This window comes from Solanum stenotomum, chromosome 6, assembly GCF_019186545.1.
Source record: "Solanum stenotomum isolate F172 chromosome 6, ASM1918654v1, whole genome shotgun sequence".
In the NCBI taxonomy this organism is placed as follows: Eukaryota; Viridiplantae; Streptophyta; class Magnoliopsida; order Solanales; family Solanaceae; genus Solanum; species Solanum stenotomum.
Window position 1 is genome coordinate 47,958,611 of NC_064287.1, and position 72,089 is coordinate 48,030,699.

Sequence of the window (72,089 nt, forward strand, 5' to 3'; positions counted from 1 at the left end):
CATATTTTTCGTGGGGATATAAAAAATGTTAAAAGAATCACGAAATATGAATATGTTGATACAATTGTTAATGACTCTAACCAATAATTGATTAAAAGTAACAATATTGTTTCGTCTTCTCAATCTTGATCGAAAAACGCATGCTCAACATGAAGAGATTATCCGTATAATGTGAAGAATAGAGTAGTTACACTTCAACTCATACTCAATTTTTTAATTGAATAAAGCTCGGTTGATAAATATGTATTTCTTAAAAAGACCTTCTGATAGTGTACTACAATGCTTTGTTATGATTTATGATCAGATTGTAATATTTGATTTTTTTTGTTGATAATTTTCATAAAATGTGGGATTTTTATGTTAATGGAAAAAGTAAGCTTTGAGACTCAAATTGCTTGTCCAAATAAATTTTTAATTTTAATTTTAAAGCAATAATTTAAAATCATGTCCAAACAGGCCCTTATAAGGTTACAAATTTAGTTCTACTATGTCTGTTCATCTTTACTTATCGAGTATTAAACTTGACACACCTTTTAGGAGCAATAAACGGAATGACAATTTATATAATGTCTCTCTTTGAATATAATAAATTCAATGCTTTCAAAATGTATTGCAAAATTATTATAGCTGATATAATAAGAATAAATAATAAATTATTTATTGATTTTCTAAACTGAACAAGTAAAAATAAATATCTATTTTCTTCGTATAATGGATAAAATAAAAGTGGACGGAGGATATAGTTAGTTTCCTATTGTTATTACATATTAAAGTAGTTAGGAATATTTTCCCTACAAAATAAATTAGTGAAGGACATAAATGAGAACAATTAACTTTAATAGAATAACTAGTGTACTTGTCCGCGCTTCACGCGGTTATAAGAAAAACTTAAATAAATTTTAAAATAATTAATTTCACTATTTGATAAATGTTTTAATAAATAATATAATAAAAGAGAGAAACACAAATTAAAATACGATTTCGATATTACTTATTCAAAAAAATTGCTAAAATTTTTGAACCAATGGAGGAGCAGTAATTGATAAACAATTTTACTAAATCATTTTTATCCTATACAAATACTTTTGTATTTTAATTTCTGACCAAACAAATTGTAATAATTATCTTTGAAAATCTCAAAAACTTGAGAACTTCTAATATTAATAATAATAATAAAAAAAAAACTAAAAATATGAAGACTACAAAGTTCCATATCAATAAACATTTTTTTTAATATAAATTATACCATATTATAAAAATTATGAATTAACTTTACATTCTCATGGTCTATCATAATAGTTATTAAAAGTTGATTTATATGACTACAAAATTATATATACATGCTTTATTGAGTAGCATACATGTGTGTGTTGATTTTCTTTTCAGTTTCTATTTTCAAAAATATCCTGACATGAAAACAAAATAAGTTAATCATACAACAACAACAATAACGACAAAAATATAAAAATGAAGTTAACTAATCAAATAAAAACTTTAAAGAATATTTAATTATGAGTTAAAGATAAAGGAAGGATCTTGTTATCAATATTACATAATGCTCCAAAAACTACAAAAAGAAGAAAAAAAACCTCTATAAACTACAAAGAGAAGCAACGAGAAAAAATCAAACAGTTTTTTCTAAAAAAAAATTGTGATTCATAATATCATGAATTCAAAATTAATAATATTGAATGTATAATTGCAACAGAGAAAAAGTGATAACCATATTAGGCATATCAAATAGTTTACCTTGTACAATCGAATTGCACAGAAATATCTAACAATCTTCATCTTGCAAAATTAGATAAAAAAAGACAAAAAATTAACCAATAAAAGATGAAGAATAACGAAAAAAGTAAAAAATATAATCATCACTGTAATAACCCAGAAGGTCATTTTTGGAAATTTTGAACTATTCGAAAAATTAAAATTAATTAATTGACAATTAATTATTAAATAACTAATTTTAGTTAATGCTTAAATGGGTTAACTTTATAATATGTTTAATACCATATACCAGTTAATCCATACAAAAAAATAAATTATTAGGATTGAAAACTTTTGGATCATAATTTAAGAAAAGAAAAAGAGTTGGGACTTACCTGCGCAAGAGGCGGCCGGAGTAGAAATGGCTACCTTACGTTTAGGTAATAATTAACAATGGCTCCATGTTCCTTGTCTCTTCCTACTCTAGTACAAAATGATGTTAATTTTCATAATAGATGTGTTGAATAGATCACTGTTGTATATAATATATAAATATATCTATGCTTTTATGCCTTACCTTTACATATTATATTCAAAGAAAATAGATTCCATTAATTACTCAAATCAAGATATGGAAGTATAGTGTGCAGGTATATTAATTAACCGACAAAGAAAGTAAGCATAATGTTTACTGTTTTCAAATGGTATGGCAAAATAATTGTTAAGTAAATTAATTGAGGTTATGGTCAGTGGCCCGTAAGTGAGAATAGAGGTTATGAGTTTAGTTGAGTTTCACGATTTTCTTATAGATTATCAGGTTATAATTCAAGTTTTAACCTATTGAGATTGGTAATTAAAAATTAAATATATGGTATTATATGAATATCATTAGATATATGATATTGGAGAAATTGAAACTTAATCATAGGTTTGAAACTTGGAAAATATGAGAGTTGGCATGTTAATTGACATTTGACATAAGTTTAGGAACTTGATTATAAATTCGGATGGGTTTTTGGGTCTAGGCTAAACCTATAGTAATATGGGTGTTGTTAGTTTTGTATTCTTTTTGTGATTCTTTATTTGAATAGATTGTATTGGTTTGGAAGCCCAATGAAAGGGGAAGACTCAAGTTTCGGAATAATTGTTCGACTATTTGAGGCAAGTGGATTTCTAAACCGTTGTTAAATGTATGAAATTCGTGTATTTCTTTGTGATATGTGTTTGGGGGTAACGAAACTTGGTGATGGATTGTCTTGTCCACATTGATTAATTCTAATGATGAAAAAAGGGTAATAAAAGGCAATGTGATTAATTGTTTGTGTGTGATGTGTTGAGAATGGTTTGAAAGGCTTGTTGAATCATTGTTGATGTTGTATCTTGATTGTGTTGTTGTGAATTGTGCAATGTTATGAAAATGGTCATCTCTTAATTATTTGTGTGAACATGTCATTTACATTGTTCTGAGACATGGTTGTGACAAGTGTTATGTGAATTAAAAAAAAATAAGAAATTAAAGAGGATGCGGACGTATCGCGCGCCGCGATGCATACTATATTTCAAGGGACGTATCGCGCGCCGCGATGGTTACTATTATCGAGGTCGTATCGCGCGCCGCGATGTATGCATGGACAAATATGTCCCCCATGGGTTCCGGACTGAGAGACAACGGGCGTGTATCATTAGGTCAGACATGCATCACTATACTTGACATTGCATTTCATTGCATTGCACATTTTTATCATTGATGAACTTGATCTTGTGTGTTGCTGATATTGTGAGTGCCTTTTTGTGGATTAATGAAGAATAAGCTTGTTGTTGAGGATATGTAATTGTTAGAGTGTTGTTGTTGAGTTGTGTGCTTTATAAATTGTGAATTGTAGATTGAGCTGATTTTTATGCAGGTTGTAGTTGTGGAGGTTCGGTTGGGGTGTAAGGAGTACCCGTATTCTATCCCCTTAGCTTGTGTTTAGAGGTTTACTTGTTGAGTACCATGTGGTTTGGTACTCACCCCTTGCTTCTACAATTTTTGTAGGTTACTAGCCCGGACCTTTGTGATATTTCTTTTCTTCTTGTCCGAGGCTTCTTGTGGAGGTTTGTGAGGTAGTTGCTTGTCATTTCGGCGAACTTTCTTACTCCTATTTATGATCTTGTTCTATTATAGAAACAAGGTCATTTGAGACTTGTGTTTTTCTTTTAAATCAATTGTAATACTTTAGAGGCTTGTACACGTGACAACCAGATTTTGGGGGTATTTTTGAGTTGATTATAAAGTTTCCGCATTTTATTGTAATGGTTGAGGTTTAGGCTGACTTGTCTTGGTGGGATAAGACGAGTGCCATCACATCCATTTTTGGGTCGTGACAATCACATATGTCTCAAAATAGACTTTTATAAGTGTGATTTTGGGATGTCATAAATTTGTACATTAAATTATTTGAGGGTTATGAATATGAAAAGTTAGGAGTTATGAAATTTATTAATATTTATAAGGAATAAAATTTATGTAATTGAAGAGGTAAGAAAATAAAATAATTGAAAGAAATAAGAGAAAAATGCCAATAAAATCACAAAAAAAGATAAATAAGAATGAAGCCCTTAGAGAGCGCCACATCATCGATTTCATATTCAGCTTTATTATAATATATAGATTATCATTAATGTCGCTTTGGCCAAGTGGTTAAGGCGTGTGCCTGATTAGTTATTTTTCGGTTCGACTTTACGATCCTTTATAAATTTATTTTTAATTTTATATTTTTCTAATACGAGATTTTTACTTTTACTCATACTAAATCTGAAAATAAAATTCATAAAACTGTAAATAACCAAAGACTTCAAAAGAAAACCTTTTTAAACTAAGCGAATTTAAAAGAAAAATTTACAAGTCATGACTTATATGCATATCATACAATATGTGACATTATATTAAAGTGATTTTGGGTTTGAATTTATTTGAACTAATAATTTAAGATACTATTGTAAAATCTTAATAATGAGTATAATATTGAAAATCTTAAAAACTAAACTCATTTAATTTATATAATTAATCCTACAAAAATAAATATCTTCTTCTACTTTCTCTTCCTAAATGGGAAGTCCTCCCAATCAAAACATATTAGTATTATTTTTTTAGAAGAAAATTATTTTGATGGAATAAAAAGAAAAATTAGAAGGGCAAAAAGGTAAATGGGGTAGTAAATATAGGTGACAAAGAGGAGAAGAAGAAGAAAACAAAACCTATATGTACAATGAATCACTTTCTTAAGGTTGATGACTCAGCTGCATCTAATTATTTTTTATTTACAAACTTTTTATATGAGTTTATTATTTGTAAAAATTATTTCATCTGTCCTAGCAAACATAGTAAAATTAGTTCACGATATCATTCTGTTATTTTCATACTCGTCTTATCAAGCTTAATATAAACTATGTTATCAATTTGTTGGGTTAAATCAATTAAAATTACACTCATTATAATGAGATATCTGTTTAAATCGCGTTCACGTAATATTTCCTCAAAAGCCTCACATCTTATACGTTGCTTTGTTTTCTTTGTGTTTTACAAACTTGATTATGCATATTTTTTTTTTGTTATCTTCATGTGTGCCACAATTATAATTAGTTTCTATATAACCAACGTCAACACTATAAGTACTGATTTGAATACTTAATGTTATTATCAGACAATTAGAGTGGAAGACAAAACAAAATTTGAATCATCAGAATTATAAGATACGTGAATTTTTCGATGATATATAAGAAGACTAAGAAGACATACTAGTTGAAATAACATTTTTTTCATTGCGAATCATTGAGAAGTTTATATTAAAAAATATGTTTTTTAATTTATATTTTATCGAATCAGCTCATTAAATATAAGAAACAGAGATTACATCATGGATGATAAAAATTTGATGAATATAAGAAACAAACACTTTGCCTCCCATATTTGATACCTTTTATTAATAGAAAATAGCAGATCTTGTTCTCAATATACTATATACTATACAATATATATAATAAAATTACTCAATTTTATAATCATCTGCCTTACATTTCTGCTTATTTTTCTGCCACATAATAACTTGTATAATGATCAGTAACTTCTTGGCATTGGGTTTCTAAACTTTTACTGTGAATCTGTGATCCTTTAATTTGAGGTATTATAATTAAATTGTAAAGTCATATATCTGATCAATCTCAATTTATATGACACGTTTCACTTTTAAAAATTTAAATTTAATTAATATTTAAATTTTTTTCTTAAAATCATACTGGTACAAGAAGATCTAATTTTAAATATTAAATTGTTTATTTTTTATAATAAGGAAAACCCGCAATCGCTATCCTTTGAATATGCACATGGTAAAATCACCGCTCCTGCAATAGCTCGTAAACCACATAGGAGAGGTAACCTGCACCAGACGACGAGCTCAACCCAGAAGGCAAACCTCTTGCTTTCGCTCGCAAACCACATAGGAGAGGTAACCCGCACCAGACTTGTCTGGTGCGACGAGCTCGACCCAGAAGACAAACCTCTTATTTTCGCTGGTAAGGGATTTCGAACTTGAGACCTCTAACATGCATGAAAGTCCCAAGCCCAAACCACCGGGTCACCCCAAAGTGTAAATTATTTTTTATTTAACTTGACTTTTAAAATTAGTCAAATTGACTATGATAAATAAAAAATATCACATTAATTAAGACCAAAAAAGATATAATTATATTGTTATTTTTGAGTTTACCTGATGACAGGGACCGAAGGAGATTCCTCCTAAGCTTTTTCATCGGAAATTCTGACTCCATCACTATAGAGCATATTAGATAGTAGCAAAATATGAACAAGAAATTGGTAAAACTATGTTCAATAATAATATATTCAATGAAATTTGAAAAGAATAGAGTGTGCATTGACCTTTATTGCTATTTTTTCGAGATAAAAAAGTTATTTTAAAAAGACCGAGTGTATAATTACTGTTCCTTTAATAAAGACATTTTGTCTGTGAACGAATCTTTAGCTAACTTTTTTCATAGAAAAAATTGCCCGTGTGCACCTGAATTATGAAAGAAAAAGATGCAACTTTTCTTGGGAAAATCAAATTGCCCTCCAAATTATTTTTTCAGTTTCTTTTTTTTTTTTTTGTTAATTGAAAAAAGTAGCACATGTAAAACAACGGCTATGATATAATCTAGGAATATACAAAATTATGAAACTCAGATACATTGTGGAATATAGATACATTGTGAAACACGAATACATAAAAGTGGAGGGACGAGAAAGAACAACGATGAGTGAGAGAGAAGAGAAACGAGATATATTCACCGGATACAATGTATTTAGAGGAAAATACATTGTATTTAAAGACAAATAAAATATATCTAAAGGTAACTTTGACAAGATATAGTAATTACATTAATTAAAATTATTGATGCATTGAATAATGAAAAAATTATGTGGTGAAGCAAACTTATACTACTTAATTACTCATCATAGTTATAGTTTGCTATAATTAACACTCGCGACTAACATTATACATTAATTACGTGGGCTGATTTCGAATTTGTAAAATTAGTCACTTTTGTATATGTATAATTTGCCACATTTGTATAATTTCCTTTGGTTTTTTAGTTTTGTCATCATATACATTCAATCTTTTTGTGTATAACTTTTTAAATTTTGTATAAACATGTAGTTTTTGGATTTAATTGAATAATATAATTTATATAATGTAATTTGTCTAATATATTTTGTATAATTGTTTAAAGTTCATATGTTTATGTTTGTATCAATTTGTTATTTTGAGTTTTATTATATTTGTATAATTTCAGACTTTATATTACCCAATTATACAAAAACACGTGAATTATACAAATGTACCTGCAAATTATACAAATGAGATGCGAATTATACAAATTATTGTCCTCTCTTGCTCGGCTCTCTCCTCCCTCTCCCAATATCTCGTGCCAAAATATACAAATACATATGTATACATATACAATTCACCTCTCTCCCTCTCTCACTCGCCTCTCTCCTCCCTCTCCCAGTCTCGCTCGCCACTCTCCTCCCTATAACATGTAGTTACGAATCGTAATTAGCAAACTATAACTATGAAGTGCAATTAGGTTATTTTTGAGTAGTTATATGCGAAGTTCCTCACTTACTAGCGTACTTCATGAAAGTTGCTCATACTATTCTCCTTGCTATATATAGAGGCCCAATGGCCCAGTTGTCAGTAGAAATTGGATCCATGAATCCTGGCCCATTGTCTAGAAAGTGCGATAGCCCAATAGACGATGATTGCTAAACAGTATTTTTCATTTAAGGCCCACCTACAACACTGGGCCATGCTTTATAGGCCCACTAAGATTCTGGCCCAATGATAATGTTTGTGATATTCCAAAGCTACAGTACAGTTTTAACAAGAATAAAGAACCACCATTAAACTTCAAGATAAATATTTAATTTATTTCTAGATCGATTGAGTAGTATGTCCATAATATAGGTGTAAAATATCAGTATTGGCATCTGACTAATTTGGATTCACACCACATAGGGTTTCATTCGGGGGAAAAGGCTCCATGCCTAAGATTTTTCTTTACTAAGGACTCGAATAAAAGACCTCTACGTAAGGGAGAAATACCCTGCACCACATCCGTTGATAATAATTATTTATTATATATAATTCTAAAGGTTATGACCCAAAGTTTATCTACTCTATACCAAGATGTGTTGTAAGACTTGTTTGTTTGACTATTTAGATAGATAGACTTAGGGGTGTTCACGGTTTGGATAAAAACCGATTCAAACCAAAAAATCGAACCAAATCGATAAAATAAAACTGATTTTATTTGGATTTGGTTTGGTTTGGTTTTGAATTTTTGAAAACCTATAGTATTTGGTTTGGTTATGGTTTTATTCGAAATAAATCAAAGAAATAACTGAACCGATGAATTATATACATATATTTTATTAATATGCATATTTAATATATTATTTTTATAAAGAATTTTATAGATCTTATACATACTTTTCATTAAAATTTCTTTATAATTTACTTATTAAAAGCAAAAATGTCTAAGATGAAACATTTATCTTATTGATTTCACGTATATGAGTGTCTATGACAGTTCTTTGTGGGACTGAAAATGTTATTGTCTCTTCTGTATAGGCCAATATAGTGAATTTTAAAGCTTTATTGATAGTAAATTTAGTGATCGAATGTTCAGTAATTTAAGTCATTCTAACTATTTTTCGTTTTGAATGGATTGTTGTCACTTTTTTCACATTTTGAATGAATTGTTTCTTTTATTTTTGTGTATGGTTAATAACCGAATAACCGAACCAAACCAAACCAAACCAAACCGAAACCGATAACCACCAAACCGATAAATGTATATTATATTTGGTTTGGTTTGGTTTTGATAATTTTAAAACCGATTAAGTTGGTTTGGTTTTGATTTTGATCAATAACCGATCCAAACCAACCCGTGAACACCCTAGAATTAGACTTCGGGTCTTCACCTTTGGAATTTTATATTCCTCATATTCATTTTTATTTGTCATCTTTTGAAATTCGAGAATAAAAAAGGATGAACTTTGATTAATATTTTAAGATATAAGAAGAATTAACTCATAGTACTTTTTGTATAGTGTTCGAGTATCTAAATTAAAAATTTTAAATCCTGAATTAATCTGATATGACTTAGCTTAGAAGATTAGTCAAATTGATTCTATTGAAGTGAATCGAAACGTGAAAGGTAAAAATAAATGGAACTATGGAAGGAGTATTTGGAAAATCATTTTCTGACCTTTTCCAACAAACCGCGTTTCCTATGGTTTACTTGGGAAAATTTATCTTAATTAAAGAGTTAATCACGATATTTATCATATCTAATTGACGTGCTAAAGTGATCCTAACAATTAATTGATTGATAATGACTTATCTTAGTGTGTGAAAGAGATGACAAAGAAGACCTTTAATTGTTAATTCAGATTTTATTTCATGCATTCAATTAGGTAAGATTTCTTTCAATCTTTCTTTTTCTTTTTTATGTTTTTACATGTAAATAAAAAGGCTCGAAAATAAAATCAGATATTATTTGTTGACTAGATCAGAGATAGATCCAAAATTTGAAAGTATGGGGATTCAGGAGTACCACTTTTTCTAATATATGCGTGTTAATTTTTTTTTCCGAATAACATAGATATATCAATTATTTAATTACTACAAAGATTGGCGTGAAGCTCTTTAAAAACTAAAGAAAAAATGCAACAAAACAAGGGGGAGATAATTACGACTCTAAACCCTCCGATCAACTAATTTACAAAATATATACTAGTTTTTATGCTAATTATATATACTTCAATTGTTGTTGGCATATAATGGAAAAAAGAAAAAGAATTTATAATACTAAATCTCCTTATCAATAAAAGAAAAAAAAGAACCATCTGGACATTTGTTGACCATAAGTGTATTTCTCTAAATCTTAGTTAATCCTACTTTATTATCATGGTAGATTTCCCACTAACTTATGTACCTATCACAACAGCCATATATAATACATTTGACAAATCATAAATCATAAATATAATGAAAAAAAAAACTGATTTTTTTGCAACCTTTAAAATGAATATGATATTTTACTCTTAATTAAAAATTTCGAGTTTAAGTTTTATAAACATATTATTATATTTTGGTAAGAAACAATTTTTACATAGATCAAAATACGAATACTGAACACTGAGTAATAAAAATAAGTGTTGGTGTAATATGCCACAAATATAATAAATTACAATTGGAAATAAAATGAATAAAATAATCACTCAGGCTGAGGCGCGGATATCTCACTTTCTTTAAGGAGAGTCAAGCCCACTGCGACATAATCTACACCAATTCAACAGTATATATATCTTGACTTGTTCCATCCAGGATACAACAGCCCAACAACGTTGTACAACTCAAGCAACTCCGGAGTTCGTTGAAGAGTCCAAAGCTCTACATAAGAACACCTTCCTTCAACATATAAAATAACTCTTTTGTATATAGTAAATATAGTTGAAGACTTAGAATGTTTTTTTTTGTCTCAACTCTCTCTTTCACAGCTACTATACACTACAATATTTTTTACACTTCTCATCTTTCTTGTCCCTTTCACAAACGAAGAAACACTACTATTTATAGATGAAGAAGTCTTTCATTTAATCAATAAGTAGAATATGAGATAGTAATGTGGTTAGATGAATGTGATAGATGTTACATAAGTTACAAAAAACTAATGGTCATATGAGTTACAAGAAACGAATGACCATGAGAGTTACAAGAACTAATGATTATATAAGTTACAAGAACCAATAGTCATCTTCTACCACAATTTTATACCCACTAACATATACATTTAATATTTTATTTTAATAATAAAATGCATATACACCAACAATAAATTCCATGTAGGGGCTGTAATTAGCATCAAATGCAGGAGCGGACCCACTGTTATCCTAGGAAATTATACTATATATAGAGGTCAAATTTTGATTTAATAAATATATACATACAAGTATTGACACCTCAACACAAGTTAAAGGTTTAGTCTAGCTAGTGGTTAAGGTGTTGTGAAAATTCCTTGAGGTCGTGTGTTTTCGTTCTATTAACTTCATTATTATATTTTTATTACAATCATTAACACTTCTTAACGACAATTCAGGATCCGCTATGGATTAAATAGTATATACTTTGGTTTATATTATGTATATAATGGTACATTTAATTATTTGCACTTTCAAAGTGGCCCTCACGTTCAATCCTCACCCAGTAAAATCAAACTCCACTTACAATAATTTTATAACTTTTTTCTACATTCTGTTGATTGGTGATCCTATCTCTATCAAATGATGCCTACCTTTATATATTTATCAGGCTACGCATGAATTAAGAATATCTTCATGTCATTTTCTCATATCTACTTTTAACTTGCAAGATTTATGTTTTGGTATTATTATTTCAAACATGTGTTGATAACATGACAAATGTTTTGCAATTTGTGGTGAATTGGAATATTTTTAAAAGAACAACTTTTCTTGTGGTCATAATATTTCAATTTTCCAAAAGCAGGAGCATTCAAGTATTTTTTTGAATGTGTTTAATGTTTATCTATTAACAGTGAAAAAGTTCAACATACATTAAATATCTTAATCTTAATTATTCGTTTTGTTTCAATTTATTTGACCTGCTTTCTTTTTTAATATGTTTTAAAAGGGATGTTCCTTTCCTTTGTTAGCAACTTTTTAATATTGATTTTACATGACATATTTAAGACCATCAGATTGAAAGATACTTTGATCATACATTTGACATATCTCTAATTTTATATCTCAAGATTCAAATAAGTGATTGATGATAGTGGTTGATGGTATATAGTGATAGTTAAGATGGTAGATGTGATTGACGGTATGAATGTAGTGTTGGTAGTTATTGTTGATGATGGTGGTTGAAAGTGGTGGTCTTACTTGACGTAGTGACTTGTGATAATGAATGACAATAGTGATATATTGTGATAGTGAAAATGATTAGATGTAGTAGTGATTAGTGATGACGGTTGGAAGCGAATATTGATTGGTGGAATATTGATCGGTGATGACAGTTGGAAGCGATAGTGATTGGTGGTGATTCTGATGATATATATATATATATATATATATATATATATGGTTGATAGTAATGCGGGTTGATGGTTTGTGATGGTCGGTGGTGATTTACAGATATATGGTGGTGGACGGTGGTGGTTGACAACTTTTATAGTAATTATTGTGTAGTGATAGACGATGATGGTTATGGTAAGAGTGATTGTGAAAGGTCATTTTAGCATCAAAGATGGATCTAAAAATTGAAGTTTATTTATTCCTATATCAATCTCAACTCATATTATTATTATTATTATTATTATTATTATTATTATAATAATAATAATAATAATAATAATAATAAACTTTAAATTAATATAATAATAATACTCATAATGAATATTTATTACAACAATAACTTTTTAAATATATATACGCAAAAGTTTTAATAATTTCAAGACTTTAATTATTTAATATTTATTGAAACCCATTAATTTATCAAATTTATAAAAATACAAATAAACCTTAAACCTTAATAGTTTGTAATATATTTATTCTACTTTTCCCTAAAAATTAAATTAAATTCTTGTTCACATTAGCTAGGCATTGAATGATATCCTTATCATCAGATAGGATAAAAAGGAGTTCAAAGTCAAAAGATGACTTTTTTCCTTTAAAATGCATAAAGGATCATTCAATTCTTATTTTAATTAAAAGGGACAATTTGTTGGTGAGGAAGTAAGATATATTGTGATTTTAACAACTATTTACTCTGGTTCTGGTTGAACAACGAGAAGAAAGTTTTTTTTACGTCGTAAACAACTGTTAAAATCACAATATATCTCATTTCCTCATCAGTGAATTGTTCCTTTTGATTAAAATAAAAATTAAATGCCCCTTTATATATTTTGGAGGAAAAAAATAATCCTTTAAACTTCGAACTCCTATAAAAAGGTAGGAATTATGAAATGATGATATCATCTCATAATTATCAATTGAAAAAAAATATAAATATTACTGTTAATTTAGATAAAGTGTGACTCTTTTTTTTCTTCTACATATAGGTTGGTTAATTATTCATTTCATGATCAACAATAATAATTTTTTGTAACATGATCATTATGTAAAGTGAATACTATAGAGTAAAACCGAAAAAAAGAAGATCGATACTCATTATCCTATATTTGAAAAATAAAAAAAAGTGTAAGATGCTAGCGTGCTTCTCAATAGCGTCTGAATATTAGTACTAAAGACAAATAAAAAAGATAGAATAAAGTTTTGCATGAGAAAATAATTATGACGAATAATTTGAGACGGAGGGAATAGTTCTTTTTAACATTAATTATGGTAAGCACTTGTTTAAAAGATAATTTTTTATTTTTTTAAATAAGTGTGGCTTTAACTAATTTCATATATTTATTCAAAAATATTTAGTAGTAATTAAATTAATTGTCATTGCATATTGAGTCATTAAAGTCTTTAATAGTAACATTTAAATAGAGTGTTAGCTATAAATTCTCAATATACAAACACAATATATAAATAGAGTATTATATTATTGTCTTCAAATATAATATAGCAAGAATTATATTATTGCTGCTAAACTATAGTCACAAAGTCATTTATTTGTTATTGTGAGTACGTACATCTTTAAAATAAGGATACAATTGGAAATCATTACTATTTTTTGTCTTAAAAATTTAAAGCAACACTTATTTTGATAATGACCGTTGTATGATTAGTTGACTTTTAAACTTAAAACATCCACCATTAAACAAAAACAATATACAAACGCAAATAATTAAGCAACATAATCCTTTGTTAATCATTGATTAATTAAAGCAAATTAAATAAGCTGTCTGCCAGTTTACTCAATAATTAAATAAGTCAGGTGTGTATCTTCAAGGAGAACACTCGTAATCCTGAAAACTTGTTTAGTTGACTTGAACATTATTAAACTTTATTAATTATTGTTGTTAATTAAAGATAAATTTCCTCAACTACTAAACCATCAAACAAAATCAACATAAAATTGACCAGCTTATAACATTTTCTTAAAAGATAAAATTACATTTCTTTTTTTCTAATATTTAATTATCAAAAATATTTTAAGGATCAAATAAATTAAAACAAAAGGAATATTCTTTAAGTGCAACTTAATTAGTCAAAATAAAAAATTTAATCGTTTTTGCAACAAGCTTTTAAGGCAATATTTGTTTGTTGAAAGATCACGTGGTTTTTAAAAATTAAAAATTAAAATAAAAATTTAGGGGTGGGGGAAGGAGAATGGGGAAGGAAATTACAATATGGAGAATCGACCCCTCACCAGTAAGATAAAATTTCGAATAGTCAATCAACTAAGCTATTGAGATTCTTCGATCAGATAGAAATTTGATTGATAAGAATAGAAAATATATAGTGGGATAAATTCCAACGTTATTCCAACCTTAGCCATTGTCCATTTATTTAATAAAATATATACTGTAAAATGATGATCTTATTGCATATAGAAGAATCCATTTTTTATTCTATATTTAGTCGAATAAAGAATTTTATTTTTCGGCGCCAATTATCTTGGATATAACTATACGTATTTTGTGGACCTCTAGTGATCACGTTATTTTTACCACATGGATCGTCATATATATTAATGTTTTTGATTCGGTGTCTAGTATCTATTTTTGATGCTCGATTTCTTTATATTCACGTTAAATATATCCTATTTGGTGGATAAAACAATTTAATCAAAGATAATTTCATGCTCAAAATTTAAACTCGAAAACTCTAATTAATTAAAGATGTCAAAAAATCCTTGTTTGGTGAATAAAATCCTCTCAATCCAAGACAATTTCATGCTCAAAGCTCGAACTAAAAAACTCTAATTAAAAATGAAGAAATAATTATATCACTCCACCACAACTTTTGATGGTTCAGGGATCACCATACATGATATAACGAATAGAGATCATAAAACATCACTATAATATTTCCTTCATCACAATTTATGTGCACAATTGTCAAATATAAAGTTTTATTGCTATAATTTATAAATCATCTTATTTAAGAGTTATAACATGCAAACTTTCAAAAATTATATTTTAAACTTAAGAAATAATATTTTTGAGGACAAATTTATTATAATGTGTAAAAAATATGGCACGTAAAGTATGTCTAATATTTAGGAACACATTAGCTAGAGCTGAGGCTGTAGTTGAGCATGGCATGCTTTAAGGCGTGTCTATTGGGACTCTCATGTGCCAAGATTCATAAATGGAAACCATAGTCACTCTATTTTACTATATATTTTAATCAATCTCGATTTCGAGTCTTAGAAAAGGAAATTCTTTTGATAGGAAGCGTCTTTTTGAATGAATTTGATTCTACGCAAAGTGAATTCAAATTAATAGGGCTCTGATATAAATATGATAAAACTTCATAATTAAACTTACTTCACTACTATATATATTATATATTATTACCTATACTTTAAAAACATTATGTATATTACCCCTAATTAAGAGTTTTCTACCATATATTGAGGAAGATATACACTTAGATACAAGAATTTTGCTATCAAATATGCTAAAATAGGAAGAGAGGCGAACGAGATGAGGAGAGAGGAGAGCGAGATTCGTTATGTATCTCAGATACATGTGAATCACTCTAGATATACACTAGATATATGTATCTGTATCTATTTGGTGTAATTCACATATATTCGAGAGACTAGATATATTGAGGAGTGGCGAACGAGATAAGAGACAGGTGGGCGAAAATTATGTGAGGAAAAAGATTTTGCCTCTTTATACTGTATATGATTGGGGTCTTTATATCTTACGTTATTCGAAGCTAGCTGTCTTTCCCTATTTCTATGCACGTCCAATTAATTTATTCCAACTTACATTTATTACACCTCCTCAATCCCTTACCCTTATCATCATCCCTTTCAATTCCACTTTCAACTTCTCAAAGTTCGTCGAGTCTCGGAAGAGTGATGTGCATGTAATTTTATTTTTATATTGTATTATGTTATAGAGTCTGTTTTTGATAGATTTATGGCTTAAATAAAACATATAAAATCAAATATGAAGAGGTAAATATAAGAGTAAAACAATCATGTTGAATATAATAGTGAAGAGAACAGTAACAACAACATAATAATACGATAATCGGAGAAAAAAATTACAAGTAAAAATAAAATGAGTACAAATATTATTGATTGATGGTGTTGTCACAAATCATCTTCATTTATGAAACTACTTGCTATGACCTCACAATCGTCACTAATATTATTTTAGTGCGACTCTTTTGCTTTTTTTTTTATACAGATTTTCATCTCCACAAAAATATAAATTTCTTATAATAAATTCACTAATCTACGACGCATTAAGCGTGCATGAGATTCAATAACTATGCCACTAGTATATGGTTTTCTTGGACATCAATTTGGATAGACATATACTTTATAGAGATATATGACTTAGTTATTCTTTTCAAATCAACCAATGCATTGCTATTTTCAAGCAAGTGGAAAACTTTATAGACTTTTTATACACGTTATAAGGACATGTAAATCAAAATGAGATACTAATGATTTTTTTAATTATTTTTCTCTTCAAATCGAATCACAATTTTCACTATCGTCCATTCACACACGATAATTTCTTAAGGAGAACATCATTGGTCTTAGTCTTCAATATCTTATATTTCTTGATGTGATGTAAAATATAAATACCAATTACAAAAATAAATTCTTATGCCACTTTTTTCAAAAGAATTTTAAATTTTGGTATATAGATATGTTGTATAATGACTATAAAATATTGAAAGTTGACTAAAAAGGTGAGACCTAAAATAGTGGAAAATAGAAACATACGTGGAGGTTTGTTTAGGCAGTTGGCTTAGTCAGTTAGGATAAAATTGAAACGTATAATTGTTTATTATAATCCATATTTTATTAACTTGACAATATCACAAATATTTTTCTTTTCCATGATAATTGATATGACAAGAAAAATTATAGTATATCAAAACGAAGTTCAATTATTCCAATTTCAAAGTCAAAGCATGGAAGCAAATTATTATTAAAGAAAAGACAAATTTACATAACAAAAAACAACTTGAATATATTATATAACCATTTAAGATGTCTTTGAGTTGAGCATGTTGCATATGACTTGTGTGATGCGTTTATATTCTTTGTATGATCTGTAAGCTATTACACATTGAAGGGCTTATATATTCATTGTGCATGAAGTGCTCATCCGAAGGATAGAAATTGTGACAGTAATTATAGCGACGGGCGATGGCAATTATCCCGTGTTTCATTTAAGATGAGGTAAGTTATAAATGTATTCTCTTATTTTTTGAAATAATAATAATAATAATAATAATAATAATAATAATAATAATAATAATAATAGTCATAAGTTATAAAGAAATTGTTTGTATAAAAAATAAAATAAAATTGCCCACAGGATATAAGGTTGTTACTTTGAAACAGCTAAAGAATTAAGTAATGACCTACTCGATTATTAAAATAAAGTAAAGATTATGATTCTTTCAACAAACAAATCAATCTCTTTTTCTTCTGAAAAGGGAAAAAAATAACCTTTATACAATCCTTCAATGTATATAACCAAATTATTAAAACTTTATTACTTATTAATGTGAAAACTCAATTCACTTGGGTTTTGTATTCTTGGAACTCTTACAAATATATTTTCAGAATTATGTAAAAGAACACGATATGAATACAGTAATGCTCATAGCGATCTCCTCTAGTACCTATTGGTATGTCAAGATCCAATTGGTCGGGCGCGGGCCGGCTGACTCAAGTTTTCCAAACAGTGCAAAATGGTCACCTATTACACGACTCACTAACTTCGCCGAAGGTATGGATACCTATTATTAATTTGATGCTCAAAACATTTTGTATTAGTTTTAAAAAGAATTGCACTCCGAAAATATGAATACGAGACTTGTGCATGAAGTAGAATCATTAAGTTTAGAATTTATAATAGGTTTACTTTGACAATCTCAAAGGTATAAAATTTGATAGAATATTTACCAAGTCTAATAATTTATAAAACAACAAATCGTAGCTAAACTACCAAGAAGGTTTGTGGTAAAATGGTAGTACTACTTCATTCTTAATCAAAGGTCTCAGGTTCGAGTTTCCCTCGATATAAAATCGTCTTTCTTAAGAAGCGTATTATCTTCAATGTGAGACTTTCCGACACAAATTCATATTCAGTTAGACTTTAATATAATTATCAGACATCGAATGAAAAATCATAGCTAAACTAACATCATATCAATATCTCTCCTTAACATTTCCCGTGAAAAAAGGCAGGGTGGAGGGGAAGTCAAGTGCCCAAGAGAAAATATGTCATAATTGGAATTTAAAAAAGAGCAAACATAGAAAATAAAAAAAATGGAAATTCATCTATAATTTAATTATTCTATAGGACTAGCTAGGATGACTTTTTGGCATACGTTACATACTGACTTTTTATATCAAATCAATTAATTTAATTTTTTAATATTATATTAAAAATGAAAGTGGTATACACGAGAAATTACTTAAATGGTGTAAATACCCTTCATTTTTAGCTTTAAAGTTATTAATTCAAATCATCAAGAAATTAAAAAAAAAAGTGAATGCTTTACTTAATCATTTCGAGTGCGAGTAAATAACTTTGAAATTTTTCATTAAGGGTGAAGTCAATCTTCATCATAAAGAATTCAATAATTTTAACTCAATAATTTAAATTAATTTAAAATACGTAAACTAAAAATTCTGACTCCAAGCTTTTTTAACCTTTGCTTTTTCCCAAAAGGGTCCACACTATTCTCTTCTAACTCTTTAAATACCCCTAACTTTGAGAACTCTCATTTCTATATCATTCTTCTTAAATTCCTAAAATCCTCCACAATCTTTAACCTCTCAATTTAATCCTCTAAAAAATCAAGTTGAGATTAAAATTCACACAAAAATAAATAAATAATGGTATGTTTCTATTTCTTTCTCTTTTTTTCTCCTCTTTATTTTTAATTTTTCTTTCATATTTTCATAAATAAACTCTGTTTCGTATATCAGGAAACAGAGAGCCAAAGTCAATTAAACACTTGGCATGGTTATGTTGATTGGAAAAATAGGCCTGCAATTACTAACAAGCATGGTGGCTTACTTGCTGCCTCCTTTGTCTTAGGTAAAATATAAAATACATTAAAATCTTCGATTTTTTTTGACATAACTGGTAAAGTTGTTGTTATATGATCAAGATAGAATCAATCTGTTGCAGAAATGCAGAATAAGACTGTCTACAATAGATCCTTGTGGTCTGACTTTTTTCTGGACCTTGTATATAGCAGAAACTCGGTGCATCGAACTGTCTTTTTATCTTGCATGTGAAATTTTAGAGAATTTGATTATTATTATTTTTTTGAAAAATGACAGTTGTGGAGGTGTTGGAGAATTTGGCATATTTGGCAAATGCAAGCAATTTGGTGTTGTATATGTCTGAGTACATGCATTTTTCACCATCAAAATCAGCAAATTCTGTGACTAATTTTATGGGCACAGCATTTTTATTGGCACTTCTTGGTGGATTCTTATCTGATGCCTTTTGCACTACTTATTACATCTATCTCATCAGTGCACTCATTGAATTTCTGGTATGTTTTATTTCGCTCGATGTTCGATATTAGTATTGGATTAGATTACTTGCGCCTTACGTTGGAGGGTTAAAACTCTCTCTAATAAAGTTGACTTGATATTTAGAGCCTGAATTCGATATCTTTGATTAAAAATAAAAAAAATACTTATCACTCCATCACGATCCTAATTAATTCTATGTCCCACCCCTAGGTATTGGAAAATTTGCTTTTAATAAGGTCATTTTATAAGTACATTTTAATAATGATCATGATCATTAATTCATAACATGTAAAATGGTACTTCTCCCGAGAATGTTATATTTTTTATAATTAAATATAATTAATTTATCTATATTGAGATAATTTTTCTAATTTGGTCAGAATGATATTTTATCTATGTTATTTTATCTTTTTAAATATTTTTACCCTTTTAACTTTAATACCTTTTAACTAAAAAATGAAAAAAAGATCAGTTTATTTTAAAATAAAAAAAATATTATAGTTTTTTTTAATTTTCTGGCCAAATTCTGATCAAATTTTCTGGCCATTTAGCACTTTCCTATTTTATTTTTATTTTCAATAAAATAATTTATAATTAACTGAAGAGCAGGCACGTGGATTTTAATTGGGTGAGACATAAAATGAGCAGAAATTAAGGCAAATGTAGCCAATATTGAATGAAACAAACTTGGGAAATGTGATCAAATACAGGCAGTAACATCGCCATATTTTTATGCACCTTTTTTTTAAAAATAAAATAAAATAATTATAATTTTAGAATCTTTACCTTTTCTTTTATTAAATAAGTTTATTGTTTATTTTTTCTTATGGAGTGTTTTCAAAATATAATATAGCGTAGTACTTTGACAAACAAAAGGGAGAAAAAAAAAGTCAAATATATTATGTTTGTTTACTATTTTATTCTTGTTAATTCATAATTCTACGTTTCATATTTCTTCTTTTTAAGACTTTGATTATACTCTATAGTCACATTGTTTGATTGGTAGAAAACATGAAATGCGATAGTCTTCAATTAATTAAAAATTAAATATACTTAATATATAATAACGATAACATACGCAGTATAATGCATGCATAACAATCACCAACAATTAGTTGAAACTAAATGAATGAGATTTCTTTATTTTTAATTAGAAATCTTGAGTTCAGATTTTAAAAATAAGAAATTTTTTAACGAGTCATGTACTTTGCTTTCTATTGAGCTTTATGATTGTGAGTTCAGATTAATCAGGACACTAAACATTGTTTGAAAACAAAAAATGATTATGTCCTAGTCATCACTCATTATATACTTTAGTTTTATTTATTTTTAGGGAAAGACATCCTAAAGATAGTAATGATAAATTAGTGTTAAAATTGCAACAATTGGCCATGCAACTTGCTTGCAAAGTGATGCAAGTTGACAATTACTATGACAAAAGACACTTGGGAATTGGTTGCTTTTCTTCTTTTTATCTTCTCTTGTCTCCTTCTTTTCTCCTCCACCTCTAGTGCCATAGCTATATATAGTTCAGGATGGCCACTCGGACATCCTTTGTAAAAAAATTATACTATATATATATAATTTTGTACGAAGTATATGGATCAAAAAAATTATTTTCATACATATATATTAAATCTTGAATATTCTTAACGAAATTTTTGGTTTCACCACTACTAGAGTCCCCCCACCCACGCAACCCCACATAGTCCCATCCATCAAACGTGTTAACGAAGAAAATATGGGAAATTAATATTAACCCCATAATGAACCTTTTTTCTTGGTCATTTTTATTCTTTCAAATTCCAAAAGAAATCCCATGAACCATGACTTTGAAAAGAGACCACTTTGATATGATTCGATTTGTTTTTCTATTTTTTTATAAAAAAATAAATTTAATTTTTGGCATCATGGAAAACTAAAGTTTATAGGATGAAAAAGATCTTTGTCGAATTAGAATCGATTTTTAGATATTACAATTTTATTTTTTTCTAGTGGAAGATCATATTAAGAATCTAACCTTCCCCACATATATTATTCATGCAACGTATCTAGTTTTGAGTTTGCATTTTCTAGGGTCCCATTACATACATAACTTTTTTTTTTCATTTTTGGATTTCAACTACTTTTTTTCCCGCACTTTACGTTTGTCACTATGTAACATATGGTGACAATAGACTAAGAAATGTATTGCCCCTAGGTTTTTAAATTGGCCTATTGGGAAAATAGTGATGTCTGATGTGTATGTCATGAGTTTGAATCTGATTGTATAATAGTCTTCTATTTTAAATGGAGATATAGTGAAACAAACTTATTTTCATCGAGTTTCAAACCACATGAACTGGCTTTGAGAATTTCTTGATTATGAAATTATAGACTAGAAAAAATATTAGATAGTATTTGAGGATTCAACATTGTTAAAATTAGAAGTAGTTTTTAACATTATTTTTCTTATTGAACTTTTAAAGCGATGCTTATTTTGGAGCAATTTATTTTTATAAAGTAGACTCTTATTTTAGGACGGAAAGAGAACGAGTAAATTTTTGTGGAGAGGTTATGTGAAGTTGCGAGCGCTTGGGATAAGGATTGGAAATCCAAATTTTTGAATTAAATGAGGGGGGTAATTAGCAAAAAGACAAAAAAACTATAAATACAAACATCTATAAAAAAAAATTGTTGGAAAAGAAATGTAACAATATTGTTTGTTGCATTCAAGTTGTTATTTCATATTAAGGCAAATACAACTTGATATCTCACATATTACCCTACATATGACTATATATCCTTTTTTTTTAATCAACAAATGGCAAATTCAATCAAAGGGGTTCAATTGAATCTCATTTGCGAAAAAATTCCTTGAATGCATGTTGCAATTCTTACTTCCGCAATTGTCTTTTAAAGTAAATAATAATAATGTTCAAATTATCTTGTATGTATTTTAATTATTTCATCTGATACTTGTTATTTTCCCGTCTTCAAGGGATACATCATACATACTTCATACTCTTCCTTTTTGTTTTTGTTTGTTATGTCGTGTGACTTTTGGTTTGATTTGATTTGGTCTTGTTTTTGTTAACCTATTGCATCACCTTTGATGTAAATATATTATATAGTGGTAGGACCAATGCAAGTTTTGGATCGACTCTTTCCTTTTTGGTGTCAATATTTGTTAACTCTATGACATGGATTGCAAGTACAACAAATATTCAACTAGTACTACAATTCTTTTTAAAAAAATTTGACTAGTACTACAAAATCAGAAGTGTAGTAAAGTTTTTTTCTTTTAACACCAAAGTCTGTTTTTTTTAAAAAAAAAAAAAAAACAGAAAATTTACTAAAAATAAAATATAGTAGTAGTTTGTTTAATATATAAGTTTTGATTTTTATTAAAATAGACAATTTTATCTAGAAATCATGAACAACCAAACGAGGTATTAAAAAGGTCATATACTAAAACAACATAATCAGTAAAATCTCATAAAGTAGGGTTTAGGGAGGATAAAATATACGCAGACTTTACTTTTATCTGGTAGAAAGTGTTTCCGATAGAACTTAGCGCATGAAAAAATAAAGAAGAAGAAAAGCAAAAGAAGGTCCAAAGCAGTATAGGAAAAAGTAATAACAAAAATGAAGATTTCAAGAAAAAATATTACTGTATAGACAACCTGATAAATTATTTTAAACTGAATAAATGATAGTCGAAGTATAATATTACAATATAGACAACCTCATAAATCATTGTAAATCGAATATACGATAATCGAAGTATATAAAAAGAAACATAGATAGTACTGACTAATAAAACAGCTAAAAGGGTCATATTTTTAATCTTCTCTCTGGAGCATGGAAGCCATGTTTTTTAATTATTATTTTTTTATCTATGTAGGTCATGTATGACTTTATTTTAAGAATTTTGAAATGTCTTCAGTCTTTATTACTTAGAAGTTTACAACTCACAAACATATCACTTTGCAAATTTTAAATTAGAAAATTTGCATACATGGTATGTAAAGTAACATATGGCAATAGGGTTTTGCTTTTTTATGGTTTGCTTGATGGGAATATTAACCATAAGTGGTGATAAAAAATAAATTAACTTTTAGGAGGCCTATGTAACAGGTGTGTGGTTTTTAGTAATGTCAATTTTATATTCATCTTGCAAAAGGGCAAATGACACTATTAAACTAAACTTATTAATGCTTTGATTATACACCTATCAAAAGTAAAAATGTGCATAGAATAGTTTAGATTTTGTTTTTTAATGGCCCAAACTATAAGGGGCCACCCAACCTAGGGGGTGGGGTGGGTGGGTTTTCCATCTGACGTCAGATGTTTCATATTGGATTCCGACTAAAATTAGATCCGCACAAAAAAATCTAATATATGGGGGTAAAGGCGACTTCTAACAACGGCAACTTTGTATTCAATAGGTCTTGAACTCGAAAATTTGATTAAGAATGAATATTTCATATCATGTGAACATATTTTTATCATCAATTTTAATTTTAATTTTGTTACTTTTTATATATCTTAATTTGGAATGTCAAAAAGTGGACTCAAAAGGAGGAGAGTGTCTCTTTATTCCTGTGACAGCTAGAGAAAGTTTTCCATGACTTTTTTTATGTGTGAACTGTTATCTAAATTAGTCTCATAGGTGGAGGGAGGATTTGAAGCTTATAGGTTCGGGAGTAAAGTTATTAGGTTCAAAATTAATAATTTGTACATGTTTAGCAATTTTTTAATATAGATACAGGGTTTGAATCAAAACTATTGAGTTCGGTTGAACTCATAACCGAAGCGCTAGCTCTGCCCCTGATTAATTCTACTTAGGTCTTAGCATTAACAACATTTGAGGTAACAAATAGAAGGTACCTACACTCGAGGCAGAGTTAGTGAGCCGTGTAATAGCCGATCATTTAGGGACACTTGAGTCCCGACAACGTCTTGATCCCCAAACAATTTTGGGTTAATTCCACCTTCGTACTACCTAAAAATGAGATTCTTGTTTAATCCGAGTTTTGCTTCAAACAAAACGTATATGCATAATTCATGCTGCAATTTGCAGGGGCTAGTGGTGCTCACCATACAGGCTCGTTCGGGGTCGTTGAAGCCACCAACGTGCGACCTTCAAGCTGCTCCGAACGTGCCTTGTGAACAAGTTCATGGTGCACAAGCTGCAATGTTGTTCATAGGGCTTTACCTTGTGGCATTGGGTGTAGGAGGTATAAAGGGATCACTCCCTCCCCACGGCGCTGAACAGTTTGATGAAACAACACCACAAGGAAGAAAACAAAGATCAACTTTCTTCAATTACTTTGTGTTCTGCCTCTCCTTTGGAGCTCTCATTGCTGTCACATTTGTGGTTTGGGTTGAAGACAATAAGGGTTGGCAATGGGGATTCGGAATATCAACGTTTGCTATATTTTTATCGATCCCAATCTTCCTTGCTGGTTCGTCGTTCTATAGGAACAAGATACCTTGTGGAAGCCCTTTAACAACAATCAGCAAGGTATAGATTTTCATAGTATACTCACTTTAAAACATGTTGCTCGAACTCTTCAAAATTACTGCTTGTGTGTAGGATTCTCCAATAGTTCATTTTTGGAGGATTGACAACATTCCTGGAGAGTCCAAGTAACATAGCTTTAAAATGTACTTCACAACTGTGATTTTAGTTATATCTTTTCAAAACGACTAATATAATGATTTTTTTCGTAGGTTCTCATTGCTGCCTTGGTAAATTCGGGTGTATCAAGAAACTCAACTAGTGCTATAGTAAGTATGACTTCAAGCCCTTCTCCTCCAATTCCAACGGGCAAGGAAGGTGGCGAAGATTCAAACAGAAAAGGCGTTGGATCAATTCACACTCCATCGACAAGTCTTAGCTTTCTTAATCGAGCTGTTTCAGATACACCAGCTTGTAGTGCATTAGAATGCTCAGTGCAACAAGTGGAAGAAGTTAAGATTGTGATGAAAATCCTCCCGATTTTCGCTTGCACCATCATGCTCAACTGTTGCTTGGCTCAACTCTCAACATTCTCTGTCCAGCAAGCAGCCTCTATGAACACAAAGGTTGGTTCTTTAAAAGTCCCACCGGCTTCACTCCCTGTTTTCCCTGTAGTATTCATCATGATCTTAGCACCAGTTTACGATCACTTCATCATCCCATTTGCTCGTAGAGTAACCAAAACAGAAATGGGGATCTCACACCTCCAACGTATTGGTATCGGTTTGTTCCTTTCCATTGTGGCAATGGCAATTGCAGCTCTTGTTGAAATCAAACGCAAAGGAGTAGTTACTGAGTCAGGACTCATTGACTCTGCTAAACCATTGCCTATAACATTCTTTTGGATCGCGTTTCAGTACTTGTTTCTCGGGTCAGCTGATCTTTTCGTTCTAGCAGGGCTACTAGAATTCTGTTTCTCAGAAGCACCAGTGAGTATGAGATCATTGGCAACATCTCTGTCGTGGGCTTCTTTAGCTATCGGATACTACCTCAGCTCAGTGATAGTGTCTATTGTCAATCGTGTAACAGGCATTTCAACGAACAAGCCATGGCTCGCGGGTAGTAACTTGAATCACTACCATTTAGAGAGGTTCTACTGGCTAATGTGCATACTCAGTGCATTAAACTTTATGCACTACTTATTCTGGGCTAAAAAATACAAGTATACATCAGTCAAATCTAGCAAGTAAACATTGCAAATTCAAAAAAACATGTCAATATAGTTGTGCAAGTTCATGTTGAAGAACTTGTGGAGTGTTGAAACAGAGGAGGATATGCATAGAGGGAAGAAAACATCACATTCAAGAACGTCTCGCGACTTATCGACCCTTGTGTGACTCAGAGCAGGAATTCTAACAAAGGAATTCGAAAAAAATGCAAGAATGTCACACTTATGATTGAACCAGCGATGTTAAGCAATTTTATTGAGCCATCCTTTGTCGCTATACTTATGTAAAGAGTGTATATATAATATATGACAAATTTTGTTTTACTCTATTTATACGGTATAATTTTTTGCATCGAACCAGAAGATGTTGATCTTGCATACGTCTAGTGACTCACTTTCCACTCATTGCAACCCTATAAATGAGTGGGTGTATAACGTTGTACAACGATACCAATAAGAGTTCAAAATTCTCCTCAGTAATTTATCAATTGCGTATGTAACAGCTTCAACGTGCAAATAATGATCACTATGATGCATACATAACGACTTCAACGTGCAAGTAATTTCATACCGTATACATTAAATCTTGAACATTTTTAATAAAATTTCTAATTTCGCCATAGGAGGAAAGTGCAAATTTTGAAGGATAAGTATAAGAGAACAAAAAATGCTGCCTGTACAAATTCCGACATTATTCCAACATTACCCTACGAATAATCTTTTATTGTACACAAAATTCTTCATTTTTTAATTCTACGTTTGGTGGAAAAAGATTTTTTATAATTATTTTGAATAATCTTTTTTAGTGTTACTTTTACTAAATCCTTTCTCTTTTATTTTTCCTTTTTCACTTTCCACTTGGTACTTGCTCTAAGTTTAGACAACAAAGTTTTTTTTCTTTCTTATTTTTCAGCCACAAAATTGAAGAATAATTCTATTGATTCTCTTTCAAAAATATTGTGCATCATCACCCTTTTTAAATCTCAACATTCATATTCTACATGTATTCTCACTACTAAAAATATTAGGTTTTTGCCAGCGAATCGCTGATAATTTTTTGTTATACAATACAATTTTCCTACTCATTTTCCATCAACCCAGCTTATTGTAAAAATGCATGGTTGAAAATACATTCTCAGTGAAAAAGTGAAAAACTTCCTAATTTTTTCATATGAAAACGTAATTTTTTTTTCTCACCGATTTAATCAAAATATCTATGAGAATAGCCACTGAACATTTTAATAGTGTCTATTGACTTTTTTTTGGTGTATATCCAAAAAAAAATTGTATGTTTCCTTTTTGTCAAACGTACATGTCTTCATGAAAACCTCATCCTTGGAAGAATATATGTTTTTATCCCATGAAGACAATGTTATTATTATTATTATTTTGACTTTTGAAAGAAGAAATGTTTTTTAAAAAAGACATGATTTGATTCGAGACTTCAATTTGTTAGAAAAATTATGTTCAATGTTTGTATAGATGTAGCATCAAAATATTGGAATTTGAACTTGCTTGAGGATGACTACTTTGAGAATCTTATGTCTATCAAAATATCTATTATTCTTCTCCACATAATGTGGCAAAGACATCAAACAATAGCCAGAATTTTGGCCACCAAAATATATTAACCAAAGAATCCTTAAAGTTAGCCGCACCTATACAAGGTAGGATGTATACCATACGTATACCATGTAGCTATCTTAAGCGAAGGGTGGTTTGGTACATAAGTTAAATTTCATTATTAAGATTGTATATTTAATTTTGCATATGTTTAATAATATAAAATTATATAAATCTCATAGTGTTATTGTCACGACTCAGACCGTTGTGATTGGCACCCACGCTAACCATCCGGTGGGAGAACCATTACTACAACCCAACTAAGCAATTAACAGAAAACTAAGCATTTAAAAATACGGAAGCAGGTTTAAATGACTAAAAGAAATCACGGAGTTCCCATAAACTCAGAAGGTCTAACAAAATAACTAACGTGGAAATTCAACCCCTAGAACTGAAAGTCATTGTACCAAAACTCTATTTAACCAACAAGTCTAAGGAAAGGGGGTGCAACCCCGAAAGCTAAACATAACAACCTAAACAAATAGTCTGAGTCTGAAAAGAGTGGACTAAACAAAGAAGGATTCATGGCTGTAAGAATTGGCTCACCCTTGAATGCGATCGCGATCAATAGTCTCCTAACTGAGGTCTGTTATTAGCTGTCTGAAGAGGCCTTGTACTCAACAAAGAAAGAGCAAGTGCAATATCAGTACACAACCACATTGTACTGGTAGGATCATGCGGCTACTCCATAAGCATAATATATACAAGCAATTACAACACAGTAAACACACATATACGGAATATATAGTTCAATTATCATTCTAGAAACAACATACAATTTTCCAATATCAGTGACAACAGATAACATGAACATAATAATCACAAGTGGTCCTCTCATGAAACCCACACCCAAACTGTTAGTGTGTCGGAACGTGACACCCGATCCAATATGCATGTGTCGAAACGTGACACCCAATCCAATATGTATGTATCAGAACATGACACCCGATCCAATACGTATGTGCCGGAACGTGACACCCAATCCAATATGTATATGTCGAAACGTGACACCTGATCCAATATGTGCGTCGGAACGTGACACCCGATCCAGTCAACACAACCACAATCACAATCACACCCATAATTGTAACACCCCGCTACTAGAAAGACTTGGAATTAGAAAGAAACCATTTTTGGAAATAATCAAATTTGGAAAGCTTGACAAAGTTAAGTATGAGTTTTGGACCAACTTAAAACGACCATAACTCCTAGCTCATAATGAGTTAGAAAGCATAAAACTCATCACTAATTCGTAATGATGCAAGTAAAAAAAAATTAAATGTACCCAAAAAAGTAAGCAAGCCAAACTAAAGAAATTTTCCAATTTGATATTATTCTTTTTTGGGTTATACTTCCCATTAGAAAACCAAATGATTCTTTCAACAAATCAATTTCTTTTTTCTTCTAGGGAAACAAATCTTTTAGTGGCAGCCTTTGAATTGACAAGAATCGTATCTAATAACTTCACTAAACTTAGTTATGTTTGGTCATAAATTTTCAAATATTTTTTATTTGAATAAAGACCGTTGTGAAGTTTAATAAATTAAAGTCTTAAGTGTGTTTGGTCATAATTTTTCAATATATATTTCACTTTTTTTTCCAAGAAAAAAAAAGATGAAACAAATTTAGCAAGATAAATATGATGTAACTTTATACAAATCAATCAATAAGTCGAATACAACTTATTTTTTTAAAAAATATTTTCCTTCTTACTTAACAAACAATTAATAAAGGGTGCTATGCAAGTCAATATATACTCAATAGTGATGTGATTTCTTGATGGACCACAATCGAGGTATAGTACTATATGGTTAATTTTAAGCTTGATAAAAAATCGATACATTCTTTACTTTAACAATATAATATCTAACTCTTAATGTCTCAGTTTATTCTAATCTTACTATTCTATTAGTGAAAGTCATGAATGTAAAAAAATATTATACCTAACATGCTAGGAAACTAAACTATTAATGAGGGTTGGCACATAAGCTAAACCTATATTAGTCTTGTTAATTAAATGTGTTAATTGGGAGTGCAATTCTACAACAGTAAAAATGAATAATAATAAACAATTGTTCATTTTAATATTTTCAGTTTTTATAAATCGAGATTGTAGAAAGAAAATGTCAAGATTCTAGTCTAAACATGTTAGTCTTATTAATTTAATTTAAGGGAAAAAGGTTTGAAATATATCTAAATTTTGATCGATATTGTTGTAACAATCCCAAACTTTGGGCATGACATATTACCCCTGCACTAATTAATATTGTATTTTAAAAATATATAGGTGTCCACGTGGACATCATAAATATTGCATCATTATAAATAGTGAAGGGGTAATATAGTCCTACCTAGAGTTTGAGATTGTTACCGCAATTTCGATCAAAGTTCAGATATATTTCAGATCTTTTTTCAGAATAAAGTTTTGTCTGAACAAAAAAAACAAATAATTTCTCATTTTAATATTTTCAATTTGTAAATGTCAAAATTGTAGAAAGAAAGTCTATTAAACACGCAAATAAAATTAACCTTTAGTGAGAGTTTGACGTATTAATTTAAATCCATTGATTATGTTAGTTTAATAGTTGGGAGTTGAGAATAGTGTTTTTTACTGGACAAAAAATTAATGTGTCTTGAGAAGAAACAAAATAATATGTTTATTAGGAAAAAAATATTTTTGACCCAAAGTAATATTTTTGGATCAATATATTAATAATAAGAATATTTTTTAATCAAACTTTTAACTAAGGATATAAACTTATAAAATACTTATGGAAGAGTCTTTTATGTTTGACAAGATGCTTATTTGGTCTAACAAAAACACAAAAATCAAAATTATTGAATTTTGAACATCTTTTCCTTATCTATTTTACATCTCCTTTCATTTACTTATATTAATTAAAAAAAATCCTCTTTTAGAATTATATTATTTTATTTAAATGCTCTTTTATCTTCCTCCTTTTATAGAAATAAAATTATTTGTAAGCAACCAAAATCCTAGATAACATCATATGAGTTTTGACTAACATTTTAAGATGTATTTTTTCATAATATTAATATATAAAAAAAAGTTATAATATTTTATGTATAATTTTTTAATATCTAAAGTTTTATTTTAAAATATCAAATTAATATTAACTTTAAAAATTAGTCAAAAATTCTAGAAAAAACGTAACATGACAACTAAACCAAATCCTAGATAACATCATTATCCATCTTTTCTCCTTTTCATTCCCCCTTTAAAAAAAAGGGGGACTCTAGTGCCTAACTATGTCATAATAATTATATTACAAAATACAAAATACAAAAAGAAAAATATTTAAATTCTCTCTATTTGCTTTAATTGCAAAGTCTTATTTATATCTTCCTCTCTTCTCACCTTCTCTAAACTCTTATAAAATCACTATTATTTCTTCATCTTGGATCTCCACAACGCTTTCTTTCAACTTAACTAATGGTGGGTTAAAACAAAAAAAAATCTCTTTTTTCTTCTTATTTTTTATTTTGCTTACTTAACAAATTCTTATTTTTTGGCTTGTGTTGTAGGAAATAGATAATCAAAGCAATTGGGATAGCTATGTTGATTGGAAAAATAGACCAGCCATCAACAATCGTCATGGTGGCTTGGTTGCTGCCTCCTTTGTGTTAGGTAAATAAATAAATTACTAGCACCATTCTTGAAAAAAAAAAAGATGAACGATCGGTAAAGTTGTTGTCATGTGACCAGAAAGTCACAGATTTCGAGATGTGCAAATAGTTTCTTGTAGAAATGCAGGATAAGACTGTTGTACAGTAGATTCCACATAACATGAGCTTAGTTCATTAGGCACAAGGTCACGAATTTCGAGTTGTGTAAACAATCTCTTGCAGAAATGCAAAGTAAGGCTGTTGTACAATAAATTCATGTGGTCTGACACAATAGGAGCTTAGTGCATTGGATTGCGTTTTTTATTCTTAGTCATATCTTTGTCAAGATTAGTTTTTCCAAATTTTGGAGTAATTGATTTTATTTTATTTTATTGATGAAATTTTTTATCATTAGGTGTTGAGGTGTTGGAGAATTTGGCATTTTTGGCAAATGCAAGCAATTTGGTGTTGTATATGTCTGAGTACATGCATTTCTCACCATCAACATCAGCAAATTCTGTGACTAATTTTATGGGCACAGCATTTTTATTGGCACTTCTTGGTGGATTCTTATCTGATGCCTTCTTCACAACTTATTACATTTATCTCATCAGTGCACTCATTGAATTTCTGGTAAATTTTCCATTTCAATTTCTCAATTTTGATTTCTTATAGGTTTTGTTTTTGCTAGACGAAGTCAGGATTTTAATTTTATCAGTTCTGAATCTTTCACATAGATTACTTTAAATGATAATAACTACTTTGTATATAAAATTATTAACATAAATACACTGTTTGAGCAAAATTTACTGAATTCAACCAACATGTGAAAAAAGAGACCACTTGTTTTTTGTGAGGTTTGTTTTGTTTTGTGTCCAATGATTTTTGAACCCACTAACTAAAATTTGATATGATTCGATTTGGTGAAAAAAAAAAGGTTTGTGGCATCGTGGAAAACATTGTCGTAGGATGAAAAGCAATGGTTATAAATAGGTGGCCAATTATCAAGTTAGAATCAGATTTTAGACACATTTTTAGTGGAAGGTTCACACCAATCCAACCTCGACTACATCATTGGTGCACCTAACTAGTTAGGGATATTTTGGTCTTTAAATAGTTTGTGGAAATTATAATACGGAGATTAAATAATATAATAAGTTTTTTTGTAAAAATATAATATAATTAGGTAGATCGATGTTTGGTTTTTTGGATTAACAATGAGATATGTAAGATATATATAACGGTCCAATCCACTAGTGATATTGTCTGTTTTGGATCTAGGTCTTCACGACTTTTAAAATGTGTCACTTGAGTCTAAGACTTGTTTCCTTATGTACTTAGCATCTCTCCTGTGTTTTATCAATGTAGAATTCGCCTAGTGTGTTACATCACCCCCACCCCCCACCCCTACCCCACACATACGAGGGGTTGAGCACGCTCATGGAAGTTTGTGACACCATTTTTCAAGGTTGCACGAAGAGTGGTTGTGTAACAGCTTAGTCCACTAGTGATATTATCTGCTTTGAGTATTGGTTCACACGATTTTACAATGTGTCATATAGAATCTAAGACTTGCTTCCTTATATACTCCGTATCTAAAATTTTACATGTTAGGAGTTGCAACTCCCATTTTAGATTTGGGTTCAATCTTAATCAAGGATGTTAGATTCAATGAATCCAATTGTATGAGCTAAGACTAGGAATCAATCTTAATCAAGATGAGGAGGCAATTAGCAACAAGTTAAACAAATTCAACATATAAAATTTCTGTTTGTTAGCATAATTAATGTTGTTTGACTCAAATTTCAACCACTTCATTTTCTCTTCTTACGTTATGCACACATTTCATGGTCTGTTTTTGTTTGACTTTTCTGTTTTTTTTTCTTGTTTGTTAACGCACGTTATGTGCGTTAGAGCTCGATTATTTCGAATTTTGTGTAGAGCTCTATTCGGAGGGAAGTGCTCCCTACCAATAATGTTTTCATACCCAAAGCTCAAACCTAAATACTAGTTAATGAAGGAGTAGTCTCATTCACTGCACCACATTCTTTGATGGTCCACACCTAACACCCAGTTTTGTTAACTATTAAGAATTAGCAATGAACAAATTCTACAATTAAACAACAAAACTTGTCGCAAATTCTATTTAATAGCAGATTAGCATAAAATCCTATTAGCTATAAGTAAATCAACGACTAAATTCGTTGCTAATTTCAATTATTCTTTTTTTTTTGTGTGTGTATCGTGGATAACAAGATTTTTTTTTTAAATCTTGGTTTTCCATTCGATATCCAATATCCATATTGGAATCTGACTAATTAAGATTAGCGCCATGTAGATTTCCATTCGTGGATAACGTTTCCTACCAAAAAAAATTTCATATCCAAGGCTTAAACTCGAGACCGCAGATTTAGGAAGGAGCAAGATTTAGGATATCAAATCTTTGACCTAGCAAATGATTCCAATGGAGAGGGAACAAACATTCTCACAACTCACAAGCAACATAACTTTTTGAGATATTAAAATAATAGATTTACACAAAATAGTATTTGTAGTGCCAAGGAGCTAAAGGGGTTTCTACTTTTTATGTGTAAGCCCAAGGGAATATTAACCAAAATAGTGATTATAAACTAAAAAATATATAATAATATATTTTACCAGGACCATGACACAGGTGTGTGGAGTTGGGAATGTGGTGGTAGATCTATGGATTTCTTTAAATAGCCACAAACTTTTCCATTAAGAAAGAATGTCCACAGGAAACATTCCATTTTTGTTTTTTTAAAATAGGGGCACATGTCACCAACATAGAATTAAGCACAAGTGACACAACATTATTATATATTTATACATTAATACATACACCTATCAAAAGTAGAAAATGTGCACTAGAATAGTTTATTTTGTTTGTATATATCACAAACTTATATGTTGGAATAATGTCCACTATAGATGGCCACTTATCCCTCCATCTTTGATTTTTCCAAATCCTAGTTTTGTCTTTGTTGCATGTCATGTAAAAATATGTGGCTTCAATTCTTATTACAATTTGGTAAATATAATAAAGTTTTTTCTTATTTTTAAACTTCATATATGATCAAACGATACTAAATTAGAACAGAGGAAATACAATTTTTGAGAATTTGATACGAAGAGCGCCAATAAAAAAATGATATCTAAGTTAGCTTGCGCACTTGACTAATTCCACAAGGTGCCTTGCTTGCTACCTCCCACCAACATAACTATCGAATAACTCTGTCCACAAAAGCTTGAACATATAAGGAAAATCCACCTAGTATTTTTGTCTCTACTAAAATTTAAACTTGAGATCTTATGATTCTCAACATATTACATTGACCACTAGGCACCACCGATGAGTGCGATGCAACAACTATTTTGTTGAGTCCGAACAATATATATAGATGTAAACATATCTCATGGTCATTCACAATTAATTTTGGTTAGGTAATTCTCTCTCTCTAGTAAAGAAGAGTTGTAATAGGTCACCAATCAACAACAACCACATATTCAGTATAGTTTCATAAGTAGAGTCTGGGAAAAGTGATAAGTACGCAAACCTTTCCCAGACTCTACTTATGGATAACAGAACATTCATCTACATTAGCATTCTTACATCAAATATATCATGGATATCATAACATACTTGTCCTACAACCATTCTATAGAACATGCCTTTAACTATCGTAGATTATTTACGATGAATTCTCACCATATGACGAAGTTGAGTGAATACAGGGACTTGTAATACTCACCATACAAGCTCGTTCGAGTTCATTGAAGCCACGAAAATGCGAACTAGGAGTGCCAAACATGCCGTGTGAACAAGTACATGGTGCACAAGCTGCAATGTTATTCATAGGACTCTACCTAGTGGCATTAGGTGTTGGAGGTATAAAGGGATCACTGCCACCCCACGGTGCTGAACAGTTCGATGAATCAACTCCGCGTGGAAGAAAACAGAGATCAACTTTCTTCAATTACTATGTGTTCTGTCTCTCCTTTGGAGCTCTCATTGCTGTCACATTTGTTGTTTGGATGGAAGACAATAAGGGATGGCAATGGGGATTTGGAATTGCAACTTTAGCTATATTTTTGTCAATCCCAATATTCCTTGCTGGTTCACCATTCTATCGTAACAAGATACCTCGTGGTAGCCCTCTTACAACGATCAATAAGGTATATATTTTTCAAATAACAACTTATTTATTTAACAAGCACGCGTTGAGCTTTATAAACTCAACAACTAACCTCATGGTATAATGTGTAGGTTATAATTGCAGCATTACTAAATTCTAGTGCTAGTTCATCGAAAAACTCAAGCACTGTCATTGCAACTATGACTTCAAGTCCTTCTCCTCCGATTCCAGCTAGTAAAGATGTAGAATCAATCGAGACAGCTTCATCAAGTAGTCTTAGCTTTCTTAATCGGGCTGTTTCAGACACACCAGCTTGTGGCGCGTTAAAATGCACAGTGCAACAAGTGGAAGAAGTTAAGATTGTGATGAAACTTCTCCCAATTTTCGCCTGCACCATCATGCTCAACTGTTGTCTAGCTCAACTAAATACATTCTCAGTCCATCAAGCAGCCTCTATGAACACAAAGGTTGGTTCTTTAAAAGTCCCACCGGCTTCACTCCCCGTTTTCCCTGTAGTATTCATCATGATCTTAGCACCAGTTTACGATCACTTCATCATCCCATTTGCTCGTAGAGTAACCAAAACAGAAATGGGGATCTCACACCTCCAACGTATTGGTATCGGTTTGTTCCTTTCCATCGTGGCAATGGCAATCGCAGCTCTTGTTGAAATCAAACGCAAAGGAGTAGTTACTGATTCAGGACTCATTGATTCTGCTAAACCATTGCCTATAACATTCTTTTGGATCGCGTTTCAGTACTTGTTTCTCGGGTCAGCTGATCTTTTCGTTCTAGCAGGGCTACTAGAATTCTGTTTCTCAGAAGCACCAGTGAGTATGAGATCATTGGCAACATCTCTGTCGTGGGCTTCTTTAGCTATCGGATACTACCTCAGCTCGGTGATAGTGTCTATTGTCAATCGTGTAACAGGCATTTCAACGAACAAGCCATGGCTCGCGGGTAGTAACTTGAATCACTACCATTTAGAGAGGTTCTACTGGCTAATGTGCATACTAAGTGCATTAAACTTTATGCACTACTTATTCTGGGCTACAAAATACAAGTATGCATCAGTCAAATTTAGCAAGTAGACGTTAGGCGTTGAGACGCATAGATAAAACTTTCGTAGTTTTAATATATGGTTTTTTCTAGACTTCAATGTAAATGTGTCTGATGAATTGCTGGATTGAGACCAGCAAAGAGGTCAAAATAGAACTAGCTGTTGATCAATTGCTCATATCTAAAAGCTATCAAAATGCTCTTCTTTGTCTGATGATCTGTATTCATAAGTATTTTAACTACAGACTTGTTCTGACTCTCCAAAAATGTTGATCGTCACTACTTTTGAAGGATTCTACACTCAATCATTGACATTTTTGAAGAGTCTGAACAACATAGACTAACGATATGGCTGAATTTGGAAGAGAATGTAAAGTTTATAGGTTTGTTTTTGGACCTATTTACTTAAATGCATTCATCAAACTGATGATTTTTTTTCTACAAACTCGGTAATGTGCTATTAAAAATATCAAAACATGTGATTTTTCCTAGAATATAGGCAATCAATCAATGTTTTTCAATATTTAGTTAAACATATGGATTTTGATTAGTTAATCATCACTTATACTTCCTCCATCCCAAAGGGTTACTTTTGTAAACAAATTGTGACCACCCAATCTACAGGGCGGTGCGGGCACCCACTCTAACACCTAAGTAGGAGAACCCTCATATTCCAATAGTCAAAACATGCAGAAAATTATTGACAATGGAGATAAACGAAAACATAACGTTTTTTTATAAATGAAAACCTTCTTAACAAATTCGGGTTAAGACTTGTAAAGTAATTAACACCCCGAGGATCTAGACTAAACAGGTACAAGAGCTACTAAGAGTAAAACATGACATAATAATGAAAAGACACAGCTCCCACCATGCATAAGGAAAAGTAGAAGTTGCTAGAGAATTCTTCGTCTTCATCTAATGAAACATCACCAATCTGCATCCAGATAATGCCAAAAAGGCATAGCAAGAGTAGTATCAGTACAAAACCACACGTACTGGTACGCATCATTGGTCAACCCGACGCCCACCACATAACATGAGAAAACAACTAGCAAGAATATGTTATTACCCACTCGCTTCTCCACATTTACCCCTCTGGAATACCTCAGAATTACACTAGCACCCTTAATACTAACCACCTTTTCAGTCAACTTACTTATTAGGTTCTTGATCTGAGTCTAACCATCCTAACGCATAGAAAAGTCCACGAATACACCTACAAGCATTTCGACTCGCCACCCACGACACACCCTTACCTTCTCATCTAGGTTACCCTGCCCTTGCCACCTCGCACATTGCATCAAGCTTTCTAACCATCAACCACGAATTTTCTTTCTCCAAGGTAAAATCCACCTAATCAATTACATCATGTACACTACCCCCACTTCTCGCCCTTACAACACACGGACAACACTTGCTCTCAATTATTACGACCCTTAAACCATTGGCCTTCCCGATTCATTCAACAACGAGTTACGTAACAAGTTTACTCAACATAAAAGAACAATCAAATATAAGTCCTCATAACCATATAACAACTCTAGGGAATTACAATATCATTTATCATTACGAACCACGTTCAATTTCACAATCCTCAAGATACACAATTATGTCAAGTCATTGGTCCTCTCATGGAACCCAAATCCAAACTGTTAGCATACCAGAACGTGGTACTCGATCCAATGTTTATACTCAAACGTGGCAACCGATCCAAGTTAGTGTGTCGAAACACAACACTCGATCCATTCAACAAGCCACAATCACAAGCACAAGTACATTCTCATAATTATAAAATCAAGTCATGATTCATGACATTCATCATTCGTCTATCTCATTGCAAATAGTGTGACCAATAATGCAACATTGCATACATACACATATTATAATGAAGCAAGAACAACATCTATCACACCATCATGAAATCACAACCATCACAATAAAGTATTCATCGACATAAATTACTTAACAATAATTCGACCAACTTAACCCAAGTTCAGCACCTAAGGCTTCTTCCTATGATTTTATCATCTTTTGTTCGGTGCACGAAGGCCTACGCATAAATCCTACCATTGATTTACATTATATTACGCAGTAAGCACAAATTTATAACTACTCAATTAATAAAACCTAGCCTACCTGGGTGCCAAGCAACTGCACGGGGTTTTGGCTTTGATTCTTATTTCCGGGATTCGTGACGGTGATCTTGATCGAAAATCCGCAATTCATCGACCTCCTTACGCTAGAAATCTCCTTCTCCTTCCTTTCCAAGCTTAGAGCAGCTTTTTGGGGGTTTCTAGGGTAGTTTACGTCTAAATTAGGTATTTTAGGAAGAAGGAGAAAATAAGATTTCGCGTTATTTACCATCTGTCTCGCCTATCCCGCTCTGGCGCCACCGCCCTAGCAGCATCTGTCCCGCCCTGGCGGGACAGTGGCCCAGAAATTTCCCAAATTTTGCTTTTCCTAAATAACGACGGTTCGGGTCGTTACAAAAATACTACTATATATTTTAATATAAGTACTCCTCTGTTCTTATTTATATGTCGTCCTTACTAAAAATAGATGTTTCTTAATACTTGTCATTTCACAAAATCAGTACGTAAATAACACTATTCTTCCTATTTTATCTTTGAGAGATATTAGTCTTGAAAGTATGAATTCGACCAATATAAGAAAACGAAATGATTAATTCATGTTCATTGGTTAATTTACTTAATCAAAATAAACTAATTTATGTTCATTTATGAAAACTTGACTTCAAGAGAACAATAAATAAGAGTACAATGGTAAACTTACATAATTTCTTAAGGGACGTGAAATCTAAAATAACATATATAAATAGGAACAAAGGAAGTATCACCTTAAAGACTCGAGACAAAAATAAATGTGTTTTTATAACTATACCCTTATACTCCATTTTCTTGATACGCTTTGATTCTCGAGAGACATTTATTAATTAAAGATAGTTTAGACCTCTTTTTCGTTCTTCAAACAAAGGCCTTTGTTTCAATAGATTTTCATCAGATAAACGTTAAACCAACGTGTAAGTTATGCAGACTATTTAAGACAGTCAGGGGATGTAGCTCAGATGGTAGAGCGCTCGCTTAGCATGCGAGAGGTACGGGGATCGATACCCCGCATCTCCATTCTTTTTATTTGCAGCTCGACTAATCTAGATTTAGTTGGAGCTCGACTAAGTCTTGCCTTGAGAAAGCCACCTTATAACAGGAAGTAGTCAAATGCTTCTTTGAAAAGACCAATATTTAATTTCAAGCCGCGCGTCCTCCGCTTGCTCCAAACAGTTCAAAGTGAAAAATTAAAACTTAGTAAAATAATTTTCTAGATGGTTAAGGGTACGGTCATTTCACATTGCGACGACGATTTAGTTTTTAGGCCTATAAAAGAAAACTCTGCAAAGAATAAAAGACATGAGAGAAAAATCTTAAGAAGTTTTTGTTATTATCTTGTTCTTCTCCCTTTTGTAAGTAGAGGCCATAAAACCTCTTTCGCAATTATTTATTTTTTTGTCTAGGAATTTTTTATTATTATTAAACCAGGATGTCGAGACACTTTCTCCATATCATAATTTATTTTTTTTAATCCAATGAAATATTGATCAACCCTTCACCTAAATCAAAAGGGAGGGAGTAATTTTCTTGATTTATTCTTTTCCTACTTGTGGGGTGATGAGTAATGAGTGTAGACTTTTTCTTTATTTGTTCCTCACTTGTGCCCACCACAACATCACAAAGGTTTATTTAATGGTCCAATAGAGACAGTTCTGCCCTCTGACAATTGTACTGTATAATACAAACAAAGATAGGGGGCTCCCCTTTGTGTTTTAATCTTAGGGTCCCATCCCCACCTGCTTTACAACGTCCTCATTAATTTCACCAGTCTGTTAAAGTTTCACTACCAAATCAAAAGAACATGCATATAGCATTGAACAGGGACTTATCACATGGAGAATGGATCTAGGGGTGGCGAGGGGTTCACTCGAATCTCCTTCATAAAAACTGAATATGATATATATAAGGAAAAATTATATAATGAGACATACTACACAATCATACATGTTATTGTTATCTATACTTTTAAAATATTACTTATTTTACCACTAATTAAGAGTTTCATTTCATATATTGAGGAAGCTACACTTAGATATATGTATTTTGCTATCAAATAAGTTAAAATAGAGAGAGAGGCAAGTGAAATTCGTTATGTATCTCATATACATGCAAATCACACTAGATACATATATATGTATATATCTGGCGTGATTCACATGTATCTGAGATACCAGATACTTAGGAGAATGGTGAGCGAGATGGGAGAGAAATGAGGGAGGAGAGCGATATTTGTTATGTATCCTAAATACATGTGAATCTACTTGGATACAATGTCTCTAGAACAAATTGCTCCTATTTTTTACCTCATTTATCCTGAGATCCATGTGTTTGGATTTATCTGAACACACCAAAATATGGTAAGATACGTAATATTGCAAACTATAGTGTACCTAAGTAATTAACTCCTAAACTAGAAGGATCTATGTAAGTTTCCCTATATATAAGTTATTTTTAAAAAATTATATGTATATATTTAGATTTTAGACCTCCTAAATATTATATTATAGGTAGTCTTAATGATTGAGGGATCAAAATTCACCTTATGATTGCAAGTTCAAATTTAAAATATTATTTTTCAAACTCCTTAATAAAAATTCTGAACACATCACCTAGGTCTAACATGTGAATATGGAGAGTAATTTTATTGAATGATTGCATCGACTATCTTTGTCACAAGTAAATATATCAAAATTTGTGCACATAATTAATCAAACCAATAATCATATATTAACAACTTTACATCTTACCAAAACATAATTGCTAGAAAGAAGGAATTTTCCTTCTCATTGTTGGGTATTTAGGTCAGGTACATGCCCCAACTTATTCTCAATTTGTATTCTAAAAACAATCACTCACCTAGGCCTCTATAGTGAAAGCTAGGCAACTATACCAACAAAAAAACACAAAAAAATAAAATAAAATAAAACACACCAATCTTTTGTTTTTCTTCTTTGGGAAAAAATGGTGACCTTTTCTCAATGGTACTTAAATTTCTATTCCAACTACCTATAGTGAAATAATAATGCACCTATTAAATTCTAAACTACCAATTCCAACACCAAAAAAAAAAAGGTACTATAAAAATTTACTGCATTTTTACCCAAATTGAGTGTCCAGGAACGCCTTTGTGAACCACGAACACCATATAATAACCCGGTGGTGCAATATTACGCGATGGAGGGGCATACACCGTGATCTTTTGAGTGAATGACGATAGTTGTTGAATTTCCACAATGTCCAAAATTAACAATCGTTGATTCATCGCGAATGAGTGTGTGGTAAATGAAGGTGCAATCATTGTTACCATGACCTCCTTCATATCCTGAGAAACCCCGAGTGTAAATGTGACGGAGAATTTTTGATCGTACGATACGGGTCCTTTAACGGCTGTGTTTGATGGACGGAGATGAGAGTGGTGTGGGCTCAAGTAAGGTGGCATAAATGCTTCTAAGCTTAACTCTGTAGGGTACTTTACGCCTGTGAAGTTGTACCTTATATGCGGATTACTTCCGCCCACTAATATCCTGCCATCTGGCAATAACGTTGCTGATGAGTGGTACATCCTTGGTATACTAGTGGGGTTGAGCACACTAAATCTTTTATTCACGTCGGGTTGACCTGTTTCGTATAAAACCGGGTTCAATACCGGGTCAATCGCGCTTTCCCACCCGGCTGTCCCTTTTGATGCTCCATTCAATAAAATCACATCACCCGTAGGCAATAACAACATATCCGGCATGACCCGACCCGAAGGCATATCCTCCATGACCCATTTAGGATCCGGATCCGTTATTTTAATCCGCCCACATGTCCTCGAAGCAGGCATAAATCCACCTACCGCCGCTTGTAAAAACGCACCACCATTAGCACCACCGCAAACCATCACCTCCACCACCGGAGAAAAATCTCCGGCGACTAATTTCATTGGTAACATTACCGATGATCCAGTCGCCGGATAACTCCTTTTCTCACCTGGAATTACTGGAAACTCTCTAACAACTCTATTTTTCGTGTAATCTAACACAATTGACCGTTGATTCGCGAAAATGTACACATTTCCATCGGGTAAAAGATATAAAAACGGATATAAATTGTTTTCTTCTTTAGGATCAGTTGTTTCCTTCAAAAACGGAAGGTGAAAAACATAATTAGTGTTAGAATTCTGTGGAAAAAACTCGTAACTATAAGCACTTCTTCCTCCTATGATCATAATACGTCCGTCAGGAAGTATATGATCGGTTGAATACCACCGTTTAACGGTGAGATTCTGTTGAAGTTCCGTCCAATCACAAGTTTCTTCGTCATTACACGGTGAAAATAACCGTATTTTACGTTCACCGTCGTGGTATCCACCTGTTTGTATAAGGGTGCCGTTAGAGTTAACGGCACCTGAGGAACACCAAACGTCCGTTTGAACCATGAGCGGACGGTACGTATTGGTGGCTACATTGTAAAGGATAGAATGAGCTGTGCAATCTACTTTGATGGCTTCGTCATTGTACCTGTTGAAAATATAATTAAGTAAATAAATAAATGTATGTTATATCTAAAAATATAATTAAGTAAATAAATAAATGTATGTTATATCTAATCCTTCGTGGTTAACATAATATTGGTTGAAATGCTTACAAACTTCAAATTTTGTAATATTGAACTAAATTGCAAAACAAGTGTTGAATTACAAATAATTTGTATGTACAAAAGTCGTGAGTAGTATTGAGATGAGATGAGATGAGATGATCAGACATTTCAGACGTACCTGCATTTACCCCGAGGAAGGGAGAGGTTAGAAGAACCGAAATCCGTTCGATCGAAAATGACAACCTTATTATTATGGAGAAGTTGCATGTGCATGGCTGAGATACCAATGGATTTATGAAGAAGAATCCATTTACCCTTTGTGTGATCTGAGTTTTTTTGGTCAAATGATGATGAACTATGTTGTCGGTGGTAGCTCTTTTGGCTTGTATCATGTTTGTGTGATGAATTACATGAAAGAGGGAATAGAAGGAAAAGAGCAAAAATGAAAGTAAAAGATACAATATTGAATGCCATAATAACAAGAGGGAGTGCTTGAAGTTCAAATTTATGTGTTTTCTTGAGGGGATTTTTAAAAATAATGAATTGGGAAGTTGATATAAGTAATAAAAAAAATACTAGTAGGTTGATTGGTTCTTAAAGGGGTAGAATTAATTTAATTAGTGTGAAATTTAAAAGTTTAATTGTGTGAGGAAGTGAAAGACTAAGACTTTTGGTTTATGATTTATAAATTAAAAAGTCATAAATTAGAAATTTTAACTTATTGAAATCAAATGTTTATAAAGATTTTTTAATTTACTCAAAAACTTTCAAAATACTTAAAAGCACTTAAAATAAGTAAACTCAATCACACTCTAGTAGAGGGGAATATAGGCAGGGGAGGAAGTATTTCTCCATTCTTTAACTATAGGTCACGAATTTGAGTTCCTCTCGGTACGGAGTCGCCTTTATTAGGGATCATTTTACTCCCCAAATATAAAATTTCTCTCGTGAATATAAATTTAATCGCAATCCAATACGAATACCAAGTAGAAAGAAAAAAAAAGGTAAGGGAGGATAGGGGAAATGCATGGACAAAGATTGGGTGAAAGTAATCAATTAATGCTAAATATATAGAGAACCAGAGAGGAAGTTCTTATATTGGTCTGATCATTTTGACTTCCAAAAACAATTATTACTATTTGAGTTGCTATTTATTTAAAGAGAAAAAAAAGAAAATAAATCCTTTTTTTTATATTGTCTTAAATGGACTTTGGTTAATTTACTTTTACCTACCTCTTTATTTTTCCTTCTTTTTATGTTTGCTTTGGCAGAGAAAATGAATCTTGATTCTTGAACTTTTAACACTTGTTCAAAAATTCTTGACTGGTGTATTATATACCTTTTTTTAAAAAAATTATTTATAATTTACTATTGCATAACATTAATGAACGATAATTATCGTAAAAACTTTAATATTTTATATTTATACATAATATATCTATTACAATTTCATAATATTTGAGTATTGACTGTTATAAAAGGGTAAACTTTCTACAAATAGTATGACTTTATAATGAATGTCACTAATCAAAGAAATTAAGCTATTATAATGAAATGTTATTATAACGAACTGTTACAGTGAGACTTTAATATAGTATACTTATATAAGGTGCCATTTACTAAAGTTGGTTGCCTCTAATTAAGTAAATGCCAATTTCATTAGGTATTCATAGATATGGTACAATGCCTAGCTGTTTGATTTAGATGAAACAAAGAGAATTTATTGGACAGGTTTGCTGATTTAACATTTCACCTTCTAAATTAAACTATATATGGGAGTAAGAATATTAGGTACGGATCGATTCGGTTTAATTCAATAATTTTAAAATAATTCATGATTTAACATTTCACGTTCCAAATTAACTACATATGGAAGTGGGAATATTATGTATATATGGATCGATTTGGTCTAATTCAATAAATTTTTTAAAAAAAATCACTCTCTATGGTAGTATTAATAAATTTATTTTATATATATAAATCAATAAAAAACGTGCTACTAACATTTGATATCATTATTGTAAAACTTAAAATTCATAAAGTTCAATAAATATTGATTTTTGCCTCTATCAATAGGTCAACCAAATGTCTTCGATTTGAGTTTTGGAAATGCTTTTTTTAAATAAATCCTACTCGACACAATTTAGATCGATCAATCTGGTGAGTTTCAAATAGCAAATAGTTAAATAAAAGAGAATTTTACACAAATCATAAAGTGTTAAAAGAGCTAATTACATATTATCCCTACTCTTTTTCAAATTACAAAATCCCTTAAAATTGGTGGAACTTGGATTCATCCCAAAATGTTTTGATACATCGCATCTCAGTTTAGGATACCTCATTCAACATCCTGATACATCACGTCATCCCGATACATCGCGTCCTGATTTCGGATACATCACTCAACGTCTCGATACATCGCATCTCGATTTCAAATACATCACTCAACATCTCGATATATCAGGTACGTCCCGATACATGAGAGAAGAGATTTTGTATTTTTTTTCAAATGATAGGAAAAAAATTAAAATATAATAAAATAAGTTGCGTATTACATAATTTTTCCAATAAAAAGCGTCATATTGCGTTTCATGTATTGACTTTAAGGCTTTCTCATGGTTGAATAATAAATTGAATACTATATATAATATTAATTAATGCTACAATTGCCCCATTGCTTTTGGTTTTCTATCACAGTCTCTATTAACTCCATATATTTTTGCCGATTAAGCAACATAAAATATCTTATAATAAAAGTAACCATGATGACATCTCTTATCCATGCTCACACGAGCACGAAAGCTATTTTTAGATGATATTTCCACAAGAGTCATAAGTTAAAGTCCTAAAGTTTAGCACTTGTGAACTTTCACAATCAAACAAGTTTTGGATTATCGATGGATACAAGATTTAAAGTTATTAATATTTATAAAAATATTTATTTTTAGAATAAAAGACCTCATATAGCTTGACTAAATTCGAATTCATGTCAGGAAGTCTGACGTGTTGGAGGTAACGCTTTTCCTAACAAAAGGACTCTATATTAAGGTTCAAACTCAAAATTTATGATTAAGGATGAATAAGCAATTATCATTTCACCACTAACCCGTATTGATACATCGATATCTAGTTAATGTATATATACTTATTAAGTTTAAAGTCAATTACTTATCAGTAATTTATGATCTAGATATATCACTACATGTCATATATAATATCAACTTTCATGAATTTTATGAAGTTAAATATTTGAATGCTCACTCTATTTATATTAATCGATTAGCCAGTCATGCAATTTTATTTTGTTTTTTTAAAGTCATTTAACTATTTTTTAGTTAGCTTTCATAGTCGCCCAACTCTGCCTAATAAGCTTATAAGGAAAAATCTTTTTGACCTGAGAATTTGATCAGAATGGTAAAATAAACTGATTTTTTCTCCATTTTTAATTAAAATATATTAACGTTAAATAGGTAAAAATATTCAAAAAGGATATATATATATATATATATATATATATATATATAATTGTATTTCCAACTAAAATGATCATGAAAGTCAACCAGACAAAGTGGAAGCATGGCCATATAAACTACTCCCTTCCTTTCAATTTACTTGGCTTCTATATCAAAAATAGATTTTTCATTTCATTTGTCCATTTTAACAAATCAAAATAATTTTATTATTTTTCCCAAATTATCCTTAGTATATTAATTAACTACATAAAGTAGATGCAGTCCAATTTATAATTTCAATGCATTATTAATAAGGTTAATTTTGTAAAATACACCTATAATCAGTCAGGTGAACAAACTATTCAACTCTTCTTTGATGACCAATAAAAATTGTGTGGAATGGTAAGTATTTCTTCATCCTTAACTAGAAGTTTCGGGTTTGAATCCTCCTGAGTACGGAATCTCCTTTGTTAGGAAACGTTTTACCATCTAATGTGAATATCGAACCTGGGAGAAAAAAAAAAACAACTCTTCTACTAACCTATGATATTTGTTAGAGTTGTGTTGATTTAAATAGTTTTAATAAGTTCAGGAGGGCATGATTAATTTTGACAGCCGTAAGTCAACTAGTCCTAATAATTTTGTATAATAAGGGTCCACTAGAAACTTTAACATTTTGTCGGTCAGCATGGTTATTAAAATGCTTGAATTAAATGTAAGTATGTAGCTACGTGGCGGATCCATGATTTTCGTTTAGGTGTTCAAAAAATAAAAGTATAAATGTGTATATATAAGCCAACAAAACAAAATTTCAAGAAAGTAGTAGTATATAGTTTTAGTGGCGGATCCTTGAATTTTTTTGGGTTTAAAACCACACTTTTAGCATATTTTATAAAATTAAAAACTAAAAAAAAAATGTGAAAAATGGAATTGAAACCTTTAAAAAATAAAAAATGAAACTAAAAAAGAAAAAAATAAAATTCTAATGCATGGATTCGAACCCTCGACATGAGGCTTAATTTTTAGGGAACCTGCTGCTAGGCTATCTCTTTCTCCTTATTATTGAGGGGGTTCAAAATATATATATTCACATAAATACAAAAAATTACCTGATATATACAGTGTAATTTTTTACCGAGGGGGTTCGGGTGAACTCTTGGAACCCACGTGGGTCCGCCCCTGCCTGCAGGCTGCAACAATTAAACCATTTGTATTCTCTCAAGAATTAGTTTTTTCTTCTTTGATTTACACAAATAATGCAAACAATTTGGACATTGTTATTAGGGCATGTTTGGATATCAAAGTGAAATTGTTTAACCTAAAATTCATTTGTTAGGTTAATCAGATAAAATTGAGGTCACAAGCAACGTGAAAACACTTCTAAATTTGGCTCAAATTGTTAGTTTTATCTCCGAACCATTAACAGTCTTAAAAATACTCCTCTACTTAACTAACTAAACTTAGATACACCATATATCTATCACATGACATAGCAAGTGGTTTCAAACTCATGTAGGAGCATAGAGCACTTAGTAAAAAATCGAGAGGAGTATTGAAACGCTCTACGCTTGGCGAGAATCTAGAAGTGTATTTCATTCGTATTGCAAGAACAGGGATGTATTTAAATTTAATTAATCAAATAAATGGGTGTTTGTAATGTTTTTTTATTACATTATACTATTGCATTCTATTGATATGTAATCTAAATTGAATCTTCCTTAAACGTCATTGTATTTCATTTAAACTCTCTTCACTTGTTTCTATTGTCGATTGTTCCTAACTTCGTTAAAATTGTGAATAAATGCTCGTTACTTGATCATTACTTAATTTAAAAGTGTTATAAAATATTATAGTGTGGATGTCTATTATATCAAGAAGTTACTTTTGGATAAATTTTATAGCTAAACAATAAAATTTGTTACTAATCTTAGCAAACATATTTTCGTTAGCTACGAGCAAAATAGCAACGGACCAACGACAAAGTTTGTAGCTAATTCTAATGTTTATTAGTAGTTATCTCACTGATTATCTCTCTTACTTCCCTCTATTATGAAGATAACTTCCATCACCATTAATCTCATCCATTATCTTCATGACTAATGTCATATTTATGACTAACATTTTGTACGCCTCTACATAACACTAAAAAAGAAGGGCATAAGGGTTCATATTAGATGAACTCGATGATACTTATTGGAAGAAGAAGAAATCTATCCTCTCATTTCTCTATTTCTATCGTTCTTATCTTTAATATTCTTGTCTTATTGCTTTAGTATTAAGGGTTTTTATTTCACTTATTACCTTTACCTTTATAAATTAGACAAGATTTTCAACTAATCAAAATTAATCAAAGAAAGTTATTCACTAGTAAATCACATATTTGTGAACCTAAATATATCTGAAAAAGTCATTTTCTCCTCTTCAATTTATAAGTGATCATAAGAGATCATTTTGGTATCCGGATATATGACAAAGAAAAGATCAAATTTAAATTACCATAACAAACTGTTCATGTTTTTTTCTCTGTGTTTTTTTTTTCTGGTACCAATGAGCTATATAAGAGTAAAAATTTTCAGCAGAATCCAATGTATTTATCAGAAAAAAAAAAAGGAAACACAAATTTCTTCAAGAACTAGGAGGTGCTTGCACCCATTGACCACCCTCTCACAGCAACCTTTACAGCAGCGACAACACTGCGATGCCTCATCTCCGGATTTAGCCCATGTTTCTCCCGAGACTCGTTAGTATCTTCTATCTGAATGCCAACGAAGTACGCAACCTATGCAGCCAAACGGGACAGAACTACAACGGGTTAGCTCAAATAAGACTAAATTTTTCAACAAGCAGCAGTAGGTAGAAGTAGCCTAAGTTGTGTTGTCACAGAAAATAACAAACTATGCAGAAAATGTCTAATGTGACTTGTCACTGAGTTCCAACGACAATAGGACGACTATGTAAGCTAGTTGAGGTCGGTCATGTGAATCTTCATTGTCCATGTCGCTTCATTCAGACCTGTCTCAATCCAATATTGACAAGTGGATTGAGACAGAGCTTTGTTAGGTTAATTTGTATTAAGTCAACATAAATGTCAGGTTGATTTACTACCTTAACAAAGCAATTAACAACTGGTTTCACTGCCTCCTTCTATTTTTCCGCCAAGTTCTGTGAAGCTAGGCAGTAACCTATCGACAAAAACTCAAATCTTTTCGAGCATTGGTTATTCAAGAAGACATTGAACTAATCTCAGATCTACATCTCCTAATACAAAGCAAAGAAGAAATTTAGTCCATCCATTACTCTTGATGCCTGAGAACCAATTCACATCTCGAATCTTTTTTTTGAAACTGGTAAATGTGTATTCCTCAGCATTAAGGACATGTTAGACACCATCAAAAAGTGTTAGATAAAAAAAAATAACTAGAAAAGAAGATACTTACAGAGATCTTAATAAATCTACAAACTGATCTATATCCTCTAAACCTACTTCTTTACGCCAAAAGTAGAAAGATATAATACAATTCCACTTAACTTTCTGGATGGAATTGGATCTACCTTAATAACACCTCCCATTTCTCTCTCTCCAAACTGTCCACCACATCTCGAATCTTGATTGAAGCATAATGTATCCAAAGGTAACAGTATTCATTCTATTTGGACACGACATTAACCTAAAAGAACCTGTCAAGAAGTTGTTTACATTGAGAAAAACATGTGGATATGTTCTGTTAATAGACTATATATCACCTTGATAGGTGGCGGGAATCAAAAGAGCGCCATAATCTTGACAAAGGCAGTGGTGATGCCACTAATTTATGACACCAGTGAACCTACAATTGGCTTGGAACTCTGAACAAACTCAACTAATGAAGCATAGTTTGTCTTGGCTCTTCGGCCAACTTACTCTTGGGACTATAGAGCTTGTTTATTCAATGATAATTTAACTCTACTAGTACTAGTTTAAATACAAACACGTTTCTTCTTGTATGCTTCCTTTCGTTTCAATGTGATACGAAAAAGAAAAAAAAGAAATTAATCAGGCTCACTTCTTTAGATGAATCAAATCCTCTGCAAAAGTGAACTCAAGAGGTTCATCCACAAGATACGGCAACAACAACAACTACAGCCACACATCAGCCCCAAACGAGTTGGGTTCGGCTAAATGAATCCCCACTTCTTCATTAAGCTCATTTCAGTTGAGCTCCGCAAGATACACAATTATTATTGTTGTTTTTGTTGAGTTCATGGCTAACACACCCATGTTGGGCGTTCATTCATAAAACTACATATGTGGTTACAAAATTGTTAATTTATTACTCCTCCCTCAAATGCAATTTAAACAAAATAGAGAAGTTACATATTAAAAGATACATCTGTTAAACATGTACCTGCAACAACTATAACATCTATTATGCCTCAATCTCAAATAAATTGGGGTGACTTGTATGAATCCTCAGTGACCATGTTCCCCTTATTAATTCATCTTAGGCCAACATTATACAAAATAAAAATAAAGAATGGTAAATATATACCTACAACAACAACAACATACCTATTCTAATCCCACAAATGAGGTCTAAGTAGGACGAGATGTATGCAGACCTTACCCGTACCTTTGTAGGGTAGAGAGATTGTTTTCGATAGACTCACGACTTAAAAGGGAAGTTATTCATAGAAGGATTACAAGAAGAAAAAATGACAACAAAATTTCAAGAAACAAAGCAAAATGAAGCAATAGATTATAGAAACACATAGAAGAATTAGAAACTACGTGATTACTAAATACTACTACTAATAAGTAGAAAGGATATGTGGCAAGCCCCCTTGCCTCTCCCACCTGACGAGCGACCAGCCGACCACACTCGGCTACCTACTAACCTTTTACCCTAATCCTCGATCTCCATAGCTTTCTATCTAGGGTCCTCAGTAAGAAGAAGATGTGTCACGCCTTATCTAATCACCTCCCCCACCCCTCTACCCACACCATTCTTTTTTGGCCTACCTCTACCTCTCCTAACTCCTGCTCAAGCCAACCTTTCACACCTCCTAACTGGCGCATCCGCGCATCTCCCAAACTATCTCAGTCTCGCTTCCTCATTTTGTCCGCCACAGAGGTCACTCTCACCTTGCTATAACTTCGATCCTAATCATATTTCTCCTAGTATGCCCACACATCCATCTGGGCATCCTCATCTCCGCTACATTCATCTTCTCGACATGGATAGTCTTGGCTGGCCAACACTCTATCCCATACAACAATGCTAGTAATTATGTACCTATTAGTTAAAAATATTACCTTTCCTGAAGCACTCCGGATCGGTGAGATGTGAAGAAAATTCCAAAACGAGGTTCCATCTTTTCTGAAAGGGAACACGCAGCCACCAAGAGATTGAGCCTTAATAACAAGGAAACAATTCTTATCTAAATGTTATGCAATGACCGGAACCAACCTGTAATTTAAGATATGTACAGTACACGGTTGTTCATTTTGGATGCATTGTTTTATCTGCAAAGTGAGAAAAAAGGTAATAAGGATTGCGATCAGCTGCTCAACCGCATACCTTCCCTTAGCACTTCCCCCACTTAAGAAAATCTTAATCTTAGGAAGGGCACCAAATCTCTTATCCCAAGATGTGGCAGTTAGCAATGCAACAAACGAAATTAAGCAAATGATAGCAGATCTGAAAAGAAACAATTACCTGAAATTGTGTGCCTCTCTCTGTATCTTCCCCGCTTAAAAACCGACAATTACGACCCAATACTTCATGTCTCAAGAAGCCTATTGAAGAAAAGAATGGTCCCTGTTAGCAATATTAGTTAGAGTAAGCCCTCATGCTCTTTTTATGAACACAAGAAATAGACCCAAACCCATAAACAATGAGAACATCCCCTGGAATGAACAAAAGTTTACACTAGTGTAAATTAGCTACAGCTTTAGCACCTGTTAATTTTAGGAAGGCATCACTTGCATAGACAATTGGCATGTCTGGTAAGTGTGCGTCAGTTCTGCACGTTTCAGAAAGATATTCCAAGAGAAAGTGTTAAGTCCATCCAAGAACAGATCATATCGGTCATCAAAATAAGAAAATTAGGAATTCAAAAAAAAACTCACAATACAAAGCTTTGTTTTATTCTACCAAAAGATATATTTAAGGATGCACTGAGCAGATTCGTTCCCGATTGACAGCATCTCCTGTCACTGACCAGTCTGCCATTCAACTCACTGTAGTTTGCCAACACGGACATTATGTTGTTGACAGCAACACTGGCTTTTGTCTTCTCTTGATCACTTGCTTCACAAGGTCCTTCAACATCTACTTCTGTGATATATAAGCCTTATGAAAGGAATCCTATAAATTGAACCTAAAGTAACAAAACTAAGGAAACTCTACACTAGGATTTAAGAATGAAAATGAAACAGAGATAATCCAAATGCACAAAAATGGGAAACAAAGCCCTTGTGCCATACAAGGTAGCTGGACGAACTTTTATGTTTTATACATACTGACTAGGACTGCTAATCTGCACATCGAAACTCCAACACAAAGTGATGGGAAAGGTGTATGCACCCAAAGCATAACCAAGTCCTAACTCAAGCAGCTGATGAAAATGAGTCAAAACATGAATTTAAGCTTAAGAGAAAAAAAGGGCAGCCCCATGTAGGGTCCTGGGAAGGGCAGCAACCCAAGAGGTGTGATGTAGACAGCCTAAACTAAATTCAAGCATTAGTGGTTGCTTCCACGGCTCTATGTATCACACGGAGACAACTTTACCATTGCTCCAAGGAGCAAAGGCGACCATTAAAAACAAATTAGAACCATAAGCTAAAGACTACAATACTCAAATGATTGGAGATTAGTGCAACAAATTTCAAAATCATGTTCTAACGGTGACAGAGATGAAATCCTAAACATCTTAATGATCATATTTACGATGAAAATGAAACGATAAGTCCACCACTATAAACAACCAAAAATTGAGAGAACTTTCAAGAAGCATAATGAATAAACACATACCTGTATGGTCCAACCCCGAAACTGTATCAACCGATAATGCTCTATCCACTTCCATAGTCGAATTCGAGCAAACCTCCCTCCTACAACACTTATAGACATACTCCCTGCAATTACCTCCATCATAACATACTCCTCCATTTCTCCCAATTCCACCACCTAATGAATTTCTCCTCCTCAAAATAGGCACTTGAATTCCCAAAAAATGAACCACCCTCCCATCCTTCTCACTATAAACAGGACACATATTAAACAACATCCAAAAGGGTGTCCCATCCTTCCTATAATTCAACAAACTAATTTGTATTCCCCTCTCCTCACGAATCGCCTCTCGAATCGCCATAACTGATCTTCTATTAGTCTTAGGCCCTTGAAATACCCTTCCATTCTTCCCTAAAACCTCATTCTTGGAATAACCAAATACTTTCAAGAAACCCCTTGATGCATAAACAATAGGGTGACCAGAAATAGAGGGATCAGTAATTGTAAAACTATCAGGCAATTCATCAAGAGCTTCTCTAACCCCATCTGAGTATTTAACATTAAATGATTTTTCAATCAAACCCAGTTGTGATTCCATACTGATTCAACTTGTTTTGGCTCAAAGACTCTAACTTTATCAGCAAAGATTAACCCCAATCTCAATCCCATGTGTCAACTATAATTTGGAACTTCAGCTTCAACCCATACACAAAACAAGAACAAAGAAATCATCAATAAACACGAAAGACCATACAAATAGCACATAGAATTTAATATACCACACATAAAAAAGACAACCCACTATACTCAGGATTTAACATAGTCTATTCTACGTTTCTACAAGAGACTCATTAATTATGTGACATATTAATGACATAGACAATAATTTTATCAGTTACGATAAAAACAATATTTTAGTGTCATAAGAAAGAATAGCTTACATGGATGAAAATATCTAAGGTATTGAATGAACAATAAGAATTGGGGATATGTACATCAATCGTTTTTAGTGAATGAATTATTTTATATGAAGGAATTTAATGTGATTGGAGAAAAAGAATAGGAAACAAAGTGTTGAAATAGTCATTCATGTAGCAGATTTTTTATTAGGGTATAACCTTATTTGTGTATTTTCAACTATTTATACATTATAGTATATTGATTGTAAATTGTAATATACATATTTACGATAATATATGCTAGTTTAACTATTTTAAAAGTAAGTACATTATTGTATTTATAGATGTGACGTAGTGATCAATAATGTAAGTTGAGCAATGAGGTCTCAGGTTCAATTCTCATTTGTATACATGTTATTAATGAGTGATGTATGATATCTCATAAAATTAATTGAGTTGCGTGAAATCTAACTCATGAACAATTTTATGTAGTTGGTTGAGTTGTAATTGTCAATTTTTAAGTTGGACTAATATAGTCCAAAAAGAAAGAAACAATTTGTCAAAAAAAAAGAGATGTGATTATAAACAAACCTTATATTATATTACCATTTACCAACAATGAAAAGTACAATTTTTGTCACCATTTATATAATATACCAATTAGCATCATTTATGGCAAATTTCAGCAAAGAAATGTTATAAGTTATAGTAGTAATAATATTGGTCCCTATTCTTTTTTTTTAATTAATTATTTTTATTTTGACAAGAATGATGCCGAATTATTGCATGACAGATGTAATGCATGAGAGGACTAGGAGTGTGATAAACACAAGTACATATATAATTTATTTATTTTTTAATATACAAGCCACAAATTTAATAATAATAATAATAAATAAATAAATAATAAAAAGTGGCACTAAGTTTTGAGCCAATACAACAGTCCAAACTAATCTAGGTGTCGTAGTATCCACCCACCCCCACCCCCTTTTATTTTTTCAGTAATTTGAAATCGTTATTTTTTTCTGTATCATTTTCTGTCGATTGGTAAATCACATTTTACGGGAAATTAAATTTTATAGAATTCATATAAAAAATAACTATGCAGTCGTTACACTATTTGTACATATCAAAATAATATTAAAATGGCTATTTGAATTAGATAATACTAGTAATTTTTTTTGTATTGATTATGGATCCCTTTCGTTTTATTCAATTTTATATTTTCTAAAAATATAAACAAATAGAACGTATTTGAATTGGAAAACAAGATAAGTGTGGAAGAAAATAAATATGTCAACTTAAATAGACATAGTTTATTTAATCGATAACGACATTTATTTATTTATAATTTATAATTGAAATGAAGCATATATTAAAAATCTTAATCAATAAATTAGGTTAGTGACATGAAAGATTAAAAAAGAAATAAGCACTAATAAATAAAGAAGAATAAGGAAAGGTCATTCTGTGGTCAGTGACCTTTCAGAATAAATTTATTTTTATTTTTTTAGAATGTGAAAAAAAAAAAATGAACGATGGCTTATAGCCGCATTTAACACGTTTATCTATGTTTGATCGATCAGAATTGTAGTTGAGTAGTAAGTATGTTTTCATCCTTAATCAGAGATCTCGAATTCAATTTCTTCTAGGTATAAAGTCACATTTGTTAGGGAACGATTTACCTTCCAATCCAATGTGGGACTTCTCGATGCGAATTCGAATTAAGTCTAACTTCAATATAGGTTCCCGACACCAAATTGAAAACAAAAAAATATCTATATTTAGAATATTCTCCTCTTTTTGTTTACCACAACAAAAGGTGGTCCAATAATCCCTAATGAATATTCACTTTTTTTGGTTGTATTTATATTATTCTCATTTTTTTTGTGACATATGAATAATATATATAAAATATAAATATAATCAATATGAATTATATTCATTTTATATTTGCTACAACAAGATTCAAATATGTGGAATCTAGGTTACAAGTTAAAACCTACTAATCATTGTTTTAACAAAATTCCCACAATATTTAAATTAAAATGAAAATGTTAATAGCTCGATTACTTGATTATTTAAAATTTTATTTTATTGGTCCTTCTTATTCATCCAACTTAACACATTTTTCCATTCGATCTTTGTTTGGATGGTTATAATGTATCATTTCATAATATATTGTATTACTGTATTATGTTGTATTGTTTGTTTTGATGTTGTACCATTATCTAATAATTTGATTTCAAAAACAAATAGTCGTGTGATCATATTAAACGATCGTTATATAATATAAGACTTTGTGTAGTTATATAATAGTGAGTTTAGTAACAAGATAATTTTTTAGTAATAATAAAAATAAACAATATATTTAAACTAACAACATAACACGAACCATCGTACAATAGGTAACAACAATCCAAACAATGTTAGACAAGGGAAAGAGATGTATTATATTTTAAAAAATATGTTTTCACCCAATTATTAAATGTATAGCTGAATTTGGACTTCTTCAAAATTTCTAAAGGATCGTTTTCCATTATCAGAGAGATATTGTATTTCAAAGAGTAAATAATTATAAATGCAAAACATGGTCGAATATTATAATTATTAAAAATATTTAATTTCCCAGATTATTTGGTAATATTAATTTATTATGAGGACATAATTTATGTGGCGAATCCGTGTTACTTTAATATCTTTTTTTTCATATATTGCCACGCCAAAAATGAAGGCTAATACAAATTTGTTTCTCAAGTCTTAATTCAAATAATGCTTTAATAATTGATTCTAAATTTTTTCTTATAAGATTTATATATATTTCTTAATATGAAATTCGTCTAAAATATAATGTGCACTTGTTCTTCAATAGCTTGTTCATCGTCATGGGTGTCACACTACTCGCTACTTGTATTAGCTAGACATAGAGATTATAAAAAGTATATTTTAAAAAAATTAATAATTTCAAAAGACAACTAAGTTGGGTGACTTGGTGATGACTGTTATAGATGTGACATGTTTGGATGGATAAGAATGTTAACAAAAAAATACTAGTATAAGTTGGCAGCTAACCAAAATAGAATAATGTAACTTTCTGGCCAATTAAATTTGTCAGTTTTATAGTAATAGTTGTATCTAGGGGAAACTATAACTAGGACAAAGCCTATTCAACTTTCTTTGCCTCGGGGTATGCTATGGCAAAATATTTTGAGACTCATGTGTGGAGCTTAGTTTTGTAAGATCTACGTCTTAAGCGTTTGATTGTATGTCCTAAACACGTTTAACGTCCGACGTTTGAGATTTACCTATCAAATCTTACACAAATCATGTGTTAAATTCTTTCGTTAACATTGTTGATCATCATAAAATTGAATAGATTAAGGAGAAATGTTACTTTGACAAAGAGAACAACACCTTTTAAATGTGTTTTTTGTTTATGTGTTACGACATAATTCATGAACCCAATATTTTGGCTTAAATGTTATAATGTGCTTACAAATTTATAAATAGACTACTATATTATATTGTTTGATCCATCATTAGGTAACGATAAAAATTTCATTTTGAATAATGATTGATCTGGTGTGATCATATAGTAACCTTAATTTGTAATTTTCAGTTTGTCTTTACTTATTATTTAATAATCTTACTTTTATCTTTTATCCTAACTTATTTGTTGTAGTGCTACACCATACCCTATTTTTTTTTGTAGGTTTGTTCTTTGAATTTGTTGATGTGTGACATTATGTAAGGACGGAGAACGATATGACTTATCGTATTGGTGAATATTGTTTTTGAAATATTAAAAATGTGTTCTTTTTTACATGAATTAATGGTCAAGAACATATTTGAATTATCATTTTTTTGTGAGTTTAATACTTAAACTATTTGTTGTTTTCTTTTCCTATCTAACTTATCACCATCTATATTCAAAACACACCTCAACTATCATTTGTTCTATTTTCCTTGAGTCAAAGGTCAATTTGAAATGACCTCTCTACCTCTAAGGTAGGGCTAAGGTCGACACACACTCTACCATCTCCAGACACAACGTTATACAGGATATATTGTTTGTTGTTAAAAATTTACTCGATTGAGATGATTGTAGTCTTCAAAATAATTACTTCTAAGGATGAAATGAAAGAAAATATTTAATATTATCTTAATCTTCTTAATGATAAATAATTTACGATATTATTTTTAAAAATCATCACAATAAATAATTTGAGACGAATGAAGTACGTAAATGGAAACAAAAAAGGACAAATTATAGAAATACACACCTTTTGTTTCACTTATTTCCATTATCCCCTATTACTTTTAAAAATCTCCAAAATTCCTTATTTCTTTAATGTATCCGAGCTGCATATTAATGTATCCGAGCCAGTATTTAATGTATCCAAGCTACATATTATGTATCCGAGCTACATATTAATGTATCCGAGACAATATTTAATGTATCCGAGCTTCAATTATTGTATCTGGTTTTTTTAATTTTTAAGGAATTAATGTAATTAGAAACTTATTAGGGATTAATTGTAATTTCATATTAAAACTATGGGATTTATGTAATTTACCCAAAAAAAATAAATAGTATTGGACAAAATATGTCACCACACACATATTAGACTTGGGCCCAAGTTATGATAGAGCCCTTCTTTTAGTTTGTTACTACAATCTTACCCAAAATGCCAAGAGCCCATTTATAGTCTGTTATATACAATCTGGCCCAATAAGACAAGAGCCCATTTTAAGTCTGTTATCTACAATCTGGCCCAATATTATTAGTATGTGATATACACAAAATTCAACAAATGGGTTTGTCAAAATCGACTACCAATCAAATAATTTGTAGGAATTAAATGCAACTTAAATAACACGACGAAAATTGGTTACGAGGTGAAGCTAACTCTTGGTTATTAGGGGTTTATGATTTTATCGCGTACAAAAATACCCCTAAGCAAATTATAGTACAATAGTTGTGTATATTATGGTAAAAATAGTTGAGTCATATTGTTATATAATGATATACATCATGTGAATTGTATACTCGAAATGTATATCATATAGGTACTTGTTGATTAGTTTATATATATATTGCAGTATTTAAAAAATGATCATTTAAAAGTAATTATTCATTAAGACATATGCCGTAAATGTACNGAAAATCCGTAATATGTACAATGCGAAATATAAACCATAAACGGTGATATTGAAAACAAATCAAAAGAAATCTAAATAACTAATCGAAATGGATAATGGAAATTACCTTACCAACTGAGAAATCTGCTTGAATTAATAAAGAGATTTCGTTTAACAATAAAGAAAATTTCTTGATGAACAACAATTTAGCACCTTGAAGAAAGATAAACTTGAAACGTGAAAGGTGAAAGGTGGGGAAGAAACGTGAAAGTTGGGAAAGAAAAGTGAATGGTGATGAAAAAAGGTTAACAATATTGATTTAATTTTATTTCTTTCACTTTAAACGGTTATTGGTATATAATTTGGTCCAATATAGGACTCTTTCCATAAATAAAATTAATTTAAAATACTAAAATCTGAATACATATTATTTTATAAAAATATTGTCATTCTGCCATTTTAAATAAATATTTTAAGGTGTTGTTATTTGACTAATTATGTTAGGTATTATGACTTAATTGCTAATTTTCTCATCAATAATTTGTAGAAATTAAATGCAACTTAAATAACACGACAAAAATCGGTTACGAGGTGAAACTAACTCTTGGTTATTAGGGGTTTATGATTTTATTGCGTACAAAAATACCCCTAAGCAAATTATAGTACAATAGTTGTGTATATTATGATAAAAATAGTTGAATCATATTGTTATATAATGATATACATCATGTGAATTGTATACTCGAAATGTATATCATATAGGTACTTGTTGATTAGTTTATAAATATTGCAGTATTTAAAAAATGATAATTTAAAAGTAATTATTCATTAAGACATAAGCCGTAAATGTACTTTGTTTATTTTGCAGTCCAATTAGTGAAGTTGGTCCTTTGTATGGTACATATTATTTTATAAATAAATTGTATTCTATGAAGATAAAATAAGAAGAAAATATTAAGCTAACAATGTAAATTACAATCACACCAAATTAGTTTATATATAAAATGAAACTTTTCATTGTTATCTAATCATAGATTTAAAGAATACGATATGATAAAATAAAAAATAACAATTGAAAGTGTTAAATTTGTGCTAAAACCGCAAGAGATCACTTGTGGGTAAATCTAACATTTTAATAAAATTGAACTCAAGTTGTTTGAAAAAACCGAAGCTTTGACACAGATCCAAAGCTTATCACACACAGCACCGATTTATTCCGGTCCGACTCACCACCGGTCCACCGCCGTGTTCCCGATCGGCAACCTCTCTGACTCTCTTCTCCGGTGACATCTCCGATCAGGTATTTTTCCGATTTCATTTCCTCCTTCGCTTTCTCCATTACTGATTTTATACCGCAAAAAGACATATTCTTCATCTGGTAGATTCCTATCGCTTTACAATTCTCATTCTATAGTTTTTACTGTCTTCAAATTTATCTGTATTAGTATTTACCAATAATTGTCGTGTTTATTAGTTGAATGTTTTTGATTCTTCGAAGCACAAACACGAATACTACGCTTTTTTTTTTCCTTCAAATTATTACATTTTGATGAGTTTGGTTACTAGCATATGGTCATAATTGAGTAGAAAATGCAATGCTTTGAGCAGAGGTAGATCCAGCATTTGCGCATCCAATGCCAAACTAGAACTCTATTTTGTGTGCATAGAAAATTAACATACACATGTATATTTAGGTTTTTGTTGTCAGTTTCGAGGATTTGGATAGAGAAGTTAAGATTTTATTGTTGTAGGGAGTTACAGGGGAAATCATGAACTTCCTGATGCTGAGGTCTAATCAGACTGCAGCTTCTGAGCATTCACCTGCTCGTGAAGTTCAATCGGTGCCAACTCATGCTGCCAAACCAAGTACTACTTTAGAGGGCCTTATTGCTGAAGAACCTTATACGGAGAGTGAGAAACGTGACGGTGAGAGTGATGAATTTGAGGATGAAGATCTTGAGGACATAAATGAGAAAAACAACTCTCAATTTGCTGCCAACCACATTGATGTTAAAGAGGACGAAGGATGGATAACTATTCCAAAGGGTAAATTTTCTTTTTTTTCCTCTGATCTGAAAGTGTAGTTTTTTTATTTTTCCTTTCTGCTTTGTTCTTGATGTTTGGTATCTATATCTGTATGCTTATTACCGATAAGATGCGCTGCATCACATGTCTTGGATATTATTGATACACCATATGCATTAGTTGTCAGAAAGGGAGAGTAACCTGAATTGGTTTCCTATGGAGTGGGGGTTTGTTCAACATCTGCAGTAAATTTTTATTTCCTTAACTATGTGGACTCCTATTACTCTCTGCCTCTCTGGAGTCATTCGTCTATAAACTTAGAATTTTTATTGCCTAAAAATCTCCAGTACAGATTGGAATAGTAGATTTGTGCCTAATTTCATAATGTCCTTCTACCTCAAGTTGTGCGAAAGAATTTTGTTAGGAGTTTAGTCTACAATCCTGTTGTCTAAGTCTTTCTTACACACACCCTACTGGTTCAATATCTATTTTAGACTTTAGATTACCATAGTTATTATGGAAAGATTATCCATTCTTTGAAGGAGAAAAAGGGAAACTTGTAAAGATATTCCTATCTCGGTGGAAAATTGGTTAGTACAACTCTTATCTTCACGAAAGATTGGGAGCTTTTCTAAGAGGGAGGCAGATGGTCATCATTTATACCTGATGATGGCCTGCCTTTGGGCTATTTGCCATTGGTTCCAATTAGTGAGTTACTCATAGAAGTCTGAATCTAGTGCTTGGAATGTTAGCATATTTCCTAAATTGATGACTATCATTTATAATTTTATTGTGGATAGTTCTGATAAGAATGCAGGGCAGGGAATCTTCTTTTATTCTTAAGTCCCAACAATATCACATCTTATAGTTTTGGATCATACTTGCTGTAAGTATTCCGGGATTTTTTTACGGATCGAACTTTCTATAATAGGAAAGTCTGTTTATTCCTAGCTGTGGTTTGCATTTGGCAATGACATTTTAGCTTTGGATTAAAACATTGGTTGAGAATCTTAATTTTTAGTTTTTTTTTAATCTGTAATATTCAGTAAAAACGCTGAAAAGTTGCATCATGAAGAGTACTTCTGTTGTCTTCTATTTCACCTCTACTTTTTCTGGAAGCACTGATAATTTTCAAACTTGGGTTTGCAGAAGGAAATCAAAGAGTCCTGAATTCATCTATATCAATTTTCGCATAATATCGTTATTCTCTTCATCTTCTGAATGCTAATATAGTTATGGAATATTTTGTTTAAGTTGGATGAAATCTTAGTTGTGTGCTTGATTTTTCTCTCAGCTGCTTTTTTGCTTCAAAGATAGTGTTTGATGTTCAAAATGTTTGTCCAGCAATCCCGAACTCATATCTCAATGAACTAATTACCAAGTCTTGACATGCCTTTCCAGATAAACTTCCTGATAACTGGAGTGAGGCACCAGATGTATCTTCCATATGCTCACTGGACCGCTTCTTTGTTATACCTGGTAGCTACTATTGTTAATCTCTCTTTCTACTTGTATCCTCCTCTCCCCCTCCTTTTCTATCATCTTCCACCTCTTTTCAGGTTTTGTCATTTATTTCTTTCTAATCTTTTCATCAATTATAGGTGAACAGGTCCATATACTTGCATGTCTCTCAGCCTGTAAGCAGGATACAGAAATTATTACACCTTTTAAAGTTGCGGCCGTCATGAAACAAAATGGTAACACAGGGATTACTTCCGGGTCTGTTTCCCCTAGAGAAGCAGTGGATGATAGTAGTGTAAGTGAGGATGGCAATTCAAATATTAACCCCGAAAAGGAGGTTTCTACTGGTGAAAATCTGTTGAGATTGGAAGATTACAAAAGACAAACTGAATCACTAGTACAAAGGTTTAACAGTTCTCACTTTTTCGCTCGAATTGCCGAGTCAGATGAGCCTCTATGGTCGAAAAGAAAAGCTATGGAGGAAGTATCTGATATGATTGGAGCAGATGGCTCAGAAACAGTGAAGACACTTAAAACGAAGCCGTCTTTGAGTGCTTCCACTGATAAGGGAAACTTTGATGCTAGAACCTCTGGTGGAGTGGCAAGAAATGCTGTCAAGTGTTGTGCCCTTTCAAATGGAGATATAGTGGTATGTTCCGCAAAAATTGTAGTGTCTGCTGTTACACCCAATCTCTTGTGAAATATATACAGACCAACGTTCATGCCATCACCTTTTACTCAAATTGTACAAAGGCATTCCATTTCTTTCATAGTGTTGACTTTGGTATCTGCTGTTGTGTTTCTGTTTTTTTATTGAACTTATGCCTGCATGAACCTGTTTCCCGTTATATTAGCATATAGTTAGCAGATCCAAAAGAAACATAGTTTCTTTATTGTGTGAAATGTCCACTGTGACAGAGGATTGATGCAGTTGAAAGAAACCATATTCAGCTCGAGTTTTCAAATGTGGCAAAAATTTGTCCTGTCAAAACAATAGCTTAGATGTGGAGATGGTGGTCAGATGTCATACATAAGCTTCTCCGCAGGGAAGGAGGTTGTTTGGAAAGGGGTTCTTGGAGGAGTAATACTGGATTTAGAGTGTTTTTCTTGAGAAATCTGTATCAGGGTCCAGGAGAAGGTTGTTGTGGTGCTGAATGGTATGGCTAGCAAAATTTGGATTTCTCTCCAGGTTATAATGGATTCCTTAGTGTTATTTCTAGAAGTATGATCTCACTGTTTAATGTAGTGCAGGGTGACTAGGGGATTCTACAGATTTCTTCCCGTTTTATTTTCTCCTTATTCGATCTCTATAACTTCTTTTGAAGGCAATCATAAACACGGATGTTAGACAAGTATTGTTTTAGTGGTGGGAAGTGGGAACATTTAAATCAGAGTAAGGTAGGGGTAAGGCTGCATACACACTACCTTCCACAGAACCCACTTGTGGGACTACACTGGGTATGTTGTTGTTGAACATTTAAATTAGAGATGAAAAATAATACCTCTTTTCCTGCCCTTTCTGATGCTTATAGACTTTTAATTGTATTACTTAATTAGTTGTCTTTTTAGTTTTTCCTGGAGAACAACTGATGTAGATACAATTTTCTTGTCTGGAAGGATGCAGGTACTTTTACAAGTAAATGTCGGCATTGAGTTTGTGAGAGATCCCGTGCTTGAAATTCTTCAATTTGAGAAGTATCAAGAGAGAAGTTTGTCGTCTTTGAATGAGGAGAATTTGACTTATGCTAAGCAGGATCCCTGTGGTGAACTGTTGAAATGGCTACTTCCTATAGATAATTCTATTCCTCCTTCCGCACGACCTTTATCCCCACCTCAATTAAGTTCCAGTGCGAGCATTCGTAGCACATCCACAAAGCCCATCGTATCTGGATCTTCTGGATCACAACTCTTTTCTTTTGGTAACTTTAGAAGTTACTCCATGTCTTCACTTCCACCAAATAGTGCACCACCTCCATCTGTTACAACCTCCACTACTGGACCAAGTTTTAATCCAGAAGATTGGGAACGCTTTTCATTTCAAAGGTCAGTGAAGAGTGAAAAGACCGGGAGTGAAGGACTTTTATCCTTTAGAGGTGTATCTCTTGAGCCAGAAAGATTTTTGGTTCGTTGTGGTTTAGAAGGTATTTTCATCCCTGGAAGAAGATGGAGGAGGAAAATTGAAATAATTCAACCAGTAGAAATTACTTCTTTTGCTGCTGACTGCAATACAGATGATCTCCTTTGTGTCCACATCAAGGTGGGTTTTATTCATTAGCCTGAGTAACTAGCTAAATTGGATATATGTATGTTGCTAGGAATTTAATGTACCTCATGGCTTGGGTATGTCGAGACGATTAACATGAAATCAGCATTCTTTTGCAGAATGTCTGTCCAACACATGCACCTGATATTGTTGTCTACATAGATGCCGTAACAATCATTTTTGAAGAAGCTTCAAAAAGTGGGCCTCCTTTATCATTACCAATTGCATGTATTGAAGCTGGTGAAGACTATAGTTTGCCAAATTTGGCCCTCAGGTTTAATTCGGTTTAACTTCTTATCTTAATTTAATAAATGGTTTATCTTCTTTATCTAATCATTATGAATAGTGCTAGTGTATTGACTCACAACAGACATCATTTTTGGGGCCTGGTGTATGTAAATCTGTATTTAATGATTGAAGTTTCCCTAATCTGCATTTGTTTTAGAGGTTGTTCTTCTTTTAACCAAGAGAATGGAACATATATTGGCCATCAGCAGAAACAGAAGCATTCCTTCCATTGAGGCAGGTCTTATTAGTAAGATATCTGCATAGAGTTTACTTGCTGTTATTGCAGCAAGTATCAGTGATCAAGCTGAATATTTTTGAGATTGAGGAAATTCTGAATATCTTACTACTTTTTTCCAAGTATGTTCAAAGGAAGGGCTACCAATCACCAGTTAGGTGTTCCTAAATTAATAGCGTGTTTGACCAAGCTTCTTGGAGGCTAAGAACACTTCTTCTGAGATTTGAGGTGCTTGCCAATGAAAAAAGTGCTTATTCTTTGCCAACTAAAAGAAGTGCTTTTGAGCAACAACTTAACCAACTTTTTTGTTGTTGGGATAGTTTTGTTTATTGTTGGGAAGAAGCTACAAAATTTCAGCTTTTCCCAATAAGCTAAAGTAGAAAAAACCAAAGGTATGGCATAGTTGTCAATGAAGTGGGTTGATAACCATGAGGTCTCAAGTTCAAATCTCAACAAAGACAAATACACTAAGTGATTTCTTCCCCAGTCTTAGTGGACAGAGCTACCTGGTACTGTTGTCAGTGAGAGATAGAAGGTATCCCGTGGAATAAGTCGAGGTGAGCGAAAGCTGGCCCGGACACCACGGTTATAAAACAAAACAAACAAAAAAAAAAGAAACTAAAGTAATTATTTCAAGGAAAAATAATACAACAACTACGCTTCAGTCCCAAACAAGTTGGTTGGCTATATGAATCTGCATATCTTCATTTAAGCTCGTATCATACTAAATAGAATAAAAGTGAAAAAAGTTTACAACTCTTATTATTATTAGAAGCTCTCTAGTAAATCTAATACTTATCCTCAACTAGTAGCTATCACCTATATGGATCTTTTTCTTCCCTCGTGCACTATCCTTAGCTAAGTTGGCATTGATACCAAGCATTTATAGGTCTTTGGAGACAACTTTCTTGCATTTATACCTCATCCCCTTTTAACACCTTCGCTAACCATAGTTTTACACCTTCTGTCTAGTGCATCTGTAGGTCGACGCAATATACCCATACATCTCAAGTGACCTCCTTGCATTTTATCCTTAATGTGTGCTACTTGCACCTTCTGGCAGATGTCGTCATTTCTAGTCTTATCTTATCTGGCATGACACATATCCATCTTAGCATCCGCTTTTCTACAACACTCATCTTGTGGATATTTTGTATTTTAGCAGCCCAACATTCCATTCACTACCATATAACATTGCTGGTCTTATAGCTATTCTGTAGAACTTGCCTTTCACTTTGGTCGGCTCTATATTATGAGGATTCATCATGAATTGGATTGGTTGACTGTCAGCCAACCACAACCCTCTTCCTTTCTCGGGCTTGGTACCAACAATTTAAGCAAGCCCACACGGGAAGATTTTCAAGGAAAAATATCCTTCTTATAAATTTGTTTTTACCAAACCATCCCTCATTAATTTAAAACATCTATCTTTCAAAAATATACAGAAGCTTTTCTCCTTTTTTGGTTTCTTCCTTGTCCTTTTAACCCCTTATCTCTCTTCTCCTCCTCTTCCTCTTTGGAATAGTCTATCAACTATAAATATGAGTCATTTCTCTCTTTATTAATTAAATTAAATAAATATAAATTAATTTAGGTCTTTCATAATAAATAATTAAAATAATTTCTCTGTTTAAGTAATCCTAATTGTAAAATGAACCTTGCTCCTTTTTTTTTGATACTTAAAAACACTTTAAAAAGATTGGCTAAACACAAAATTCTTATCAAATACTGGGGGAAAAATACTTCTCAGACGAATTGGTTAAACACAAACAACTTTTTCCAAAAGTAGTTATTTGAAAGCTATTTTGACAGAAGTGCTAAAAATAAGCAGTTTTTGGCAGCTTGGCCATACAGTCTTAAGGCTATTGTTTTTATTGCTAGCTTCAAAAGTCAAAACCAGTGTAGGCCTAACTTTTTGTTGTAATTGTTATAATTGCTGGATTGCAAGTGCGAAGAAATTAACTGCAATATTCCCTTTGCAGGAGAGGTGAAGAACATTCTTTCATTCTCAGACCAGTCAATCCCATCTTGAAGAGTTCCAACTGTCATAGTGGAAAAACTTTTCGATCTTCACGAGTACATTCTAGAAGTGCATCATCAACATGGCACCATCTTTCCAATATTGAGGAAAGAAATATTGGGTCACCTACTGATAAATATGCAGTTCTGGTATCATGTCGATGCAATTACACAGGTAGGTAGTGTTTAAAAAGGAATTCCTTCTAGGTACATGTATCTGAAAACTATTTATGGGGTCTTACACTTTTTAAGTTCTTGGATCTCCTGTGGATACTTGTAGAATCAAAGTTGTTCTTCAAGCAGCCAACAAGCTGGAGACCACGAATTTCTAGGGATCTTATGATCTCTGTTGCTTCTGAAATGACAAAACAAACCCTTGGATCTTTTGAAGGAGGTGCTCAGCTTCCAGTACAGGTTGTACATGATATGAGAATAATTTTAACTTATCAAGGTGAAGGTTTAAACATCTTGAATGCTCATCTTATGTTCAATTTGTCAGGTCTTAACTCTTCAGGCATCAAACCTGACTTCACAAGATCTGACAATGACAGTGCTTGCTCCGGCTTCCTTTACTTCTCCACCTTCTGTGGTGTCATTGAGTACTTCACCGACATCACCAATGAGTCCCTTCATTGGCTCTTCTGATTTTATGGAGAGAGTGAGTATTGATAAGCAAATTAGTACTGCTCAGAGCAATAGCTTGGTATCAGTAAATCAAGTACCGGAAGGGAAAAAAATTTCCCAATCAGTTTCATTTAGTGAGAGAGTCACTCCCATACCTGATGTGCTTCCAAGTGGCGATTCAGGTTGTACACATCTATGGTTGCAGAGCAGAGTTCCCTTGGGGTAATCATTTATTTGTAAATTATCTTTATTTTGCATTTCGGGTTTAGTCTTACACCCCTTTGTGGTGGTTTCAGATGTGTGCCCGCTCAATCTACAGCAACCATCAAACTTGAAGTGCTTCCCCTGACGGATGGTATAATCACACTTGATTCTTTACAGATTGATGTAAAGGAGAAAGGTATTAGCTGAGTTCAAATTGTTAAACTTGTTTCCTGCCACTTCCGTTATTTAAATATCCACATTGAGATGGCAGCAATGATTTGACATCAATCCCTGGCTTGGTTCCTTAAGCATATTTCACTTTAATATCAGAAATACCAGAAAGTTTGATAAATATCATATTTTCCTTGGTTCCTTTCCCACTCTTGAATTATTACTCAAAAATTAGTGCAAGGTATTACGTGCCTTGACAATTGTGTCGGGTTTATTTGGATTGAAAGAACAGAGATGAGATCAGTCAAGAGGAAAATAAAGTAGGGAAAGAAAGGAGAAGAGGATTGGATGACATGCAGTAATACTCTTACTATGTGTATCAAAATGGAAAAAGACCCTTATTTGGTTGGATGAAAATTAGAACTTATCGAGCTACGGTTTTACCCCAATTTCTGGTGGGAAAAAAAATTAGAACTTCTGTGGCTTCAGTAATTATCTCAATCCGTCTGTTTCATTCTTCCTCTGTTTACACCCTTTTTGTTGGGTAGACTGCAAAAAGTAGAGTAAGCTCTTGATATAATTAGATTCGATGCAGTTTGTGTTATCTTTTATGAACTACGGTGCATTTACGAACTAATTGAGTAATTTATGAGCAGAGTATGAGTGAACCTTTCCTATGGTGCATGTGTCGTCTATATTTTTTCAAAACATTCTGCAAAAATGTACTTTTGTATGTGCTACTATCTGTTCGAGTCCAGAACAAGTTAAAAGTCAATGTAAGAGGATGAATTAACTGAGACAAATATTCTGCATTGGCAGGTGTGACATATGTTCCTGAGCATTCTCTGAAGATTAATGCAACTTCAAGCATTTCCACTGGGATTATCTGAGGTGACTATTTACAGTTTTCGGATGTCGTAAGTGGACAGAAAGATACTCATAGTGCTAGTGTCATACGTAGATGATATCGCGGATTTGATGTAAATTGAGGAGTCCATTTGGTGTGATGATTTTGTGTAGATTTATAAAATGCTAGCCTTTAGAATTGACAAACTAAAGGAGAGAATGGATTATATGAAGGGATTGTGACTGTACCTTATTGTAGATGATGTTATGTTCAATTTGAAGTACCCACCAGGTGGAAAAGTGAAAAGCAAATGGAAGACTTATGTTTGTGTATAATTTTGTTTTTAGGTTCCTTTTCCAATAAATTTATTGATCGACTGCTTCATCCTTAACCAGAGGTCTTGAGTTCGAGTCCTGGGTATGGAGAAAATCATGTTGGGAGCGCCACTCCTGAATGGACCCTGCAGTGTTTGATTCGGATTTAGTCAGGGCTCCGGACACCGTTTGGGAAACCAATTTTTTTTTTTTACCAGTGTTGGATCTGGATTTAGGTTCAAATATTTACCAAACTCTTAACAGTTAAATTATATCAGGACTATGAAAAAAACACTTGACAAGAAGTCACATGTGGAATTGGAAGTGTAAATTTTGTAATTTATATTTTTTTTATTGGCAATTTCAAGAGTCTAATGCAATTTTTTGAGTGTAATTTTAAAACTTATTTCTTCTTAATTATGAAGTGATTGGATAATATTTTTCCTCCATTTTTAAAACTTAGTAGATTCAAGTTAATGGATTCCATCTCATATAATCACAAACAAATTACCACTTAACAGACCAAGTTCAAGTACAATATTATACTAGAATTTAGCATGTTAATTAATTTAGAGGTATATTTTCTTAGTACATATTTAGCAATAATCAATTGCAACTTTACTAGAAATTAAATTAAAATACCTATTGTCTTGTTTTACCAAACTACAAAGAAAAAAATTTCAAAGTTACACATTAATTATATCACATACGTATAAGGAATTATTATAATTAAAAAATTACTATTAAAAAATAGATAGAAAAGGATTAACACCATCCATGAATTTTCATTCAAAATTCTCTATATAGTTCTTTCCATATGATCCACTTCACCACCCCCAACAACAATAACGTACTCAATATAGTCCCACAAATGAGATTTTAGGAGGGTAGAGTGTAACAAATTTTATTCATACCTCAGAGGTAGAGAAGTTGTTTCCGATAGATTCTCGACTCAATAAAAAAACAGTCCAAAAAAAGAAATAATGGAAGTACAAGAAACAACACATAACACTACTACAACAAAACAATATGATAGTCGAAGTACAAGACAACATATAGTAATAGAAATTGAAGCACAAGAAACTACAAAAGTAATACTACGACTACTAGTGACACCCCTGCCCACTTCACCGCCCCCCCAAAGAAAACATTTCTCAAAACCTTTTAATTATTCTCATGCACTATAGTCTATATATACCCCCACGTAAATCCCTATCAATTATTAAAAATTTAAGGTCTAGAAGATCAATTTCAAGAAAATATTCCCAATGGCTTATTCTACTACTAATTATTCTTCATGGAAATTCATGTACTT

General features: G+C 31.6%; 5 protein-coding genes and 1 non-coding gene across 6 annotated transcripts; 4 read left to right on the forward strand and 2 right to left on the reverse strand.

Annotated features, from left to right (window-relative positions):
• Positions 1 to 19,225: 19,225 nt before the first annotated feature.
• LOC125867694 (protein NRT1/ PTR FAMILY 4.6-like) lies at positions 19,226 to 26,957 on the forward strand. Its single transcript, XM_049548259.1, has 5 exons — positions 19,226 to 19,337; positions 19,428 to 19,539; positions 19,788 to 20,005; positions 25,054 to 25,497; positions 25,707 to 26,957. The coding sequence occupies exons 1-5, from the start codon at positions 19,335 to 19,337 to the stop codon at positions 26,682 to 26,684; spliced, it is 1,755 nt and encodes a 584-aa protein (XP_049404216.1). The 5' UTR covers positions 19,226 to 19,334; the 3' UTR covers positions 26,685 to 26,957.
• A 4,645-nt stretch (positions 26,958 to 31,602) lies between these two features.
• On the forward strand, positions 31,603 to 37,314 carry LOC125867695 (protein NRT1/ PTR FAMILY 4.6-like). Its single transcript, XM_049548260.1, has 5 exons — positions 31,603 to 31,742; positions 31,832 to 31,934; positions 32,328 to 32,545; positions 35,669 to 36,109; positions 36,201 to 37,314. Exons 1-5 carry the CDS (start codon positions 31,740 to 31,742, stop codon positions 37,158 to 37,160), a joined length of 1,725 nt encoding a protein of 574 aa, XP_049404217.1. The 5' UTR covers positions 31,603 to 31,739; the 3' UTR covers positions 37,161 to 37,314.
• A 2,887-nt stretch (positions 37,315 to 40,201) lies between these two features.
• On the forward strand, positions 40,202 to 40,274 carry TRNAA-AGC (transfer RNA alanine (anticodon AGC)). The gene has a single exon. It is a non-coding gene; the product is annotated as a tRNA-Ala (tRNA).
• Positions 40,275 to 41,991: 1,717 nt separating this feature from the next.
• On the reverse strand, positions 41,992 to 44,366 carry LOC125867533 (aldehyde oxidase GLOX-like). Its single transcript, XM_049548072.1, has 2 exons — positions 44,017 to 44,366; positions 41,992 to 43,759 (listed from the first exon to the last, which is right to left on the reverse strand). Exons 1-2 carry the CDS (start codon positions 44,310 to 44,312, stop codon positions 42,343 to 42,345), a joined length of 1,713 nt encoding a protein of 570 aa, XP_049404029.1. The 5' UTR covers positions 44,313 to 44,366; the 3' UTR covers positions 41,992 to 42,342.
• A 5,520-nt stretch (positions 44,367 to 49,886) lies between these two features.
• On the reverse strand, positions 49,887 to 55,191 carry LOC125867111 (protein TWIN LOV 1). The gene is made up of 7 exons (XM_049547536.1): positions 54,304 to 55,191; positions 53,400 to 53,607; positions 53,229 to 53,293; positions 52,987 to 53,066; positions 52,738 to 52,793; positions 52,584 to 52,647; positions 49,887 to 50,069 (listed from the first exon to the last, which is right to left on the reverse strand). The coding sequence occupies exons 1-7, from the start codon at positions 54,878 to 54,880 to the stop codon at positions 49,923 to 49,925; spliced, it is 1,197 nt and encodes a 398-aa protein (XP_049403493.1). The 5' UTR covers positions 54,881 to 55,191; the 3' UTR covers positions 49,887 to 49,922.
• Positions 55,192 to 61,479: 6,288 nt separating this feature from the next.
• On the forward strand, positions 61,480 to 70,780 carry LOC125867114 (uncharacterized). Its single transcript, XM_049547539.1, has 11 exons — positions 61,480 to 61,623; positions 62,075 to 62,369; positions 63,750 to 63,827; positions 63,950 to 64,458; positions 65,434 to 66,066; positions 66,192 to 66,346; positions 68,578 to 68,789; positions 68,895 to 69,028; positions 69,114 to 69,460; positions 69,535 to 69,638; positions 70,433 to 70,780. The coding sequence occupies exons 2-11, from the start codon at positions 62,093 to 62,095 to the stop codon at positions 70,501 to 70,503; spliced, it is 2,520 nt and encodes an 839-aa protein (XP_049403496.1). The 5' UTR covers positions 61,480 to 61,623; positions 62,075 to 62,092; the 3' UTR covers positions 70,504 to 70,780.
• Positions 70,781 to 72,089: the final 1,309 nt, after the last annotated feature.

Bases quoted from the DNA above. Each gene is read 5' to 3' on its own strand.
- LOC125867694 (XM_049548259.1), top strand. The intron at 19,540-19,787 runs GTAAAATATAAA...GAAAAATGACAG, and splicing joins TGCTGCCTCCTTTGTCTTAG to TTGTGGAGGTGTTGGAGAAT. The intron at 25,498-25,706 runs GTATAGATTTTC...TTTTTTTCGTAG, and splicing joins CTTTAACAACAATCAGCAAG to GTTCTCATTGCTGCCTTGGT.
- LOC125867695 (XM_049548260.1), top strand. The intron at 31,935-32,327 runs GTAAATAAATAA...TTTTATCATTAG, and splicing joins TGCTGCCTCCTTTGTGTTAG to GTGTTGAGGTGTTGGAGAAT. The intron at 36,110-36,200 runs GTATATATTTTT...TATAATGTGTAG, and splicing joins CTCTTACAACGATCAATAAG to GTTATAATTGCAGCATTACT.
- LOC125867533 (XM_049548072.1), bottom strand. From the start codon at position 44,312: ATGGCATTCAATATTGTATCTTTTACTTTCATTTTTGCTCTTTTCCTT. The intron at 43,760-44,016 runs GTACGTCTGAAA...TATTTTCAACAG, and splicing joins CTTCCTCGGGGTAAATGCAG to GTACAATGACGAAGCCATCA.
- LOC125867111 (XM_049547536.1), bottom strand. From the start codon at position 54,880: ATGGAATCACAACTGGGTTTGATTGAAAAATCATTTAATGTTAAATAC. The intron at 52,794-52,986 runs GTAATTGTTTCT...CTCACTTTGCAG, and splicing joins AGAGAGGCACACAATTTCAG to ATAAAACAATGCATCCAAAA. The intron at 50,070-52,583 runs GTAATATTTTTA...TTGGCTGCATAG, and splicing joins TCCGGAGTGCTTCAGGAAAG to GTTGCGTACTTCGTTGGCAT.
- LOC125867114 (XM_049547539.1), top strand. From the start codon at position 62,093: ATGAACTTCCTGATGCTGAGGTCTAATCAGACTGCAGCTTCTGAGCAT. The intron at 66,067-66,191 runs GTGGGTTTTATT...ATTCTTTTGCAG, and splicing joins TCCTTTGTGTCCACATCAAG to AATGTCTGTCCAACACATGC. The intron at 69,461-69,534 runs GTAATCATTTAT...TGGTGGTTTCAG, and splicing joins CAGAGCAGAGTTCCCTTGGG to ATGTGTGCCCGCTCAATCTA.